A 72,089-nucleotide genomic window follows, 5' to 3' on the forward strand; every position below is an offset into this window, starting at 1 on the left:
AAGGATAAAAAATTGCCAAGAAAGAAGGCAAAAGTTAGAAAAGAGGCACCAAAGCCAGGCCAAAGACCAAAGGAGAGACTGGTTTGGCAAGAGAAGAGAACTTTGGCTAACTACCAGACTTTGATCTTGTAAGTTCTCTTTGCAAAGTGAAATCAAACGTGAATCTCTTGCAATTGATCAAACTATCTCCAGGAGTATGCAAGGAATTCAAGAAAATCTTGCGTATTGGGTATATTGTAGAGTCTTTGGGCATAACATGAGTGGGAGAAGATTGGTTTGATCATCTTGAAAAGCATTGTCCCAGGGTTCCAGTATACGTGGATGGAATATTAGTGGAGCACGCTATCGTGGACACTAGATTTTCTGTCAATATCATGAGTTCAGACTTGATAGAGAGGCTAGGTTTAGAAATCCAAACAGACAGATCTACACTTCTTAGGATGGCTAACGATAGTCTAAGGCAACTAGAAGGTTGCATTATTAAAGTCCACGTTATTGTTGCAAGCGTGGAATGCTATCTAGACTTTAGGGTGATAAGGTTTGCAGGGTGTCCTAGCTATCGAGTTTTGCTAGGTAGGCCATAGATTTTACAAACAGACTGTCAAGTCAATATACCTGCCAGTTGAGTGATTCTAGGTAGAGGTGCCAATCGTGTCATAGTGGATGCTTACCTTGAGTCTCCTCAGAGTGAGAGTACTCCTTTATCCTCTACTAAACTAGAAATAGTAGATGATCCATCTGATAGTGAGACGTCATCGAGTGATGGATCTAAAGAAGGGTCCACTATAGAGGACATTTATTAGATAACATTGAATGAGCTGATATCAAGATCGAATAAGAGATACGGACATTATTGAGTTGGACCTTGGTATGCCTAATGATTCGTAGCCAATCAAATTAGGTTCCATGCTCAGTTTGAAAGAGAGAGAGGACTATGTGTCCTTGATTCAAGAGTTCCGTGACATCTTTGCTTGGAGCTATGACAAACTTAGAGGCATTCCCCCCAGTTTGGTTGTGCATACTATTCTTGTAAAGGAAGGTACCCGTCCTGTATATCAGAAAATACGGTGCATGCCTTTTGAATTAAGGGACGGGCTGTTTGAGGAGCTACAGAAGTTGCAAAAAGCGGGTTTGATCTTCTTTATTTAGTATACTGAATGGCGTTCACCAGTTGTGATCAGAAAGAAGAAAAATAATCAAATCCGGCTTTGTGTGGATTTTAGAGAGCTAAATAAGAAAACATTTAATGACTACTATCCGTGGCCCTTTATTGACCAAATTTTGGGTTAATTAGTAGGTAGAAAAATATATTCGTTTATGGATTACTTTGCAGGGTATAACCAAATGGCGATTGTTGAGAAAGACAAGCTAAAAACGACATTTATTATTGTATTCGATACCTTTGTGTACCATGTGATGAAATTTGGTTTATGTAATGCACCTGGTTCGTGGCAAAGAATAGCCGACAAGACCTTTGGTGACATCTCCCTAGAGGAGTTGAAAGTTTCATTAACAATCTAGGGGCAGCCACCACATGAGAAAGGCAGTTGATTATTTTGCAGAAGTGTTTTGAGTGTTGCAGACAATTTTGCATAGCTCTTAACCCACGAAAGTGTGTCTTTGGGGTACCTTATGGGCTATTGTTAGGTCATGTGGTCAGTTCGGTAGGGATTGCGACAGACCCTGAAAATATCAAGGTCATAGTCACCATGAGTCCGCCACGTACTCCCAAGGAAGTGCATAGCTTTCTGTCTCGGTAGGGTATTATCAGAGGTTTATCAATGCCCTAGAAGAAATAATGTTGCCACTAATGAACCTATTGTCATTTAACTGTCAGTTTGCATGGAGTGATGCTTGCAAAGTATCTTTTGACGATGTGAAGCAGGAGCTTGCCAAAGCACTTGTTTTAAAAGCACCTAAAAGGGGTGAAATGTTTTATATATTTTCAGTAGCAACTATGTATAGCATCAACTACTATTTGGCCCAAATTTGGGAGGAAAAGTGGTACCATCTCATAGCTTTTGCTAGTTGGAAGTTGGGCATATAAAAAATTAACTATACCTATATGGAGAAGTTGTGCCTTGCGATGGTATTTGCAACTAAAAAGTTCAGGCACTACATTCTTTATGAGAAGGTGGTTTTTTACACAAAGGCGGAAGGGTTTCAATTGTTGCTGAACAAGTTACAGCTGCCTAATCGTTTAGCAAAGTGGTTAATCACTTTGCAGGAGTTTGATTATGAGATTAAGAGCAAACCATCAAGGCTACAAGGCATTGTAGAATGTCTTGTGGATTTTGGAGAGCCAAAAGAGGTCGTGGTTGAAGGAAGTGACATGGAAACATTGTTTAAGATTGATACGGTGTCTATCAAAATTCGAGAAGAGGAAAATTAAATAGCATGCATTGAAATTTTCCTTGATCGTAGGAACACTATATCGGTAGGGTGTTGACGATATCTATCACCGATGTGTTATGCCTGACGAGGTTCCATTCATCTTGCAAGAGTGCCACGACTTCGCTTGTGGGGGGCACTTTGCTGGGTGGTTGACGGCACAAAAAGCTTTAAGAGTTGGATATTGGTGGCCATCCTTCTTCCAAGATTCATTTGAGTATGTTAAGAGATGCGATACATATCAAAGACATGACAGTAGAGAGAATAGGAAGCACCCACGTACTCCGATTATGGCTACCCTTCCATTTGAGAAGTGGGGCATCGACTTTGTGGGTCCTATTACCTCGTCATCTACTACTCAGAAGAGATATATTATAGTATCCATTGATTACTTTACAAAGTGGTTAGAAGCACTAGTGACGAGGCAGGATAATGCAAAAGAGATTACTAGTTTCCTACTTGAGCAGATCATCTGCTGTTTTGGTCCGCCAAAGGAAATAGTATCGGATGCTGGAGCTCACTCCCTAAACAAGGTGATAAAAAGTCTGACTGAAGCATGGAAAATTAAGTATGAAAAGACGACCCCCTATAATCTGCAAGCAAATGGACAAGTTGAAAGTACCAATAAGCAGCTTGTGGGTATCCTATCCAAGATAGTCTTCGAAAAGAAAAGGGAGTGGGATACAAAATTCTATGTGGCAGTGTGGGCATATAACACGACGTTTAAACGAGCCACTAGCCACACCCCATTCAAATTAGTTTATGGGTAGGAGTGTGTCTTGCCCTTAGAAATTGAGTTGCCGACCATAAGATTCGCAATTAATCATTCTTTGGGTGATGAAGATGCCCTATTTGAGTGTTTTATGACTCTAGCCCACTTGGATGAGCTTAAATTGCAAAGTCTGTTGCACCAGGAAGTAGTTAAATGTCGAATGAAGTGGCTGCATGATCTAAAAGCAAAGAGATATACTTTTAAGAAAGGGTAGTTAGCTCTATACTATGATGCACATATGGAGCTATTTCCTGGGAAGCTAGAACCTAGATGGGATGGCCCTTATAAGGTAGTTAGGATAGGTAAAAATAATTCCACAGCTTTACTAGCTGATTTACAAGGAGTGGAATTTAAAAATAAGGTTAATCTTAATAAGATTAAATCTTATTATTTTTGAGTATGCTAACGTGCTAGATGCATTGCAGGTCCATGTTGGGCTGATTTGAGACCTGCAAGAGAGCTTAAATTGGTTGATGGGATGGTTAATCCCTTATTTAAAGAACCCATATCTAGAGCAAAGATATCATCAGGGGAAGATTATCTAGTGGAACAAAGGATATAAAGTGGTTGAGAAATAATACGGTACCTTTATGTGGGAAATCAAAGTTTTTTGCCATCATTGTTTACAAATTTTGACAAGCATCCATGTCGAGTTTAATGAAGGTGGGATGGAGCCATCAGTTCATCCTCTAAGTATGTTGAATTTTAACTATCATAATTACGAATAGGGGAGTTCTTGATTGTTGGCAGTGTAAACCCATTGTGACGTACACATTATACTTTGATGGAGCATCCAGGGGCCCTAATAAAAAAGGGAGTGTTGGAGTAGTTATGCGAGATCCCCGACATAGAGTCACAATGAAATTAGTTGTTTATCTCAGGGTAGGATTCACTAACAACATGGCGGAGTATAAAGCCCTAATTATGGGATTGAATATTGCCAAGAAAGGTGGTATTCGGCGGTTGTTAGTAAAAGGGGATTCCCAGTTGATCTTAAATCAACTAAATGAGACACACATAGTTCGGAATCCCCTATCATTCGCATGTATCATTGAATTGCTATAACCCTACTTGATGAATTTGAGAGCGTATCTCTTCAGCTAATTCCATGTTCTTGGAATTAGTTTGCGGATTTCCTAGCAAATTTTGCTTATGAAGAGGACCTCTTCTTCAACTGTGGTCCTAGTCCGGATGTTGTTATTGATAATGAGACACAACCTGGTTGTTTGTGTGGAATTTTATCATGCCACACATTATATGGCAGACGATAGTTGATATGGGTAATGTGAAGAGTGGCTGAGACCCATCTACCACTATTATCTTAGACCCATAGGTTGATCAGATGACATGTTATGCGTATCCCTCTTGCTATATATGCAGGAGGGATGGGTCACAACTTGATCCATTTAGTTTAAGGCTAAGAGCCCTATTTTTTCCCTTGGACTGGAGCGCATTTTCATTTATTTGCCTTATTCTAAGGAGGGATGTGTAGGTGCTATTCTGTTTGATTTCTTTAGGCCAAGAGGGCCAGTTTCTTTAAGGTTTTAATGTTTGATTTAATTAGGACAAGAGGGCCAATTAGTTTTGTAGTGTCATGATTGATTTCTTTAGGCCAAGAGGGCCCTATATCTGTTTGGTGTAGGTATGTTTGATGGTTTTTTGTGATTGCATCATACAGGTTGATGAAGTCACTGGAGGAAGCCTTTGTTGTGAAGGAGCTTCTTGTGGCCATTCCAGGTGGTTTCATTCCCTTCCCGAGTCTTTGCCTTTTTCCCTTTAGCAATTACTACTATATGTGTTTGCAAGGGGTACCTTCTTTTTGTTTGTTGGGGACCGGCACTCAAGGCATGAAGTCCCAGGTTTAGGTTAGGCATGTCTAGGGGAGGTTTGAGTAGACATTGCCGCCTGTATAGGCATTGTTAGACACTAAACGACTGGTTTTAGAAGGCAGTTCTAGTGACCCTATATCTGCTGACTTGCTAAGCGACCGTTCTAGGAGTTCCTGCTAGTGTGAGGCAGTTAGAAAAGCCTACCAAACAAAATGATGATACAAAGGAAAAAACCCTACTATCTGAAAGACAATATATGAATATCCAAAGGTGTGTAAAAAGGGGTTCTAACCCCTATAAAAATAGAAAAGGAAAGAAAGAAAAAATCCTTGAGCAGTTGTTTGTCGCCTTGTGAAGGCCTGGTAGGTTCTTGGGGATGAGATAAGACCCGGGGCCGATGCCTTGTCTTCCTAGGGGTGGCATCCAGCTAAAAGAATAAGAATAAGAGACGGTTGGAGTGAAAATAAAAGTGAGAGTCATAAAAGGATTGAGTGTCGCCTTGTGAGGGCTTGGTAGGTTCTTGGGTATTGACACAAGACCTAAGGCCAATACCCTGTTCTCCTTGGGGTGCTATGCTCAGTTCCCTCCTTTTTACACACCTGAGTATGAAAAATAAAGGCCTAAAAGGCCAATGTGCTAAAAGATAATATTTCTTGATCAGGCTATAGGAGTCCTCGCTTAGGAGGAGCTCCTAGTTGAGTTGTCCTTAGTTAGGAAGGTAGTTCAGACCACCACTTACAATGACCTCTTTGATATTTCTTTCCAGCTTGGTTGTGTTGGAACAGTTGGTTAGTGACTAGCTTTTGGCATTTCTGTCAGATTATGCTCTTAAATCCTCGTGGATTTCATGCCTTGCTTTTGATAGGGAATAGGGTGAGAGCTGTGATGTGTTTTAATGAGTCTTTTTTCTATCAGCTTGATGCTCTTTGTGGTTGTGCTTATGTACAGATTTTTTCATGGGATTCGACAGCGCTATATCGCCATATCCCATGGTTGCCAATGAGTGGTGGATTTTGCTTGGGGAACATGCTCAAAATTTGCCAAAAACTACGAATTTCAAGGGAAAAATAGATTTCATCGAAGGTGGCATAGGCAATCCAATCGATTTTAAGCAGGAAGTAGCTGATGAGCTCCAAAAGTGCTTTAAAGACCCACTGAGTGACGATTGCGAAATTTTCATAATTTTCCATTATGTCGGATTGGATCCCAAGAGATGCCAGGCATTGCGGGACTTTGAAACAGACACGCACAATTTTTCGAAGTGCAAATTGGACACAACCAAAGGTTGGCCAAATTCGGTGTGAAGGGGGCCCAAAATGAGAAGCAAGAGGGTGTGACCCTTGGGGCCCAAAATTTGACGATTTTGGGGGGGGGGAGGGGGCAGTTGTTTTTTTCATGTGAAGAAAAAAAAAACTACATGGTGACCTACAGGCAATGAATTTTGAGGGGGGGGGATTATGGCACCTCCATACACCCATACTATCTGATTTCATTAGCTTGATGCTTGAAATTTTCACTCTCTGTTGCCATTCTCTGCCTGCCCAATGGTTTCTCGGATGGACATATCAGAAACTAGTCTTTCTCGCTCCTCCCTCTCTCGGCCCCTCTATGGACTGTTCATGCGCACTACCTTGAAGGAAGAATCGGGAAGGAGATTGAAGCAAATGATGATGGAGATTAATGGGGATGCTAAAGCTTGATGTGCAGCATGGAATTGAGAAAAATGGAGGCTCCTTCGGCTAGTCATGCAGTCATTTAATGCGTCTCGGGTTTCATAGAAACATGGTATGACTATTTTTTATGAAGGAAATGAAGCTTTTTTGACATTTTATGATGGAAATGAAGTTCTTATGTGATGAAAATTTGTTTGAATGCTAGTTGCATTATGTTTAAATGCTATTTATCAGAAAAATCTGATTTCATAATGATTTATATGTGCTATTTAAATCCCACAAAGCCCAAAATGTGATGTTTAAGGGTAAAATGATAGTTTTGTCATTTCGAGTGGGTGAAATGTGTTCATATGGGGAAAAATGGAAAATTAAATTCGAATTTTAGTATGATGAAATGATTAGTTTAAGGATAATTAAAAAAAATAGTGGTTATTGATAAATAAATGCTAAAAAATAAGGAAAAATAGAGAAAAAATAGAAATACGCTTCATAAAAATAAGAAAAAATATGATGTGTTTGTGAATGCATGGTAGTGGCGAAGCATGAGGTTTAGCCTCAGTTTTCCCTATCCCTTTGTCAAAGTTTGTGATTTATCGCTTTTCATACATCAAAACATGACACAATGAACTTCTACACCTATGCAACCTAAGCAATACCTAAAAGTAGGGTGTGGGTGTTTGAATGATGCAATTCAGGTGTTGTTTATTGCTAATTTTTCTGATGCATATCATGATATAGGGTTTGTCATATTTCAATTAAGAGGATAGTAGTATGAGCGTTGTCTTGGTGCTATCCTTACATTGCCGCAATGAGTTAGCAAATGAACATTGGAAAGCCTGCTTGTGCACTACACATTTCTGATTGAAACTTATGTTTGAGAGCATTAGGATCATCCACTTTTGCATGTGCATATCAACCATGGTATCGGAATATGAAGAACTGGATGCATAACACCTATTTTTTGTTATGATGACCTATACTTGAGTGTGTGGGACAACCTAATCTGTAGACTAGTAGATCATTTTTTGGGAATATTTTGGTAAGGATACATGGTATCTCTTGGAATAATACGTTCAAAATGAAAGAATGGAGCTTGTATCATGTGTATTTTATGTTGGAGCGACACATCTTGGGGTCAATTCCCAAGGTGTAGGAGAGTCGCAGTGGAGCTGTGGCAATCAATCGAGAGGTGCTTCCCTATGTTTGTACTACGAGGTATTATGCCTATATGTTATGGGATCTCCCTTTGAGGAGAAGGGATGGTAAACATTGGACTATGATCATATAAACACAGAATTGAGATTAGCATTTAGTGTAGAGTGAGTCCTAGACGCATCTTGTCGTGAGGCCATGTGGTGGGGTTGTTTGTTGTGTGCATGAGGTCTGGCTAGTGCCATAGACAGTGTCGGTCCATTTTAGGTCTTGTCACTAGTTTCTCATATTAATGACTTGTTTGATCAACTTAAATGAGTGCAATACTTCACCAAGATTGACTTGAATTTAGGGTAGCATCAAGTTTGAATACACATAGAGGATGTGCTTAAAATGGCCTTTCAAACACATTTGGCCATTATGAATCACACTTATGAATAATGTCTTCTATCCATATCTCAAAAATTTGTTTCTTTTCTCAATGATATCCTTATTTATAGTCATTTTTAAGAAGAATATTGGAAACATCTTTGCTTAGTCTTTGAGTTGCAAAAGAAGTATAACTCTATACGAAGGAAAGTGAATGTGAAAATTTTGAAACAAAAAGGTCACTACCTTGGCTACATAATATCCAAAGAAGGTACTAGGATGGATCTAGCGAAGGTCCAAACTATCTTATAATGGCCTCATCTTACAAATTTGGATGATTAGAATGCTCCCTTGTTTGACAAGATTCTTGAGGGGGATGTCATACACACACACACACACACACACACAATAGGAGTTTCTCGCTCTGACCACCAAGACCCACAGACCGCTTATTGTTTCAATCGTTTCAAACCAAGTGCAAAGGCTACCTCTCACATAGTCATATGTGCTCTCACACCTATGAGTGCAATGAGCTTACCTCCATACTTGATTGAGTTACCTCCTCCCTCGAGCACACTGGTAGCTCCATGATCCTCAATCCTTAAGCTCCAAGCTCCATGCTCCATTGCCACACTGCATGAGACAAGAGAAGAGAAGAGGAAGAGAGGAGAAGATGGAGAGCTTCTCCACCACGGTCCCTCACCATCACATACTCACTCCCTCACACTCCCTCTCTCTAGCACAAGCTCAAGCAAGCAAGCAAGCAAGCAAGAAGAAGAAGAAGAAGAAGAAGAAGAAGAGCTAGTTTTGGCCGCACACAAGAATGAGCTTCTTCATTCACTTTTTGCCTTTCTATACATAAACCTAATCCCCTTTGGGTACCCATCCCTTTTTTACATGCCCGACCATTTTAGCCTAGGTCATATTTTTCTCTTTCCTTCCTATTTGCATTGTGCCTTCACCCATGCCCGTCTACATTTACAAATTGCACAAGAGGGAGCCTGGTGCTCTCTCACAAAATTTAGGGTGCGCCTTTGTATTTAAAATGCGCCCTTCCTCTTTTGCGTTCGTCCTAAACTTTTAATATTGTCCTTGTGGTTTTGGCCTTTTTTCCTTCTATTTCTTCAGCCATCGAGCTACCTTCTTCCACTTTGCCTTACGTCTTTTTAATTTTCTTTTTTTCTTTCTTTGCACTGGGGTTAACGTTACCCCCCTCATAGCGGAGTGCTAGTCCCATGGCACTTGCGGGCACTTGTTGATGAGGGCTCGAGTGGTTGAAGGGTTGCCATGTGGGTTGGTGATGGGGCTTTGTGGAGATTGGATGGGGAGAAGAAGCATCACAAAATTAGATGTAAGAGTGTGGAGGTTGAGGATATATTTGAGTGGGTAATGGGGACCTTTGATGTCAGTGGTTGATCGCAATTATTGAGTGTACAAGCACCATCCATCTTCCTTTTGTGAAATCTTCGCAGGCTCCACCATTAGGCAACATCATGCTCCTCTTCTCAAATCCGACAGGCTTCCATGGCAAGATTGAAGATCCGCACATGCTATTCCGCACAATCCGCAAGCTTGGCTTTGAACCTGTACCATCTTCATTCTCTGGCTTGTCACCCAACCAATACAGCAACAACAATGACCAAGCATCAACATTTCCTCTCCTTGTTTGAACTCATGCTTCCGCCTTGAAATTCCAAACCCTTCTCTGCTTCCTTGCTTGAGTCCATGCCCCTTGGCTTTTCTTTCTTGCAACGCTCATGGTTTAGCTGCTCCCGGAAAACACACCAATGAATAATCCCTTCCAAGCACCCACAAAACCTAGCTTCCAACAAGCAAAGTATATGCCTTGGGCTTTGCACGTAGCCATAAAATATTGCAAGAACCTTGCCTAAGTTCTGACATGCAAAAGGAATACACAAAAGACATCCCCATCTTCATCCTCACCCTCACTCTCCATTGATCTTGCAGTAGAGCACAAAGAGCAGAGAATAAGAATCAAGAAAGAAGTTGTGCCAAGTAAGAGAGAGAGAAAAAAGACCGTATGCATGGGTTGATAAAGGAAGAGAGAAGTTACAACTTCCTCAACCACCCACAATCACACGACTATTCTTTCCTCCTTTCTTTTCTTTATTCAAAATGAGAATATTTACATGATTTTTGAACCTTAGACTTAGGCTTTCAATTTTATGTATACATGGCAAAGGAAGAGAGGTTTTGTATGCATTGGCATTAAAATGTGCGGACTCACTAATGAGCCAATCGCATTTGCAAAATGGTTAAAAATGTGGAGACAAATCATATAGCAACAAGGATACAAACATAGGTAAAAATGATCAAGTGTAATTTAAAAAACCGCTTCTAGCCTTTTTGGTGTCGAAATTGGTGGCTATCAATTCCAAGTACCGAACAACAAGCAAGAGCTCCATGAAATCTTAGAGCACCTGAATGAAAAGTTAGCTGGTAACCCATTAGCAAACCTTAAACCACTCGAATATCTCTTGAACAAACCTAAGCAGTGATGGACCAAAGTGCACGACTTAAACTTGATGTACAATTGGGCTTTAGTCACCAATGAGAAGGATGAGACATATCAAGACTTAGGAGATAACACAAGTAGAATCAACAACCCTAAGTCTCAATAAGAGCCGTGAATCAGAAGCAAAACAGTGGACCTCTTGGATCAACCCAACCAGTGTATGCAGTAATTACAAAAGCTTCCCAAAACCCTACTACAAATACTCCCAGATGTGAAAATATGAAGGACTACGTATCCAATTCAGTGGCTAGTATCAAGAAAGAGCTTATGGATGTGATCATAGAGCAGCTACAAACGCTGAAGGTGAATACCGTCAATATATCCACTCCTGCGGGAGGTGGAAGATATGTGATGCATTCTAACACATGGTGCAAAAAGTGCCATCAAGTGGCACATTTAGCCACTGAATGTACCTGAAAATCAACCATTCCTAGAGCCTTCTATTCATACTATTTGAGGAAGAACCATACAAAGGATATCTGCTCTCTAAAAAAGATGCACGAACGAAGAAAGAAAGATGAAGATAAAAGATTCAACTTGTTGGAATCCAAAATGAAAACACAGGACATTGGACCAAAGCCTAGGGAGGTTTCCCTCTTAGAGTTATAGAGGGCGACAGTCTGGCGGTGGTCAGAGATCAAAGGTGGAGTGCTAGAGATGTGGAGAAAAGGGCCATATCTCACCAAATTGTCCAAACCCTAGAAGATTTGTGGATTACAAGCCCTTATGCAGTCGATGCAAAGGAGAAGGCCACACTGCAAAAGATTGTCCAATTGCAACCCCTGTGAAATCTGCTTCTGATACCCAACAAAAGACCCAAGAACCCGCTTCCAATTTGGTGGAATTAGAAGTGGCTGCAATAATGTAGGCAAAGAAAGGAGAATCCATAGTTCTAAAAGAAAATGTTCCTTCTGCCAAGACTGTGAAGTTCAATCTTTCTTGGGAAAAGAAGAATAATGTAGTCCAGAACAATGAAGTATAGAGCACTACAGAGCCATAGAGAGCTATAGAGATAGTTGCAGAGATAGGACCAAAAGTCCATGAAATAGAGGATGTAAAAGTACATCCTCATGAAGAAGAAGCGCAGATGTTGCTGCTCCTAGAAGAAAAAGGGAAGATAAAAGTGGATGTGGCCCCATTTCCTAGTCGATGGGAAAAGCTTGTGGATCCTATCAAAGAATATGATCTGGTCAAAGACCTAGACACCTTTAAACCAAACCTAACATTTCGACAATTGTTGATGCTGTCTCCTAGTTGCTGAAAAAGATTCAAAAGCATCTTGACAAGAAGATGCGGCCTAAGGATTGCTCCCCCAACAACAACAAAGTTCGACAAAGCTTCAAAGTATGTAAAGGAAGTGGATGTGTCTAATGCATTCCTAGGCCCCAGTATCCCAAAGACCAGCATGTGGATGGAAGGATACTTTATTGCAAATGCATTGATTGATGGAGGCTCATTAGTGAACATAATGATGGATGTGACAATAAAGGATCTAGGCCTCCAAGGTATGCAACAAGCTCAATGGCTCATCCGATTGGCAAATCAGAGTAGAATCAAGCCTTTGGACATTATCCCATATGTGAAGACTATAGTGGTTGGAAAAGATTACTCGCTCATGTACCTAGTAGTAAAGGCAAACTCTTACAATACATGCTACCCTCTGCTAGGAAGACCATGGTTGTTTGAAGCCAGAGCAAGGACATATTGGTTCAAAGAAACCCTAACCCTAGGTAGAGGACCCAACAAAGTGATGTTGAAGTTGTATGGCTCCCAAAAAGGTAATGGATCCACGTCCATCGAAGTCATAACCGACTCCTCCAATGAAGTAATAGATGGTACATTAGGAGATGAAGAGGCTGTCAAACAGATCTTTCCCAAGAAAATAGAGGCACAGTCCCTAATAGTGGGCACTATAAGCCAACTCCCAAAAGATGCGAAGTCCTTGTCAATGGGTGAATACTTCTTACCTGAGCCAGGAACTAATTCTGAAATCACTACTGATAGTGAGATAGAAGCATGGATGCATTTCTCTCCCTATTACATGGCCATAGTAGAGCCAGAGATAGAGACAAGAGTAGAGACAGAGACAAAAGTAGAAATAGAGGCAGAAGACAGAACATAGAGCTTGTTTTTCTCTTATAGAGCACCCACAGATGTAAAAATAGAATTTAAAGAGGATGAAGGTGATAATGTAGAAGAAGATTATGAAAGAGAGCTAGAAGGATCTATCCTACTCACAGAAGGTAGAGATGAGGAAGAAGTTCCTGAAGTTCCTAAAGCCTCAAAAGTAAAAGATTCATTTCTGTTCGATAGAATGATTATGATGAAGGTGATAATGCAAAAGAAGATTATGAAAGCGATCTAGAAGGAACTATCCTACTCACAGAACGCAGAGATGAGGAAGAAGTTCCTAAAGCCTCAGAAGCAAAAGATCCCTTTCTTTTCGACAAAATGATTATGGTACCCTTTGGACTGATTAATGAGTCATGTCATGAGAAAAGCCTTTATAAGAAATGGATTAAGAAGGATAGGCCTTCCTTTAGCCCTTCCTTAAAGAAGATGATGGTGATGCACCTTGCCAACAACCCCCAGCCCTGCAGCTCAAACATAATGCAAAAAGTTCCTATTATGTGATGTTCTTGGATGCATCTTTAGAAGACAAATCCTCGAGCCAAGAAGTAATTCATCCCCAACCCAAACCCGAAACCTCAATGATATCCTTTTAGCCTCCCAAAGAGTGAACTAGGTCTCCATTAAAAGAGGACATCAGTTCCAATGCATCATTAGAAGATGAGACCACTCCCTTGAAGGAGTGGACTGGATCTTTACCCAGAAGCAGTATGTGGGATCTTCATTTGTGAAGTGGAAGGTGAAAGGCAATTAACCTTTGTGGATCCAGATGGCACTGAAGCCACTTGAAGGTGGGTAGCAGCTTGTTAGAAGGGGAGTTGTCGATCTTGTATAACTTATTGAAAGTGAATTTAGACGTGTTTGCATGGTCCTATAAAGACCTAAAAGGGATTAATCCAATAATACATCACATTGACTTGGAGCCTGATGCTAAGCCAGTATGACAATGACAAAGGCGTAAGAATCCGAATTACTCCACCTTAGTGAAAGCAGAGCTATTGAAGCTTTTGGAAGTCAAGTTCATCTATCCAATGGCTAATAGTGAATGGGTTTCACCCATCGTGGTCATACCCAAGAAGAATGGAAAGCTTCACATATGTGTGAATTTCTGCAAATTGAATTCCAAAACCAAGAAGGATCACTTTCCTATCCCTTTTATAGACCAACTGTTAGACACAATTGTAGGATATGAGCTTTACTCCTTGTTAGATGGCTTCATTGGATAAAACCAAGTGCATATAGTAGAATAGATCAGTCCAAAACAATCTTCACCATAGAATGGGGGACCTATGCTTATAGGGTGATGCCATTTGGGCTTTGCAATGCCCCTTCTACCTTCTAGAGAGTCATGATGGCTGCATTCCAAAATCATTTGCACAACTTTATCGAGGTATATATGGATGAAATCTGTGTTTACAATTTGATCCTTGAACATTGGGGACATTTGGAGCAATGCTTTGATCAATGCCGGGAGTATGGGATCTCCCTCAACCCTGACAAGTGCATATTTGGAGTCTCTTCTAGAATTTTGTTGGGCCACATTATCTATGCACAAGGGATATCAACAGACCCTACAAAGATTGAGAAGATTGTAGCCTTAACATCACCAACCAACCTTAAGCAATTAAGGGGATTCCTTGGCCATATGGGCTATTACAGAAGATTCATTGCACACTTTGCGACGAAGGGAGCCCCTTTGCATAAACTCCTGAGGAAAGATGCCGAGTTCACATGGACTAATGACTGTGACGAAGCTTTCAACACCCTGAAGCAGTGTCTGATTGAGGCACCCATCCTGCAACCGCTTGATTGGACGAAGGAATTCCATGTGCACATTGATGCATCAATTGTAGACTTAGGTGTAGTCCTATGCTAGAAGGGATCCTCAAAGCTAGATCAACCCATTTATTATGTAAGCAGAAAGATCATTGACAGAGAGAGAAACTACATAGTGACGAAGCTTGAGTGTCTAGCAATGGTGTTTGCTTTGGAGAAGTTCCGACATTATCTATTATTGACACATTTCAAATTCTACGTGGACCATGAAGCCCTATCCTTCCTGATGAACAAGGATGATGTGAAGGGAAGAATGATGAGATGGCTCCTTCTGTTTCAAGATTTTGACTTTGAAGTGGTTACTAAACCCGGTCGCGCTCATGTTCTAGCTGATCATCTATTGTGTATCCTGCAGAATGAAGATGAGGCGCAAGATGATCCAAACCTCCCCGATGCTTTCTTGTTTGTAGTTAATAATGCCACCCCCTAGCATGTAGACATTGACAACCTATTGGCAACCCAACAATCTCCTCATGGCATCTCTAGTTGGGAAAGGAAGAAGCTTTTGTTAGAATTGCCCCCCTACACCCTTTTAGGCAGTGCACTAGACAAGAAATGCAAATATGAAGTGCTCAAAAGCTGTGTTGCAAGAGACAAGATTGGGATTGTTTTGAAGGCTTGCCATGACGAGCCATGTGGAGGCCACTTTGCAGGAGAAACAACAACTAGAAAGGCTCTCTTAGTAGGATACTGGTGACCGACCCTCCATAAGGATGCCTATGACTACTGTAAGTGATGTGATGCATGTCAATGGATGGGGGAACCCACCAAGACCAGTGCCATGCCACTGCAACTTATCCTTCCCTTGAAGCCATTCGAGAAGTGGGGGATCGACTTCATAGGTCCAATCAATCCCCCCACTAGACGGAAGCAAAACAGATACATCTTGGTATGTATAGATGATGTCACCAAGTGGTGTGAAGCTAAAGCTCTAAATCAGGATGATGGAAATAGTGTAGCCTTGTTCCTGTACGAGAATATCATCACCCATTTTGGTAGTCCCCTAGAGGTGGTAAGTGACAAAGGCACTCATTTCATTAATAAGGTCATGGAAGAACTAATAGAGCTGTATAAGATTTGCCAGCGCAAGTCCACCCCCTATTATCCCAGAGCCAACGACCAAGTTGAAGCCACCAATTGCATCCTTTGCTCTGGGATGATTGCCACACATCATCATCATTGGGATGATTAACTTATAAAGGCTCTATGAGCATACAGAACCTCCCATAAGGCAGCTACAGGACAAACTCCTTCCAGTTGGTGTATGGAACCGAAGCCATCTTTCCTGTGGAACTAGAGTTGCCCTCCTTGTGAGTGGCTATCATGGAGCACTTGGGAGATGACGAATCCTTGCAATGCCATCTCTTGCACTTGGAGTGTCTTGATGAGATCCGCAGGATGGCCCTAGATTGCATGAAAGCCACACAAGCTCGTAGAAAGGTCTATCATGACACCTTCTTTAAGCAGAAAGAGTTCAAGGAAGGTGACTTAGTCCTCACTTATGATTCTCGATTTGGCAAGTTTCTAGGCAAGCTTCAACAATGATGGATGGGTCCTTATAAGATACTTGCCGTCAATCTGAATGGATCAATAGTCCAAGTCTAGTTAGTTGATGCTTTGGATGATCCCTTGCTTATTAGTGGCTATCACCTCAAGAAGTATTACCCCCCTTGTGGATCTTGACAATCACCTTAGATAGCTTCCTCATTCCTTGTATGAAGGTCAATATGCCTTTACCTAATATTCCTGATAAACCTCTTGCTGATCCTAATGATATGGTTTCGTCCTGATAGCCCCTCATAGCCACCTTCTCCTCCTCCTTGGCTTCCCTTCCATCTAATGCAACAGAGGTGGCAAGGATGGTTTTGATATATGGAATCTTTGCTATTCACTGCTTCAAAGATAATAAGAAAAAGAAAAAGAAATAAAATAAAAATATATCAATCATGGGAGAAAAGGACTTTAGTCCCTGTCATGCCAACCTATTCTTTGAGAAAGGGTGGAAACACCCTTGGGAGTAGAAAATAAGAAAATAAATAAATAAAATAATAAAATAATTAAAAAAACAAACTATTATGGGAGAAAAGGAAGCACTTCATGTCGTAGCAGACCTCATTTCGAGAAAAGGTGGAAATACCCTTGGACATGAAGCTGGCTGTAAAAAAGGTAGTAACACCCCGTAGTCTAGGCTAGCAAAATCATCAATAGACACTTTTTCTGAAGAAATTCCAAAGCCACCTCGCTTGGTGTGTTATCTCTATACTCCATGCAGAACATGTGATTCCCTAACACAGATGACATGATCTCCAAAAAATCTACAGGACCAGATATATGGGCTACCTCCCTGGGTATGCCTCGTCATCAACTCTCTCATGCTAGAAATAGATGAAGCAAACTTCATCGACAAAAATTTGAGTGATGCAAGCTTTCATCCTAATAGGATGGGTTGTGAGTATGGGCTGCCCTCTGTATTTATCAACAACACATGAGACAAAGGGTGGGGTGAGTGACCAGTCTTTTCCCTTCAATTCAAATGAGAGGTGAGCTGTGTGGAATGGAGGGTTGCATGCACGGGTTGGACCTCTCAATGCACAACGCATGATCTGTTCCTGTGCACTACATTATAAGGCTCCCTGGCCTTCCTTCTCGAGATAGGGCGGGATACACTACTGTGACATCAAATGCACACAAGACATACAACTCTTGCACAAGCGATTGTGAGGATAACAATAATGGATGTAAGGATCAGGTTGCCCTCCTGTATTCTCAAACAGAGTGTCAGTCAGAGGGGGATTGAGTGTGACTGATGTGTCCTCAAAATAATCATCGAGAGGTGAGATTGAGGGATGTTACGACACTTGGTGCAAGGTATGTTTTCCTTTTCATATGCACCCACGGGATGGGTCTCTGCCATCATCACAGGACATGTCACCGTGTTCTGTGCATTGCACCATAAGGCTCCATAGCCTTCCTGCTTGCACCTATACCAAACATGGTTGGACACACTTATGCACTATCAACTGTGCACCCTGACATACTCCTTCTATCCCATTTCCCTTGTCGATTTCTAAATCGGGTGTACGTTATGGGGTTCTTTGCGAGATTCATCAAGTGATGTGCATAAAAGCTTGGATAAGATAAGGACAAGTCAGTATGTGAACAAAAGGATCTCATAGATATACACTTTGTAAATATCTTAGATATTTAGAGATGGAGCTCACCTATCTCATTTAATGTACCATGTATATATACAACTACTAGCAATGAAATGTTTAAATGTAGTTCACTCCTTACTCTATATTGTCTCTATCTATATCTCTTATTGTGAAACTGCTAGCAATGAAATGTTCAACTGTAGTTCACTCCTTACTCTATATTGTCTCTATCTCTATCTCTTATTGTGCACATTATCCTCTTATCTTCAAGCTCCTGGTTTTATTTGCATGGTATCAGAGCACCAAGTCCTATCTTTCTAGCTTATCGTATTATCCTCAACTTCACAAACTACTCATCCTCCTTTACTCTCATTCTTCCAATGGCTCTTGTTAATGCCACCGCCTCCTACAATCGACACATCAACATTGACAAACTCAATGGCATCAACTATCAAGTGTGGAAGCTAAGGATGGAACTTTACCTATCTGAAGAAAATCTATGGAATATTATCAATGGCAAGGAAAACTGCCATGAACAAGAAGGAGCAAACAAGGAATACTGGATACAAAGAGACACAGTTGCGAGAATGGAAATACTTGTCCATTGTGGAGATCGACAAGTACAACTAGTGAGAACAATACCCACTACAAAAGGTATTTGGGAATTCTTCAATAATACATATGAACACACAGATATTGTTTATCGAATGACCATGTTTAGAAAGCTATCTACTGCCACTATACATGAAGATCAGTCTGGCACTAATTTCTTAGAACAATGGCAATCTTTGCTAGATGAAACCATAATATTTGGTTTGGTCATCTCAGAGGAATGACAAGCCATGTTTCTAATCTCTTCCTTGCCTCTGTCTTGGAGAGACTTTATTACTACTCAAACCACCGCTGATAATCTCAAGCTTCAGTCGTGCCGATAAATAGAATCAAGGAAGAGCAAGTCATGAGAGATATTCTTTCTACTTCTTCAAATCAAGAATCCAAGGCTCTAGCTATAACTGCTTACAACAAACATCTTCACAAAAGAGCTCAACACTTTCAACAAAAGCCCAAGTTTTCTTCTCGGTCTAACTTCAAAGGGATTCTTGGTAATCCTCAACATAAGCCCAACTCTTACCAGTCTTCTCAATCCCTATCCTTAACAAGAAACCCTCATTATCATCTCATATGTAATGCTTGCAAAAGACAAGGTCATATTGAAAATGATTGTCATTAAAAAAATAGACGCAACAAATATCAATCAAAAGGTCAGGCTCACTTTGTTAGCATCGACAATTATGACATAGAAGAGGAACTAGAAACAATCATCAGCCTAGCCATAAGTGTTTGGGCACCTTCATCAAACTCCAAAGAAGAATATACATGGTTTCTAGATTTTGGAGCTACTCATCATATGACTATTCACAAGGAATGGCTAGTCGACTTCAAAGAGATCTCTACTCCACTACGTGTTGCCATGGGGTACAACAACATTTAAGAAGCTCAAGGCTATGGCACAATTCAAGTGGAGCTTTCCTCCAATTACATAATCAAGGTACATAAAGTCTATTATGTTTCCAATCTAAAAAAAAATCCATTAAGTATCAGTGAGCTTACTTCTCAATCCTCTCTCACTGCTCACTTCTATAAAGACCACTATATCTTACAGCTACTCTCACCTTCTCTCAAACTTACCTGTCCCAAAGTAGATCGGCTTTATACACTTGGGTATTCACTAATACAACCTCCTTCAAATGCTTCAACTAACTCCACTTCACTCACAAGTCTACCACAGAATGCACTCCTATGGCACTCTAGGCTTGGTCATGCCTCTCAAAATGTTCCCCAACAACTCATTCACACGAAGCTTGTCCGCGACATTCCACCTTCTCTCTCTCAAATTCCATTTTGTCAAGCTTGTGCTCTCAGTAAATCCACAAATCTTCCTTATCCCAAATCTTACTCCATTACGACTCAGCCACTTCAATTAGTACGCTCCGACATTTGTGGTCCAATAAATCCAGTATCTCTCACTGATGCAAAATACTTTATGGTGCTTATTGATGATTATTCAAGATATACTATTGTATATTTTCTCAAGAGGAAGTCACAATTCTTCTCCAAGTTCCAAGAATATAAGGAAGCAGTTGAAAACAAGCACGAGTTATGACTCAAAGCTCTTCGTATAGACAATAGAAAAGAATATACTTCAAATGAATTCAAAGATTATTGCAAGGCCTTTGGCATTCAACATGAGCTTACCATACCACATCATCCACAACAAAATGGATTTTTTGAAAGAAATAATCGTACACTACTCAATGCTGCAAGAGCTATGCTATCACTAGCTCATCTAGGAAAAGACTATTGGGAGGAAGCAATTGCTACAGCAACATATCTTCAAAACAGGTTGTACTCCAACTCCCTACAAAATAATACTCCTTAAAGATTGTGGTTTGGTCACCCTCTTGACTTATCACATCTTAAAATATTTGGATGCACTGCATTTCTTATCAATCAAGATCATAAATCCAAGTTTTCTCCTAGAGCCACATGGTCACAAGGCCTATCGCTTCTATGATCCAACTGACAAGGTCTTTATTTATGGCCGAAGTGCCATATTTTATGAAGATAATCTTCTTCCATCCAACATAGCACAATGTCCATCTCTCACACTTTTTCCCGTCAATGAATCTTTGACATTAGACATGCCTCATACAAGGCCCAACATATCTTCGACAAAATCCTCTCCTTCTAGTTCTAGCCACACGAGCTCTTCACCTTTATCATCATCCTTATCTCATTTTAAAGGTTCAAAGTTCGTTAGGTCATGTGAACAACCCTCATCTCCAAAATCTTCAAACCTTAATGAATATCAAACCTTATTAAAATCTTCAAAAGCTATTAAAGCTCCAGCTCGTTGAATAGCAAAAATCACCCATGGTGTCCATCCAAACGACATTGAACGTCGGGTAGAAACTTGCATATTCAATGCCACACATCAGCAACCATCTCCTTCACAAGACAACACACATCATATGGACTCTTCAAACAGTCCAAAATCGCCAGCTGCTCCACTCCATGCCAAGTACAGGTGACTTCAATGACTACAAAACAACAGCAAACCATAGCAGCTCTATCCAAACAACTAGCCTGCCACCATTTGTAATAAACAAATTCACACTCCGCCCAATACTCTCTTATCTCCAAAACTTCAAAGCTCCCAATATGAAGGAGAAAATCTATATAATCAACAGGTTTCCTATCTCCCATAAGCTTCATTTCATCATGAAAACTCGATTCCTCTCCATGCCTCTACTCCATAATTAGCTCCATCCACTAATGAGCACAAAACTCGAAGGTTTGCTCGCATAGTAGCAATGTCTTCAACATCAAGCAATAATTCTCCTACGGCTCTCATTGTTACGACTCTACGGCCTCCATCTCCAACTTCTCCATCAATTCCCATTACCCTATTTAGTACTTCCGACTCCAACACTGAAGAGGTACAATCACAATCAACTCCTTGCTTCAAAAACTTACATGATCTTCATCTTCAAGCCAACATTGCCCTTGTCCAAGCTCGGGATTCACCTCCAATCACTATTCTCAAAGCTCCGATTCGCCCTACTGTTACTCAAGCAATTCAAAGTACTGAAGCCTCTCAATGGTAAACCACAATGCTTGATGAATACAAAGCTCTACTTCACAATAACACTTGGAAATTGGTACCCCTTCCTCTTGGAGAATCTGCAATAAGTTGCAAATGGGTACTTCGCAAAAAGCTCAAATCAGATGGCTCCATCGACAAGTACAAAGCTCAACTTGTGGCTCGTGGTTTCGAAGAAATTGAAGGCCTCCATTACGGAAGTACATTCTCTCCTATATTTTCTTTGTCCTCTTTACAGGTATTACTCTCCATGGTAGCTCATTTTAAATTGACTCCACCACATTGATGTCAAAACTGCCTTCTTGCATGGTCACTTAGAAGAAAAAAATTATATGTCTCAACCACCAAACTTTGTTGATCCAAAATTTCCTACACATGTTTGCCTATTGCATAAAGCTCTTTATGGACTAAAATGCCACCAAGGCAGTGGTACACTCATATTCATTCTCACTTACTACACCGTGGCTTTCAGAGGCTAGAAATAGATCACAACTTTTATACTCTTCTTTAGGGCAAGAGTGTCATTATCTTAGGTCTCTATGTTGATGACATTCCTATTCTTGCCAACTCTCCTCACGCAATGTCCAAAGCCAAATCTATCATATCTTCACAGTTTGCTATAACAAACTATGGTCCTATGCATTACTATCTTGGCATTGAAATTGAATAGTCACCCACATCCATCAAAATGCATCAACATACCTAAATTATGTCAATTATCTCCCATTAATCCATGCTAAAATGTAATCCCATGTTCACTTCACTTGCCCAAAATCTCCAATTCAATCCATTGTCATCCCAGTCTCTTTCAACTGATCAGGCTCGTGAAATGGAGACTATTCCTTATATGGAAGCACTTGGATATCTTCGATATGTAATTAGTTGTATCCATCCTGATTTATTTTATATAGGAAATATTCTCTCCAAAGCCCCATGCATCAACCCACTTATGAACATTGGAAGCAGCTCAAACGGGTCTTACGATATCTAAAGGAAACATCAAATGTGGGAGTTTCTTTTACAAAAAACAGCAATGATTTTCTTTTGCAAGCCTATTCCCATGTAGATTGGATTGGTGACCTTGCTACCCAAATATCTCTCATTGGTTTTATCATTACTCTAGTAGGAGGTCCCATCTCTTGGAGCACCAAACAACAACACTCTATAGCACTCTCTACTACTGAAGCCGAATATGTGGCATGCAGCATGGTCACCCAAGAAATAATTTATCTGAAGAAACTCTTGGAAGACATCAGTTTTGGGTATCAGCCTCAGCAAATTCCAATCTTCACCAACAATAAAGCATCAATCTCTGTCATTCAAGGCACAAAATTAAGTATTAAACTTCGCCATATTGATATAAGATATCATTTTGTACAAGAATTAGTTGAAAATTCCCATATCATCCTTCAATATGTACCATCATGTGATAATGTTGTTGATTTCCTCACCAAATCAGTTCCTCACTTGAAACACAAAATTGCCATGCAAATCCTTTGCATGATATGATGGGGAGGGAAAAATATCTAGATCTATTGAATGTAATCTTTTATTTCTTTACAGATACCTATGGAATCCTTTTGAGGGGGAATGTTAAGATAAAGTTGTGGATAAAGATAAAAGCTTGGATAAGATAAGAACAAGTCAATATGTGGACAAAAGGATCTCATAGATATCCACTTTGTAAATATCTCAGATATTTAGAGATGGCCCTCACCTACCTCACTTAATGTACCATGTATATATATAACTACTGGCAATGAAATGTTCAATTGCAGTTCACTCCTTTCTCTATATTGTCTCTATCTCTATCTCTTATTGTGCACATTATCCTCTTATTTTCAAGCTCCTAGTTTTCACTACATTCATAAGCAAAGCTGCCTCCATGGGTGCTGCCACGTGGTCCCTACCGTGCTAGATGTATGCTGTGAAGACATCTTGGTACCTCCTGCAGCCGATTGTGACACAAGACGCGACGTCAATAGTCAATTGCAATGCTCGGCAAACTGGGCCAAGTTTTTCTAACCCTACACCTTTTGTTTGAAAGTGACGGTCATGTTTTAATTGTGGGGACATTAATGTACAATCTAGTGACACGTCTTGTGTTCATGTGGAGTCATTTCACCCTACCCAGTAAGGTTTTAAGTGTGGGGATGCATCCTTGCGTGTCTGCCATGCACACATCTTGCATTGTCATTCACAAAATCTATGTATATCCCATGTCTTCACTTTACCTTAATGGGTCCCTTGCCCACGCACCCGCCCTCATCTCCCTTCCCTATGAGGTCATTCCTATTGTTATTTTTCTTTACATGGTGTTTTGGTCATTTTTTCATGTGCACACACCCTAAGTGTATAAAAACCCAAATCACACCTTACAGCCATGTGTATCCCTTTAAATAGTCTCTTTTTCCTTTTCATTGCCCCTTGTTCCAAGCAATGGATTGATGTGATAGCCCTATCCTACACCTTCCATATGCCATTTTTCCTTTTTATGGCCAATCATTCCGACGTACGGTTTGTCCGTTATTAAATTGTGTGGGTTTTCGTGCCTTTTTCGTACGTATTTTCATCCTTTTTCCATGTGAACCTGCACTATTGTCCTCAAAATTCAATTTTGCATGGATAGGCTTGACCGCCCCCTTCTTGCCAATTTCTCCTTTTTCCACCGCCCTGTTCCGACTTACAAATTTTTCGTTATCAAAATTTAGAGGTGTTTTAAAGCTTTATTTTATTATTTTTTCCATGTGAATGCCTCCTACCCCATTAGAACTGAGTTCTAATGTGTAAGCCTTGAAGATCATCTGTGTCCTGGCATTTCTCATTTTGACTGTTGTCCATTCTGGTGGGCCGAATCATTAACTATTAATTTTTGAATCTCTTTCCGGGTACGGTTGTTGGATTTTTCCCATGTGAACACATCTTATCTTGATCGAAATTGTGTTCTAATGTGATAAAATTGTCACGCACATTCTTAGAAACATTTCTCATTCTTTTTACACTTTGTTCCGATGAACAGATTCCCTAATATTAATTCTTGTTTGCATTTTTGGGCTCGATTTTTACATTTTTTCCATGTGAACGCCATACATTCTCCCCGGACCCCATGTTGCATTTATCCACTATCTTCCCCTTGCCTTCTAGCACATTTTCCATTTTTACGGCATTTCATTCCGATGCATGATTTGGGTTTTATTAAAATTTTCGTGTTTTTATGTGTGTACGCGCCTCTCGTGTTGCGCGTGAACATCTGTCAAATTTTTTTGCCCCCACCCCATGTCTGTGCGTGGGATGGTGGGGGCTACCTTTGCTTTTCTTTTTTCCCAAAAACAATCACATCCTAATTGTTTTTTCTTATTTATTTATTTATTTAACAAATCTAAAAAATCCTAATCCCTCCCCCCCCGGACAGTTCCCTCCTCCCCCTTCCTTCCCTCCTCTCTCCTCTCTCCTTCCTTTTTTCCTCTAAAATCTTTCTTTCTTTCTCTTACCTCCCCCCTCTCTGCGTATCCTACCCTCTCCCCCATTGCCCCTCTCTCCTCTCTCTCTCTTCTTCTTCTTCTTCTTTCCTCCTCCTCTCCTCCTCTTCTTCTTCTCCCCACTCCCTCCATCTCCTCCTTCTCCCTCCTCCTCTTCTTCTTCTTCTTCTTCTTCTTCTTCTTCTTCTTCTTCTTCTTCTTCTTCTTTGTTTTCTCTTCCTCCCACTGCTGCCTCTCCTCTGCGCTGCTGTCGTCACTGCGCCGCTGCCCACTTCCTTCTCCTGCCTCCCCACCCACACCCACACACACACCCCATTCCCCCAAAACACCCCCCCCTCCCCCTCCCCCTCCCCCACTCCCCTTTCCCTCCCTCTCCCCTCCCTTAGCCCCCTTTCCCCCCCTCTTTGATGGCCCCCTTTCCCACCATTCCCGCCACCCCTCGGTCACTGACGCCCCCCCTTTACCCCCTCCACTTACACTTCACCCTAATGCGCTTGCGGATGCTTACGGGTCTTCGTGCCATGTTCGTGGGTGTTCCTGCAAGCGTGGGCGTCCTGGATTGTGTCCATGATTGGCTCATGTGTTGTTTTCCGAGCGTTTATGTGCAAGGATGCATGTCCGATCTTGTTTGTGCGGTGGTGCTGACGTTAGCAGTCGTTCACGTGCTGTAGCCATTCCACGCAGTTCATATGCGCTAGTAGTTGTTTCCATGTACTTTTCAAACCCGAATCCATTAAAGAAATCCATAAAAAACACAAAAAACCATAAAACAATAAAAAAGGAAAGAAAATGTAAAAAATCTATAAAATTTGTGAAAAATCACAAAAAATAATTGAAAATTTCTTAATCAAGTGTTGATTTTTGGAATCATTATTCTTTGTTGAACACACATGAATAAATGACAGAAAATATTATAAAAAATTCAAACTCCTTTCACAATTCATAAAATTCAAAAAAACTCAATAAAAATCTGAAAAAAATTCAAAAAATATTTAAAATTTTCCATACACTCTTTCACACGTTTTTCAATATTCCATGAGCTTACATTGCCTATATAAATACCGAACTCATTTAAAGAAAAAAACAAACCAACAAAACATCCATAAACAAACAAACAAAACAAAAACCCTGAATCCAATACCTAATTCATTCATACTCATTTTGAACTTTCACACATCACTTGAAAAACAAAACGATCCAAACACAAACCTCTAATGCCTCCAAACATAAATTAAAAAAAAAAGAGAGAACAAACAATAAATAAACACATAACACCCACAAACACACAATCTCAAAATCAATCTTATCTACATTTTTGACCCTTCCACCACCCATCTCCACAATTAAAAAAAAACAAAACAAAACATAAACACCAATCTCAAACAAAACCGAACACACAACTTTAATGTTAAATTAAACACTCCACCCAAAATCCTATTAAATGGCCGATAAATCTTAAAACAGACCCATATAAAATTTTACAATCCCCCTTCCCTAATGATGTGATCATCCACATTGCATAAGTCCCCCATGTTTTTCTTTGGTGCATCATGGTATTCATCTTTTAGTTTGTATTTGATAGGAGGCAGACAGTTCCCTAGTTGCCTTGTTGTTACCACTTGTGGATTTGTTTTCTCTTTTGTATGGATTCTTTGGACGCGGAGTATATTTTAGACCTTGCGAATGTCCACCCACTGCTAGGTTCCTTTCCTTTTTCCCTCTCTCATGTGCACCATAACGCATCATTAATTGTAATTTAAAATCTATCAACCATTGCACCCACCAAATGAACACACTCCATATCATAAATTGTAATTAAAATGAACCCGACCGTTAATTATAAAAGGAACCATGCCGTTGCACGAGCACTGTTGCATCATAACCCACGTAATTTGTAAATTAAAATCTATTCACAGTGCAGACGCACACATACTACAAACACATTTAAATTGTAATTAAAAATAAATCCCCCGAAGTCATGCATGCATGCGCTTTGCGCCAAACATCATATAATTGTAAAAATGAACTGCATTTTTAGAGACCCCTAGCGGTCCAGTCAATTAGTTATTTTGTCATAGTGGGGCTGGGTTTTGAAATCGGTCCACCATGCATTAAGGGTTTAATTAAAAATGAATTGCAAAATAATTTTTCATTGATTAAAATGAATGCAATAGTGATCACCTGCTCACTTCACTGCACTTTAGGTGTACGCTTAATGATTACGGGGATTAGAATTCCTTAGTCCAAAGGTCGATCATATTTGTCCATGATTGGCCAAGGCGGTCATTTTGTTTTTAGTCTGGACTTTGGTGTGCTGGAACATATATATTTCTTTTTTGGATGTTTGATTACGAGGATCAGGGTACTTGATTATCATGCATATCACAAAGCTTTTGGTTGCATGTGTGCATAGGCCATGTTGAATTTTTTCCTAGGCTGTGGTTTGTTTGGGGAAGTTTGGTCCAATCTTGTTTTTTTTTTCTATTGTGACTTTTTCATGATATCCTTCTTAGCTGTGGTTTTATTTGGGGTTTTGTAGGAATTTTTCCTATTTTTCATTGGTTGTGTGTATGTGTGGACATCTTGTGTAGTTTGAATGGCATCGTCTTCCTCTACTCCCCCACTTGTGATCTAGCATGTGCCATTACTAGTACATGATTATTCTGTCACTAAATTCATTGATTATTATGCATTCTCTATTTAATAAATTCATGACTCACTTTTCTTTACAGTGTTGATGATGATCTAGCATGGCCATCAGACCATTTAGAGACCAATATTCCTAGTGCATCACTTAATGGGGTGATCAAAGCACTGTGATGGGGATATTTGGTACAGGTAGTACAAGTTATGAAGGGGGAAAGAAGTGTCTGCCAAGTGTAAGAGTGTACACAAGAACCAAGGAGTTACACATAAATGAAGATGGATTAAGTTCTAAGAAGAGGAAGTGCATTAGCATTGTGTATATATATTTATGTGTGCGTGCGAGGATGCCTGGGAACGTTTACTTGTGTGTAATGAGCATTGCATTCATTTTGGGTCTTACAAGTCAAGGTTTAAGGTCTTTTCTTTCATTAAGAAAGACAAGAGAGGTAATTCTCTCACTAAGAAAGACAAGAGACATGATTGTCTGGAAGTGAGGAGAGTAGTGATTTTCTCTTTCTAAGGTCTAAAAAGACACAAGCTTTTGTGTGGAAGTCAATCTTAAGGTTGAGGCCCAAGGCAATTTAATCAACTCTCCTTAAGGTGGTTGCATGGACCATAAGTTAAGAGTACAGTTTGAGAAGCTGTTCTTTTTAAAAAAGACATGGTGAATCCATTTTTAAAATATCTCATGATAGAAAGAGGGTCTCTAAAAATGGGATGCGCGGGTTATCAAAAACAGCGAGATCTACAACTTTTGTGTTGGACATTTTTTCATCCGAACAATGCACAGAGGAATATCTTGAAAATTAGTGCTCCAGAGTAGGACCTATAAAAACCACATCTTGCATGAAGATCAACTCAAGTCTCTCTCCAAGAAGAGAAGCTCTTGAACGCCTATAAAGGAGGAGACTCTCCTTGGGTGTGAGAGAGGTAAAGGAAGCATCACTTTGCATGCATCCAAGAGGAGAAGAGAAGGCGCAAGTGCTGCGGAAACTTTGCTGAAATCAAGCGCCAAGAGGAGAGCTCTACGCATATTGTGTAGGAGAGAAGGAGACTCGAGAAGGATCAAAAGGTGCCAACTTCCAAGTTGTATAACTATTAGCGGTTATATACCGTTCAAGGAACCGTGATCTTGTTTCTAAGATCTACAAGTAAGAATTGGCTTATATGTAACGAAGGAGCTTGCTCCTTGTCAATAATATAACTCCACAAGGGGAGGGGGACTAGCCCATCTTCCAGTCCCTAGTGTGTTGCCAATTTCTCTACCTCTCTCTCTCTCTCTCTACATCTTTCTTTTCTCTCATCTATTCTCCCTCTATGCCAACATAATATTTGTTATACATATTTTAAGTATGTAAGAAATTCGAGCGTGTATCTCAGATCTTATAATAATTCTCTCCTTTTGGAGGTAGATTTTATTCGTCGTGTTGGTCTTCGTCCTTTTGTGGCCTTGAAGTTTCCTCCAATACAACACGATCTGCTACTTCTTCCTGGCGTCATACAAGAACCAGTCTGGCTTGGTTTATAATTGACACTTCTGCTTATCCACAGCCAACATCAGTGATGTGTTGTGTTTGCCCCTTTTAGCTTCTTTTGTCCCTAGTGGAAACCAATTATTGACAGCTGAAGAGATCCTTTTCCTTCTTTAGAAGGAGACGTCTACCCCTCTGGTGTCCAACAAGGTTATTACCAATTCAAGGGTTTTTGTTGCTCCTATTACCTCCTTGATATGGAAGTAACTTTGCCAGTTTCTGCAAGATAGATTTATGTCGGGCAAGCCTACATCTAAATGTCTCTCCAAGGAGCTTTTCATTGCTTATGTTTGGATCTTGGAAGGGGCTAAATTTAATTGGTCAGCCTTCATGTTAGCCAAGATGGAACAACATTTCCAAAGAGTTAGAAAAGGTCAGGGCAATAACATATCTTATGGTGCTTTCCTTAATAAAATTATTACTCTTGCCTCTCCTCCTAGTGGTGTGCCAGTGGTCAATCCTGCTCCTCTTCCAAAGCAGCCACCACCTTGTGTTCCATCCCCTTTTCCATTACAAGAAAACTCGGATTCAAAGGATGAGCCCCCTCCAAGATTTTCCTGAACTAAACGTCGACGTACTAAAGGGCCACCTAGTCCCTCTGTAGTATCATCTACAAATCCTCTGGTCAAGGATACTACTTCTTTTGTTTCTAGCAATTCCCTTTATGTGTTTCTCTCATGTCCTAAACTATTTGCAGCTCAGAGGGATGAATAGCTAGATCAACAAATTCCTGCTTTCTTACAGACATTGATAGCTAGACCGTTGCTCTTTTAGATAGTTTCTAGTGTCCAGTCTATGTTGGAGACCTCCCTTACATATTATCTTTAGTCTATTTACATATAAGAGTATACTTCCTTGCAAGACAAGGTGGATTCATTGACCAGCTAGTTGAGTAAAGCCTTGGAGGATTTGGCATAGAAAAAGCTACCGTGAGTGACATCGATAAGCAAATGGCTGAGGCAACTGTGTTGATGGATAACTAGAAAGCCAAAATTCAAGAGTTGGAAGACTTTAGCTTCATGAGAAGTTGAGAATCTATCCTTAATGACTGAAAAGAATGCAGCTCTTGAGGACATGTTAGAGTTAGCTAGTAAATTGGGAACTTGTGAAGGTCAACTCCAGCATTCCCAAGAAACTGTTGAGGCCCAAAAGAAGCTTATTGAGGAGCTTAATCAGAAAGTTGTCACTCTTTCTATTTCTCCTCTAGCCCCTATAGTTTCTTTAGTCGTATTTTCTAGATAAGAGCTTGACCAATTGCAGCATAAGGCTAAGCTATGTGATGGATTTGCTACTAAAGTAGAATGCCTCCAATAGTGCATGAATTGTGTGCAGGAAGATTTTATTTGCTATATTGAGTTAGTGTCACCACCTCTTCCTTTTGGGTTAAATATCATCAGCACAGGTTTGCCTTATATATTTCTTTAAGCAATGTGGATTTGGAACCTCCAGAGAATGGATGGTCAAATCTCTGGACTGCAAATTTGTTGAGAGTTGTTTTTGATAGATTCATGGATGAGCTAGTTTTCCATGAAGTTCAGTTATTATCTTTTATATATCTTACATGACATTTGCAGATCCTTGATGAGGAAGATCTAAATGCTTATGTGGGAGATGTGATCTTACAAGCTATTATATAGGTGCACTCAATGGAGCTTTTGCTAGTAGAGAGTTTGAAGACTTATCATGAGCAGGCATTTTGGTGTAAAGGACATGCCTGGCTTCCACCTTTGGAGATTGCTACTTTGGAACCTCGTCTCTCAAGAGTGTATTCCATAAATATGATATCCAGCCTTTACCATCTTAGTTATTGAGCTATATTGCTGATCATCCATTATTTACTAATTCCTTTTTCCAAAATTTTCATTTTCATTATTCTTTCTATCCATTGGATCATGTAGATCTTTTGTCTTATTCCCTCATCTCTTATCGTTTTCCTTTATATGTTTCTCTTCTTTTGTCTAAATCTGATACCATTCCTCTTTTATCTTTTACCTCTTTTGGGTCACCTCACATTCCTATGTTTAATTTGTCATTTTTGCTGATCCCACGATATCTCCTACCTCTTTTGAACCTCTTCCTACCATTCCTATTCCTTTTGCTTTTTCAACAGATTCCCTTCTAACTTTTTTGATGCATTCTCCATCTTTTCCACCTTCCTTATCGCTTCATTTACCCTCATTCTATGACTTATCTTATCCTCTATTACAATCTTCTCCTCTTATTCCATTTTCCTCTCCATCTGATTACATTAACCTTCCTCCCTAGACAGTGCTGGATACACCTAGCTATGATCATGATATTCTTCGTCAACGACAATGGATGCTGCATGATTTTGTGACAGGATCGGTGTTTAACTGGCCTTTTATTCCAGGGTCTTGGGATATGTCTGTGGCATGTTCGAATTCTTATCTTCATTTTGCCAGAGTACATATTACTTCTGAGGATACCACTATTTGTCTTGCAGCTCATTTTGGCTGGTATCTTGCCTTGATGCATCATCAATCTCATTTGAATACTTGGAAGAGTATCTCCCAGCTGATCATAGATCCAAATGTGGATGTAGTTGTTGCTCAAATGGATGTACTGTATTACTTTGCATAGGCCTTCCCCACCAGGTTTATCATCTTATTAGAAATGATGTGTTGTCTTCAATTCCTCCAAAATGTACCTCAGTATTTGAAAGGGAAATGGAACCCAAGAGAAAGAAGCTTGGCAGTGAGAGCTATGACGAATGGAGAGCAAGAGCAAGAGAGAGAGTGAATAACTCAAAGTGGGAACTTCAACAACCACAATGTGTGACCAGGCCTTCCTTTATTCAAATTGTCACTAAAAGAATAAAGAATAAGTGACTATGACGGGCGTCCGCCACCTGCATTGTATAGTGGCGCGTAATGTTAGTGTAGTAAATTGTAGTAATACACGGGCGGCTAGGCAGAGGCACCTTTACCCCAACAACCTCCCACTTAAATGCTAATATTTCCTAGTGAGAGAAAAAGGAAATACAATACAACATGTACACATATACAACAGGATGAGGAAAAAGACGTCATCTCATCCAACGCCCATCAATCTCTTGAGGAAGGAAAAGCGCTCTATAGTGAGGCTCTTCGTGAGCAAGTTTGTAGGATTCTGCTCAGTCGGTATCTTGACAAGGTCAACAAACCTGTCCTCAACGACGTCGCGAATGAAGTGATACCTTACCTCAATATGTTCTGTCTTTGCATGGAAGACCAGATTCTTTGCCAACTAAATGGCACTCATAGAATCCGAATGTAGTGTAGGCATAGCATCTGTCATACCAAGGTCTGCAATCAAACGGCCTAACTAGATAGCCTCCTTGCAAGCCCCTGTGGCTACAATATACTCAGCCTCTGTAGTAGAAAGGGCCGTACACTTCTGTGCCCTAGACATCCAAGAGATAGCCCCTCTAGTATAAGTGACACATAGCCAGAAGTGGACTTCCTACTATCTACATGTCTTGCATAATCAGAGTCAGTGTACCCCATGACTCTTGTATCCTGGCTACCATAGCAAATACACATATCTGATGTGCCCTTTAGGTACCTCATGATACCCTTCATGGCATCCCAATGTTTCTTGCCATGTGTAGCCATATAACATACCATAGCCCCAATTGCAAAAGTTATATCTGGACGGGCGGCTATAATGGCATATATAAGACTGCCCATGGCTGATGCATAGGAAATCTTGGCCATCTCGGCCCTCTGCTCATATGTCTATGGACAAATGGCCTATGAAACCTTCACATGAGAAGGTAATGGATAGCCATTAGGCTTAACATCCTACATACGGAAGAGCTCAAGGACTTTATGAATGTACTCCCTCTATGACAGATAGAGGAGTCCTTGATATCTATCATGTGTAATGCGCATACCAAGTATATGAGAGGCCTGTCCTAGATCTTTCATCTCAAAGCTCTTCTTGAGCTAAGCCTTAAGAGCATCTAGCTCCACATGAGCTATCCCTACTAAAAGTGTGTCATCCTCATAGAGTACCAAAATTAGTAAAGAACCATCATAGGCTTTCTTTGTGTACAAGGACAGATCCATAGCATTGTAGCTATAGCCCTGTGATTGCATGAATGCATCAAACTTATGGTACCATTCCCTAGATGCTTGCTTCAAGCCATATAGACTCTTCTTTAGCTTTCACACTAGGTGTTCCTTGCTAGGCCAGGACTAAGCGTAGGGTGGTCATCTTGATCACAGAAGAAAAAACTTCATCAAAGTCAACACCATGCTCCTGCTTAAAACCCTTAGCAACCAATCGAGCCTTGTATGCCAGCTTGGGGTATCCAGGGGTACTTTTCAGCTTGTACACCCACTTGCATGGCAAAGCCTTCTTACCTTGAGGCAAGGAAACCAAATCCCAAGTCTGATTCTTATGCAATGAGTCAAGCTTAGACTGCATAGCCCTCTTCCAAGAGTGACAATCACCCCTGTGCATAGCCTCATCATAAGTGAGAGGCTCTCCTGCATTTGTAACCAGTACATAATCCATAGAGGGTGTAAAACATCTATCTCTAGTAGAATGCCTCAACCCAAGCTCTACTGCCTGACTGACATCCTGTCTAACATCAACATGTCTAACATATGGGCCATGAGCATCAGGTGATGCTACACATTGTTTAGCTAGCCGTGGAGTGGGATGAATGGGAGCAGGTGGCTCCTCCTGAAATATAACTCTGCGTACCTCAACCACTTTCTCAGGTTGCATATGCATTTTTTCATCGTGAAAGATAACATCATGGCTGCGGATCACTTTCCATGCCTACGGATCCCATAGACGGTAACCCATCTCTCCTGCATATCCATAGACAATGAAAATGCATTTGACACTTTTAGGATCTAGCTTATTGCGTTTGTCCTTGGGCACATGGCAGAATGCCTCACATCCAAAGACACGCAAATGATCATAAGAGGGGGGCTTGCCTGCCCATACCTCTTCTGCAACCTGAAAGTCAATGCCACCACTAGGCAACTTGTTAATGAGATGCACTACAATAGTAACTGCCTCATCCCAAAAGTGTTGTGGTAAGCCAACCTGGCTAAGCATTCTACAGACCCTTTCTTGAATGGTCCTATTCATGCCTTCAGCCATACCATTCTGGGGAGGGGTGTAAGGGGTGGTCAACTGATGCTTAATACCTCGCCCATCACAAAACTGCTCAAAAGCACATGATACATACTCAACCCCATTATCTGACCTTAGGCATTTTAGCCTTTTCCTAGACTGGTTCTCTGCCAATGCAAGTCAACGCTAAAAAGTGTCTAAGACAAGGATTTTCTCTTCATGGGATAAGCCCAAAGCTTACGTGAGTAATCATCTATGAAAGTAACAAATTACTTTGCCCCATCGAGTGACTGACAGGGCATGGGCCCACATACATCTGAGTGCACAAGAGCCAAGGGCACACCCATGCGTTTCTTACCAAACTTGTTATGTGTATTTCTAGTTTTTTAAGGGACATATGCCCCAAACGAGCATGCCAAAGGGATACATGGGGGATAGAACCCAGAGACAAAACATGATCCAAGGTATCTCTAGATACAAGTAAGGGATAGAGCTGCCAGACTTGACACCTCTTGCAAGCACAAGCCTGCCACTAGTAATTCTCCATGCAAAGTCTCCAAAAGACACAAAAGACACTGCATCATCAAGCTGTTCAATTGACATAAGGTTGTGAGTCAATGTAGGTACATGGCATACATCAGGCAAAACAAAGGAATTGCCTGAAGGAAACTGCAGCCTAACATCTCCAATGCCCACAATATCAAGAGACATGTCATCACCAAGACACACAGAACCAGAGATGGTATGATAGGTATGAAACCAATCTCTACATGGTGTCACATGAAATAACGCACCTGAATCTAAGAGCCAGCACTGCGCATACATAGAATGAATCTTGAAAGCCTGTAAGGTATCACATGAAGAAACTGCAAGTATGTAATCATCATTTGAATCAGTGGCCTGCATGACATTAACCTCTTCTATCTTCACACTGGACTTTGTAGGTACAATGCTGTGCTCAGAATACTTTTTTTGCACTTTCTCTTTTCCCTTTGCCTTGCACTTATCATCGAGCATTTTATGGCAATGTGGCCTAATATGTCCTGCTTTCCCACAATAATGACAGGTAAGATTAGACTTCCATTCCACGGGACTTACTGCGACCACGTGACTTGGACTTGGACTTCTGAGGGTCCCTGCCCTTATGATCATTATCATGCCTGCCATGTCTACCACCTCTAACAGTCAATGCATGTGAAGAGCAGGAAGCATCATTGTTTCTCCTGTTGATTTCCTTAGTCAATAAAGCACTCTCAACATATTTGATTTTCAGCCCATCAAGCTTGTTCATGCATATGGCAGTACGGAAGACATCCCATGATTCAGGCAAGGTGCCAAGTAGAAACAATGGGTGCAAGTTGTCTTTGAACTCAATACTCTATGACAATAGACTCTTCATGATAGCATGAAACTAACTGAAATGAGATGATAGGGAGGTCTTCTCCTTCATGCGAAGGTCCATTAACTGCTTTAGCCAATACATCTGTGACGCAAGACTCTTTGCGCATAGAGCTCCTGAATCTTTTCCCATAAATCCCATGCACTCTGATTCTCATATTCAACAACATTATGATGGACCTCTTCTAAGAGTGATAAGATAATGGTAGACTTGCATAGCTCATCAACTTCCATCCAAACATCATCATCCATATCCTTGGGTGTAACACCCTTGAAATGCAAGGGTTTAATATGCAATTTTTGCACCAAAACTTGCCATATCTGGGACTTCCAATACCCATAGTTGGTACCATCCAACTTGGCAATGTTAAAGAGAAGTGTGTCTTTCATATGACCAGCCATACTGTCCCAAATCAATGCAAAAATGAAAAATTTCATGTTGCCGTAATTAGGAATAAATGCACTAAAACCACTACTAAAACTAGTTGAAAGAGCGGATATCATGAAGAGAAGCACTTGTCCACCAAATATGACCAAGATACATCAAATAGTAAGCATTACTCTCATAGAAGTGCTTAAAATCTGCAGATTTTAGCTTGTTGTAATAAATGACATCAGTATGTAAAACTGTCCCAAAATGAAGCAACCACTGATACATATGTCACTACAACTGCCAGGTATCAAGATACATCCAACGGTGAGTGTCAAGGGGCAAGAAGGTACCAAGAACTATCAAACTAATAACCTGTTTGGCAAGAGACATCTCATAGGTCTAGAAGTCATGCATGTAATAGGTCTCGGGGTAAGAGAAGAGAGCAAGCACAAACACAACTAATAGAGCAAGAAGCTCAATGCATAACCATCCAATATGCATATAAAACTGACAGTTCTGTGAGAGATAGGCACTTGCCCCAATAGGCGTATCAAATCAGCCCACTATAGACTAACTGCAGACATAAAGCTCTCAAGAGAGCAAATGCATGTAACTATCCCACAAGCTCAAGCTCAAGTGTAAATAAGATTATGTGTACATCCGAATATACCAAGAGACTCCCACTAGAAGTAAATTCAGATGCAAAGAGAGCAAGCAATGCTCTAATACACCGAATACATAGCATCAGACATGCCAAATCCCAGTAGGGTACATCCGGAGCATAAATCCCAAGCTATCTCAGACCCGTAAAGCATAAGCCTAAAAGCATTAAAAGAGCATGTAACTGACAGCCAAATGTAATGCCCAATAGGTCCAAAATGCTCAAATACATTTGAAGACGAAGCTCCAAGTAACTGTCAAGTATGGGCAAACAAAGTGGCATCCATATTTCACCAAAGCATAAATGTAAGAAGCCTAAATGTCAAACAGTGACAACAGGCATAAATCGGTCCAAAGCATGCCAACTAAAGCCAAATGCTAGTGAAGGATGACCAAGTTAGAGCCTAATCCAAGCTCAAAATCATTCCAGAACTAAAAGGAAGCATTTGACAATCTCCAAATACATTGGTATGATCATTCAAACCTCCAGTAAGCACCACGTATCCAAGAACCAATGCATACACCAAGTAAATGAGCTTCGGCCCACTGTATTACAGTATCATATTTACTATTAAATGAAGCTCAAATGTTGCCCAAATCTGCTCCAAATCAGTCCCAAAGCATAGACATAGCATCCCATAACATCCGAGCATCATCGGGCACCAAAATAGGCATCAAACAGGCAATGCCAAGAAGCATCAAAGAGTAAATGTCAAGTGCTGCCCTGTTTTGACAGTCCTGGGACTATGTATACAACAAGGGCTGAATGGAGAAGCACTTAAATCGATCATCGGGAGCCAAGCACTAATGCCGGGGAGTCCAACAATGATCAGGAAGGTTGCAAAGAGTGTCGAAAAGCTGGGGAAGAGACGAGAAATGCCAGGAGCAGGTCAGTCCAGCCCCCTAAAAATGCATCGCATTTTACGCTGGCTCTCCCTAGGGGGACTGGGAGGTCTTCAACTGTGCTCGGGAGCACTTGGCAATGTCGAGGGGGCTCTGATGCAGCCCTGGAAGATGCCAAGGTAGGTTTGGAAGCTCGGGGAGAAGGTGGGAGATCAAAACATACCTGCAAATGAAGGTGCCATGGCTGCCATTGAAGCTCGCATTGAAGCTCTTCAAATCCGGGATGAAGAGAATGCCGAGCAAGCTCCAATGCCTTTGCTTTGATACTAGTTGAAAGGGAAGTGGAACCTAGGAGGAAGAAACTTGGTGGTGAGAGCTATGGCAGATGGAGAGCAAGAGCAAGAGTGAGAGTGAAAACTCAAAGTGGGAACTCCAACAACCACAATGTGTGGCCGGGCCTTCCTTTATTGAAATTGTCACTAAAAGAATAAAGAATAAGTGATTGTGACGGGTGCTCGCCACCTACACTGTGCACTGGCGGGTGTACTGTCAGTGTAGTAAAGTGTAGTAATACACGGGCGGCTAGGCGGATGCGCCTTTACCTCCAATAGTACTTTGTAGATGAGAACAAAGCCTTGGAATGTCTTAAAATGAGTATGCAATTTAAGAAGAAACATCTTCATCCTGCTTAGCATAAGAGGGTTTTCATGATTGTATCATCTTTTTTTCTTAATGAAAATATTTTCATTTGCTCTCCATTTTTGGGAACATATGCCATTTAGACTACCTGGTTTTGTGTCGTCAGTGTATGCGTATGCATTATTTTTTTCTCAAGTGGAGTTGAAGATGAAGACGGACCTGATTGAGAAGTTGATTGATGGATGGATAGACATAATAAATTTCTTATATCCTTTACCTTTTTAAAAAAAATTTAAGAAGTGTTAATAGATAAAGGGTTTTCCTTTTGTTATATTCTTTCTTAAATATAGGTTATAAGTTGGGATTGTGGTTGGGTGGTTTATTGAAGATACTGAAGAAGATCGATTTGAGCTCTTTAATGAACTTGTATTCCCTTTTTCTTAGGTCATGCGGACGCTTCCCTTTTTAAGTGTGGGGATATGTTGAATACTGAATTGACTAGGTTTTTTTTTGTTGATTTTTGTTGTTTTTGAGGCCTGAATGGTTGATTTTTTATGGATTTTCAGTGGATGACTAGTTGTTTGGAAGTATTTGAAAGTGTTTTGGATGATATTGATTATGTTTTGGAAGCTCATGATGATTTTCAGTAGAAATATGAGGCTCTATGATGTTCTAATAGGTTCTGATTGGTTTTGTTTAGCTTCTATTTTGTTCTGTTTTTCTTCTGTATGAAGCATGGATTAATGATTGATGGAAGTTGAGGTCTTTTGAAAGATCATTGAATGTTTTTTGATAGTTTGGATTGGTTTTAGTATGACTTATGTGGTTTTGATGCTTTTAGCTGACCTTCTATAAACCCTCTGTTGAGCTTTTATAGACCCTTTGTTCCTGCTCTGTTTTTGTTCTGTTTTGTTATGTAGATCTTCTATAAGTGTTATGTGGAATGTATGTGTGACTTTGGGAAAGTTTTCTAGCCTTGGAAGAAAGAGGTGAATAAAATTTCAAAAGAGCTCAAGGAAGTGGAAAAAGTAGCTATTGAAGACTCAAGAGAAGACTGGAGTGAAGTGATAGTGATGAGTTGTGAGGAGTTACTGTAGTGGCTCTAGTGACCTTTCATATTGGACACACCTTTTGGAAGGGGCATCCACTACCAAAGAGGGATTATTAAGAGTGATTATTGAGCATTGTAGTGAGAAGGTGATGTACTATTGATTGAGAGAGAAAGAGAGAGTCAGATATAGTCAATTCTGTGTCAAACAATGTATCTATCTATAAGAGATTGTGAGAGAAAACTATGAAGATAATGAAGATGAATCATATGTGATATTTTTCCATTCAAAGTGTTTTCTTTTGTGTTCTCTTTGTTGGTTGATGAATTCTATGAAGAATATGAAGAGCAATATCAATTTGTTGAAGAATGGGAGTTTATTTCTATGATGTTACGTGAATATTCCTTGCTAGCGGTGTTCTTTTCCTTGCCGAGGTTCTCTAAGGAATGAAAAAAAATCTTGTTGATGTTACAAGATGGATTTTCTTGCAGTAGAAACCCCTTTTCCTTGGTGTATCTCTTGGGGCTCCACTTGTCAAACCAGCTCTTGGGTTGTGCCTTCTCACATATTAGCGCATGGGTGGCTAGAAGCTAGGTTTTCGATAAGCATTTGAGTTCAATCAAGCATTCTGTCCATGACTTCTTCCCATCCCATTGTTCTTGAAGGGCTAACCTGAGGCTTCGTATGAAGAATTCCAAGGGCAGAATCACCTCAGTACCATATGTCAATCGAAAGGGTGTCTATCCTATCGCTGTCTTGTAGGCCGTGCGGTAGGCCCACAATGCTACCAACAGCTTGTTATCCCAATCACTATGTGAAGTAGAGATGACTTTCGTCATGACATTGACTAAGATTTTATTTGTGGATTCAGCTTGATCGTTTGCCAGGGGGTAATAAGGTGACGATTTCCAATGGATGATTAGGAAGGACGACAGGAGGTAAGCTATCACTTTGTTGATGAAGTGTGTGCCTTGGTCACTAACTAGTTCGATGGGACAGCCAAATTGTGAGATCACTTGCTTCCATAGGAACTTAGCAATGGTCCGAGCATCATTCTTTCTCATAGCTTGCGCTTCTCTTCATTTTGTCAAATAATCGGTAGCCACAATGATGTATTTGGCTTGTGAATACTGTGCCACAAAACTAATGGGTCCGATTAAGTCAATCCCCCATTTCTCAAAGGGTTGCCGTGTGATAATTGGGGTTAGCTCCATGTGATCCTTACAAATTAGAACTTTAGTCCTTTGGTACTCATCATAGTGCTTCACAAATCGTGCTGCATCTCAGAAGAGGGTGGGCCACCATAGCTGGGATTGCAACACCTTACAGTGTGTCACGTCTCTACTGAAATGTCCTCCTATAATTTTGCCATGTGCCTTTGTCAGTACGTTATGCATCTCATGCTCACACATGCATCTGCGCAGAAACCCATCTTGCCCCATCCTGTAAAGTTGGCTAGCTATCAACTAATAGGGTTGGATTTTCAGGATGAGCTGTCTGAGTCGGGCCTTTTCTATCAGTCATTCCGATAGTTCTTGTTCAAGCATTTGAACTATTGTAGATGCGATCAACCACCAAGACCCACAGACTGCTTATTGTTTCAAGCATTCCAAGCCAAGCACTAATGGCTACCTCTCACATAGCCGACGCGCTATCCATCTCTACAAGTGTAGTGAGCTTACCTCCATGCCAGATTGAGTTGCCTCCTCTCCTGAGAACTTGGTAGCTCCACGATCCAAGTGCAAGCTTCAAGCAAGCTCCATCCTCAAGCTTCACGCTCTAAGCTCCAATGCCGTGAGCAAGACAAGAGAAGAGAAGAGAAAAGAAGAAGAGAGGAGAAGATGGAGAGCTTCTCCACCACGGTCCCTCACCCTCACACACTCACTCCCTCACACTCTCACACTCCCTCTCTCAAGTACAAGCTCAAGTAAGCAAGAAGAAGAAGAAGAAGAAGAAGAAGAAGAAGAAGAAGAAGAAGAAGAAGAGAGCTACTTTTATCCACACACAAAAATGAGCTTCTCATTCACTTTTCAACTTTATATACAAAACCCCAAATCCATTTTGGGCAGTCATCCCCTTATCCCCTTTTTTACATGGCCGACTGTGGCCTAGGCCATTTTTCTCATTGTTCTCCTATCTTTCTAGCTTCCTTCCTACCGCCCATCTACCTTTACAATTTGCACAGGTGAGAGCTCGATGCTCTTAAAATAAATTATGGTGCGCATTGCGTTCTTTTACAAAAGTATTGACTTGCGTTTTTTCTTGTGCATCTTTCTTCTTGATTTAAGATTTTTCTGCACTTCTTGTGTTTCCATATTTTTCTCAACGCGCCTTCATCTTCCGTTTCACTTTTGCCTTGGCATTGTCTTCTGATTTAGATTTTCTGGATTCTCCACCTTATTTGTCTAAGGGTTAACATTAACCCCCTCCTAGACGAGTGCCAGTCCCATGACACTCACCATTGTAGATAGCAGGCTTTGGCATGCACCGAAGACGTGGATGGAAGGAACTGTTGTGGTTTCAACTTTGGAATTTTGGAGGTGGTGCGAATGAAGGTGGTTGGTGGCACTTTGTTGACTAATTGGTTGGTGATAGGGTTGTTGAAGTTGGTGATAGGACCAGTTTTTGTTGGCAATTGCACTCATGGGTTGGCACAAGTGTTCATGTTCTGGGGATTCTGGGGTGGGCAACGATTCTTTGGTGGGTTTGCATGATGATAAATGATAAGAATTCAGAGTTGAGTATTGATGATTGAGTATTGATGAAGAGCTGATGGTACTTTCGTTGGAGTCTGCAATACCTTCAATTGAAAACCTTTATATGTGGTCTCTCCCTAGGGGTAGTGCTAGCCTTTTTATCGTGCACAAGACGTAGTTTGATTAGTTTGGGAGATAGGTCAAAATTTAAGCAAACTTTAAGCAAGCTGAGAGTATTGTCATGCACTTGAGGACCCAAATTGTGTATATATTGCGGTGCAAATATTATGTGAGTGCACGTGCATACTTAGATATTACGTAGTTAGAAGACCACTGGTCTGGTTCCTCGTAGCAATGGCCATGCTCAAATGCACTGTGTGCTTTCTGCATGGTTGATTTTCTCTTCCAACAAGCATGGCTTCCGTCATGGCTCTTTGTTCTTAGTATTTTTGTTGCTTTCTCCATAATGGTTCTTTGTTTGGTGATCTTGGGGTGAATTGGACATTGAATGCTTTTGTACAAAGACCTGTATCATCCTACATTCACTTGGAAACTTGCAAGAATACATGCAAGTCATATGCTTCAACCATAATGAAGGGGTGCAACTCAAAGAGACATCACTTACCTGAATCCCATGGTGTTGACTTCAATGCATATCACTTGTGCTTGATTATCATTGCTTGTGTATGTGCTGGCTTTTTTTTCATGTGTTATCTATATACATTCACAAAACACATTGTTTATTTATATACATGTTTATAAATCCATGTCACTTCCTGAGGATAAAAACCAATTATAGAACACAAGATTGTAGTGGAGTGTGGTACACACATCTAGTACTCAGGGTATCCTACTCAATAACAATAGATATTTTGCAACATTGAGTAGCATGGTACCTTGTCCGAGTCTGGTTGCAACATGTAGCTCCTCCTCAATGAGAATTTTATCAAGCAAAGAGTTTTCTTGGCTAGTTCTGGCTAAGTCCATACCCCAATGTCTCTCTTCGAAAGGAAGTTGGTGCCATATAGATCGGGTCTCTTTGAGACCACCATTTGGCCAATCACTCCTCTGAGACTTGGGCTCCAGGTTCGGACATTGTGGCACGGTTTTCAAACCAATGTTTTTCAAATTGACTTTGACCCTTTGATTGTCACTTTAGTTGCTCTATCTTTAAGATATTTGGTTGGCAAAGCACTTCGTTGAATGTCATAGTTAAGTGTAGCTCGTCGGCTTCCTCGTCAGATATGAGTTGCACGCCTTCATGTAGGAGCTTGTCATAGTGCTCGTTAAGATATTCTTGCTCTTCCTAGGATAGTGGATATGGCAAGTATTCCTCAAGCTGCTCCCTATGGAGTGTGCCCATGTCTACAACGACATAGATACGTGTGAATAATTTGAGTTTAGCATCCAAATCAATCAAGCACTCTGTGATATTTCTATGTTCAATGAGGGCTTGTTCGGTTGCGATCTCATGCAAGGTTTTGGGAGTTTTCCTAGGCTTTAGCATAGCTAGGGATTTAGGGGACTAGATGAGCAAGATTGGTCAATGCTAGGATTGCTTATGTCCTCGGGGTTTTCATGTTTCTCCTCCTGAGGCTTTGGTGCTATTGTGCCATGGTTTCCCTCGGATGTGACCGGTATAGTTCTGTCAACCTATTGTGACAGTGTTGTATCCACTCTTGATTGGTCAATGTAAGTTCTACTGCTAGTAGTGGATTGAGTGTTGCAAGTAACCATTGATGGTAATGGTTGCTTTGATTTATTAGAACACACGGATGTGTTTGAGTTTTCACTGTTGTTAGGAGAGATGGCAATGGGTTCCTTGGTGGGTGGACTCGATGCTTTATTCCTTAGCTCTTCTGCAGTCTTCGTCTCAATCTTCTTGGTGTCTACAACCACTTGCAACTGCCGTTGTTGTTTTCATTCTTTTCTCCTCTTTTTCTTAGGCAATCGAGGTGTATCCCTTGAAGACTCAGGACTCTGAACTAGGTCAGTTATTGATGTGCTTGGTTGGGCCTCAACATTCTCTTTCTCTAGTGTGTCCTCATGGAACATAGCTGTGGCTTGCTGAACAGCCTCGCAAGGTTTTGAGGGTACAATTGCCTCTCTTTTTGGAGAGTCTAGCTCAGGAGGTTTGGGTGACTCTAGTGTAGAACCAAGAGACAGTTTAGGGTTTTTATCATGTAGACTTGGATGGAACCAACTGAAGAAGTCAGAGTTGTATTGATGGGAAGTATAGAGATCCAAAATTGTAGGGTTTGGAGTGAGGTAGAAGACATATGCGCTAACATCAAGAACCATTCTCCCTACTCCTAGCCTACTAGCCATGTTTAGATCTTCTTTTAGAAGAAATTTATCATACAAGGGATGTTTTTGGACAGTGGTAGAAATCTGAACCTCATGGACCACTGCCAACACTCGTAATGAGGTTGGGACAACATACGTGGAATCATGTATTGATGTCTAAATGGCTTTCCTTTGCTCAGCGAGTGTCATTAGTCGGTGGCCAATTTTGGCTGCCAAAATTTGATTGGAGTACCATTTTTGCACAAAGTTGCCTTGTTCTTTCCATTTTTGCTTAATTTCTTCGAGCATTTCCTTGTTTGTCTCACATTGGGTAGTATAGAGTGAGGGTATCAAACGCAATTCTCTAGCTGTGGCCTTTGGGATGTCCTTTATGACTTCCTTAGCAATAGCTTCATAGTGGGATCAAACATATTTTTGCTCATCCCAAGTCAGGGGTTCAGCTATGAGCTTCATGTGCTCTAGTGTTGGCCTTCCCATGTCCACATGGACATACGCATGTGTGATGACTACCAGCTTGTGATCGAGCTTCATCAGGCACTTCATCTTTGGCTCATTGGCCAGATGTGCCATCTCCTTGGCCAAATATTTGAGATATTTCTCCTCAAGCCTAGGCTTTAGGTGCTTCAGTAGTGTTGGAGGTGTCAAGGATGTTGGTTGTGAAACCCCTTCCACAAGTGAATTGCTAAGGACACGTTCCACAAGAGGCATCGTCATCAGAAAAAGGCTGTAACTGTTGTGATTCCTGATTCAAAGTAGATGCTAGTTCAGTGAACTGGCCACTATTGGTAGACTACGGTGTCAAGTCCTTAAGTAGATCAGAAGTGGCTGTGTATTTTGTTACCCTTTGCACATTCACTTATGTAGATTGAAGCTAGTCACGATGGATTGCACAGGCATATCCTTAGGCTAAGAGTTAAGAGTGGTGTCATGTCCCACCTCTTAGACATTTGGAAGCTTAGCTGGAGATAGAGATTGGGATTGAGCAGCTACACTTGACGACTATTATTCTGCTTTCTATGTCTGTTTAGGGAAAGAGGGTGTAGGAGGTTTGGGACTCCTAGGTGGACTTGACATTGGTTGGAAGATTTGCTTGTGGTTGTTAGATGATTTTGTCATTTGCTTTGTTGAGCAATCAACCTTACCATGAGCAATGTTGCACCCATGATACTTGTCATCTTCTTGGGAAATCAAAGGCTCCTTGGACACTAGTGGCTTTTGTGCACCCTCAATGATTACATCTGATATCTGCTTGTTAAGCACAGTAAGCTGAGGATCTACATTTCGAATAGTACTTGTTTGGCTTTTTGATTTCAATCATGAGGGGCTCAGTCACTCTAACCTTGTTGAGTGAAGACTTGGATTTCATTTAGATTTACTCTTGCACTTCTTTGCTTTTGATGTGATTTGGCCTTCAGTTGACAGAGGTGGTTTAGTAGGGGGCTTTGGTACCCAAATCCATCGATTACTTGTGTAATATCCTTGAGCACGTAGCAACTCTTTGGATATCCATTGCGGCATTGTGTTGGCTCTCCATCAATACCTTTGTCTATAAGGCTTGGTCTTCTTTTGTGGTCATCTACGATATTTGTAAGTCCAAAGCTTATCCTTGGCATTGTCTCCTGACCTTCTTGTTTCAAGCATGGCCTCGCTCACTGGTTCTCTCTGTTCAACATGCACTTGTATCAACTCTTTCAACAAGTCCTTGCTCTCATCACTAGATTTGCTTGGTATGTCACAATGTTTCTTGTCCTTCCCTCGAGGCTTGATGAGGTCACCCTTGCTAAAGGTTGTGATTATCCTTACATCCAGTAGTGTCAAGTGTATCCTTTGTGCTAACTAATCAGCTTCACACTTTGTTGCCCTTTTGAAGGGTCTTCCTAGGAGGGTTTCCTTTCCACTATTAGCACTATTTGGGGGAACATGGAATAGGATAGGCAAGCTTTTTGTTTCAATAGTTACAAGGATTTTTCATTTCCCTATAAGGAAGAAAATCTTCTAGATTATGATGGCATGCAAAAAGCAAGTTGCTTTTTTAGTTAGTTATGAGATTTTTCATAAAAAAGACAGATTGACGAAATCATACGTGCCGCGATCGCTATAAACAGGCTGAAAACTGCAAATTGAATTGAAAGAAGAAGGAGTGATTTGGGAGATCCGTGACTACATGTCCTGGGGTTTTACCCCCCTTTCGGAGCCAATGGATCCATCAGATTTGGGTTCCAACAGCAGAGAAGGAGCTCTAATTTTGATGCACGTTTTGCTCTACGAAGAAGCTCCAAGAGATCTAATGCTTGGAGATTGCTTCTGAATAGTGCAAAGATTCCAGGTTCTTTCAATACATATTGATTCAATTCATTGTGCTTTGTCTTTGTATTGTTTACCACTTGGGTATTCTCTATCTTCTCTTCCATCTCCTATCTCTACTTCCTTCTACTTCTGATCACGGTGGATTTGACCTTTCGACAAAAATCCCTCCAACATTGGTGACCTTCTACTTTTGATCACAGTGGATTCGACCTTTCGACAAAAATCCCTCCAACATTGGTGAACTCGACGTGAAAGGTTGTCAAAACAAGGAAAGACAAGATGGGAGAATCTTTGAATACATTCTCCAGTGATTTTTTGCAACAGTTGGTGCAAAATATGGATATGCTTATGCAGGTACAACAACAACAATAGGTGATGCAAGCTTCAGCTCAAACAAAAAGTGTTGTGATGAATGCTTTGCAAGCAGTTGAGCATGAGGTGAAGTTATTCAATGGCAGGAATGTATCTGCATATGTACATACCTATGCTCAGAAGATGGAATTCTTTAGGGTGGCTCAACCTGCATGGAGCCGGTATTTTGTACGTGTTACTGTTCATGAATTGAAAGCATGGATTACTGAATTATACTTGCAAGATGCTAGCTGGATAGCCTTCAAGAAGACACTCAGGGAAGAATTTTACATTGAGGATACCATTTTGATTACGCGCAAGACTTTTCAAGAGTGGGTTTTACAACCCAATAAGGGTCTTGTGGCTACAAAATTGTTAAGAGAATTTGAAAGTCAATTTGAGTAGTTGGATCTTGCAAAACATCAAGCTCTTGCAAGTTAGAAAATTGAATTGTTTCTACAGGCAGCTGATCCTGAGCTTCAAGAGAAGCTTGATGATTTTCTGGAGGATCAGACTACAGAGACATGTTTGAAAATAGAGTGGAGACATGCCAAGGAAGTTGTTACTGCGCTTGTGAAGAAGCATAGAAGAAGAGAAAGATTGCATGTCTCTAGCCCTTCCAGTGTTACACGTGCAAGACAGTTGATGTATCCAGTAAGCCACCCACTTCTGTGGCTAACCCTATGGCTGTACCTGCTATTGTTCTCTCTATTAGGGAAGATGTCTTGGATGAATTGGTTAAAGGGATGTGGGATCTTCAATTTAAGGTTGCAAAATTGGATGAAAAAGGACAAGACGAAAGGGGAGAGCCAGCATCCCCTAAACTTGAAAAAGATGTAAGTGGTGTGACAATTTGCAGCATGAGAGAGAGGATTGTGTTGCCTATCAGGAGGCCTTGGTATGATAGCTCATCTTTTGGAAAGATGGCAAGATCCATGCATAAGAAACAAGATTGCCTCTTGCTTTGAATTTTGGAAAGGGAGGTATGCAGAAGTTGTTGGAAGACTTGGCTATCCGAAATACTTATGTGGCTGTACATGCTTCTACTTTTGGTCTACATTTGGATAGAATGCATGACCAAGTGATGATTGGTCCAAAGGCTGAAATATGGACACATGCTTTACATGTAGCTTAAAAGAGAAAGGTTATTGATAGTGAAATGTCTCATACAGGGCAAGACATTCGTGACATAACTGGTTGGGAATCACTGATAGATGCATATTCAGTGGATGCATATTTAGAAAAAGGGCAAAACATGGATGCACTTGTTGAAGAGAAACAAATGAGAGATGAAGATAATGCAAGGATATCTAAGGAAGTGACAAGAAGAAGTATGGATTTGTCTAAAGCTACAAATCAGTCACCTCCTGAGTATGTTATGGAAGAGATTGGGCAGGAGAAAAAAGAGGATAACAACAACCAAGAGGGCAAACAATTGGGATATAAGCTACATTCTAATATTGAAAGATGCGGATGCCTTGGAAAATCTTGTAGTGGAAGAGTTAGCCATTGCATCTATAGATTTTGTTGATGTATCTAAAGAGGTTTATGAAGATAATGTTTTACTTAATGTAGGGACTCAAACGGAGATTGGTGACTTGTTAGATGTACATGATTTGCAAGATAATATAGTTATTATTTCTAAAACAGTTCATGAGCTCGAGGATATACCTTTAGAGGATGTTAGATGTGAAGCTCTACAAATGGAAAATGTTTCGGATGCTTTATCAAAGGCCTTGATTGACAATTCTAAGATGCTTCAAGATATGGATTGTTTCACTATTTTTGGTGATGGTGACAATGTGTTGAATGCAAGTGAGACTCAGTTTATGTTGGATGAGGAGCAAAAAGGTTATCAGAAGAAGCAACTTCCCATGCGATGGACTTTGAAAGAGCAGGCATGTTGCTATGTATTTATTGATGGGTTCATTGATAGCATGTATATGGAGATTCAACAACCTCTAGTGTATGATATGCACCCAAGGCCTTATGACCCTAGAGGGGGTACTAGGTATGGCTCAAGAGTTGAACAAATGTCGAGTATTTTGATCTATGATCTAGGGGGATACTTTCTTATATGCATGATAAAACGACAAGTTGACATTATGGGTGTTTGATCCAGGTGGTGCATTGGTGGCACATACCGGAGAATGTGCAGGTTTAGAGGGGGTGGATGTCATGATGCTATGCGGACACAGTGTGAAAAAGCGTCATCCGACTTTCTTATTAATGTAAAGAGTCAATGTGATTTGAGCCATTAGTGCTAGTGTTCATGGCATGGATTATCCAAAAATACTTGGATAATCTTAGCATATTTTTTATATTATTTATCATAAAAATATGAAAAATTGAGAAAATATTCTAAATTAGGATGGCATGCAAAAAGCAAGTTGCTTTTTCAGCTAGTTATGAGATTTTTCATAAAAAAGATAGATTGACAAAATCGCGCAGGCCACGATCGTTGTAAATAGACTGAAAACAACAGATTGAACTGAAAGAAGAAGGAGTGATCTGGGAGATCCATTCCTAGGCATCCTGAGGTATTAACCCCCCTTTCGGAGCCAATGGAGGCATCAGATTTGGGTTCCGAGTAGCAAAGAAGGAGCTGTAATTTTGATGCATGTTTTGTTCTACGAAGAAGCTCCAGGTGATCTAATGCTTGGAGATTGCTTCTGAGTAGTACGAAGATTCCGAGTTCTTTCAATACATATTGATTCAATTCATTGTGCTTTGTCTTTGTAGTGTTTACCACTTTGGTATTCTCTATCTTCTCTTCCATCTCCTATATCCACTTCCTTCTATTTGATGGATTTGACCTTTTGACAAAAACCCCTCCGACAACGCAGTGATACTTTAGCTAGTTGTAGACTTGTGTTTTAGTGTCCAATCAGTAATTATTGTGCTCTTTCTTTGAGAATAGGAGTTGGCTTGCCATCTTGAGTTCCTATTATGGCACAACAGCTTACAATTAGCTCCTTTGAGAGTACTTTTTGTAAAAAAGGAAAAGTTTAAGATCGAACATTATGGAATGGTGCGATGTTCCAGTAAGGATTGGAAACTTTTTAAACCTCAAGCAATTCATGCATTCCAAGCATAAATTCCATAAAATAATTTCTTTAAGTACAAGTTTCCTTTATTCATCATTTTTTGTTTTTGAGCCTTTTTGCTTTTGAAATTTGGTTTGAAGTTCTAAAGTTCAAGTCATGTTTTCTTTTCCACCTTACCCCCTCATGATGAAAATCCTTCCTAGGATTGGAGAAGAAAGGGTTAAGGGCAGAAAGCACATGCGTGATATGCTTTACTTCATCATGAGCCAATCGTAGAAGTTTGGGTTGTACTCCAAGTGGACGTGACGGTCCATGTCGTGAGGTCAAAATTAGACTACATGTGTAATGTAGGTCAAGACATTAGTAAGATAGTGACTAGAGTTCATCCTGCTAGCGATATGCAATTCTTCCTTGGTCAATATTTGACCAAAATAGGGGTGGGCCATGACATGGTCTTCTAACAATCGATTAGGATGATCGATAGCCAACACTCTTAAAGAGGTAGGAGACACATAGGTAGGGTCATACTTAGCAGTTTTGATTGCGTGTCTTTGCTCAGTGACGTTGGTCATAATTTGGTAGCCCTCTTGTTCCCATTGGAGACACAAAGCATACAATTTTTGCAAAATGAAGAGTCACAAGCGACTAGCTTTGTCTTTAGCTCTTGGCTTGTTGCAAATACTTTTCTCTTGCTATTTGATGTGATCAGCCATCATTTGTGAGCATGCTCTCAAGAGATCTCATTGGCAATCAATTCCTCAAATACCTTGAGAATATTGACAAACACAAACTCATATTCCTTCCAAGTGCATGGCAAGGAGTGTACTTTCATTGCTAATGTCTCGTCAAAGAGGCCTAAGTCCAATCGTTCATAGCTCTTGGCTAGCATGGTGAATGTGGTGTCCAAGCATCTAATCTAGGTGACTAAGTCATCCCCCATGTTTGTCGAGAGGTCTGAGGCCAACATAAGGATGGATCTCTGCTTATAGGAGGGTCTAAAGCTTGCGGGAGGTTGGGGTTTGGCTAGATTGGATAACATAGGAAGTGATGCCTGCACCATGAATTGGTCAGTAGGGTGTTTAGTAGCCACTTGTGCAATGGGTTGTTCTTGGGCATTAGATAATGCATTGATTTTTTCTCGTGGAGTTGTTGGGATGCTGGGAGTGTCAAGTTGAGTTGGTCTAGGGGCAACTAGTTGCAGCTTTGGTCGATAGACTCATTGAGGTTCTATGGGTTTGGTGCTTTTTGAATCAATTGGTTTCTTAGTCCTGGTTGGCAATGTGATGGAGGGCTTGGATGGAGGGATATGTGTGCCACTTTTAGTCTTGGGCAACCAAATCTAGTTGTTGCCTTAACATAGTGGAGATGGTATCTAGGTCGATCGAAGTGGTCTTCTAAGTATTCATCTTGACTCTCATAGCCTTCAATCTATTGCCTAAGAATATGAGATCGTTGCCCTAATCTTCTATCACTCATGCATTTTGCATCCAGGGTTGGCCTAGCAAGATGCCATAGTCCACTCCCTTCATGACTATGAAGTTTATTGAGAACTAGACTCTCGCTATCTTCAAGGGCTAGTCTTTCAATATTCCAAATAGTCCGACCTTCATTCCATTAGCCAATGTGACATTAAACCTTGTGATTCCCATAGGTTTCTTTTTTTATGTCTTAGAAGTAGATGTCTCTACTTCTGCCTCCGTGACTTGCTTTCCCTTTGGTAACGTAGTGGCACTATTTATCTTAAGCATAATCTTCATGTCAACCCTCTTTTTCCTTCTTCCATGGCTTTTCTTTCCTATTGAAGCTACGCCAACGTTGCTAGGTCCAAGTAATGAAATATTGGCTTGCTTTGTGTGTGCTCGGGTCATGACATTTAGTGAAATTGGCGTGGCTTTGTCATCAAGTGTTTCAACTCCAAACAGTCCCAATGGTATGGATGGTACAATAGCTAAACTAGTGGAAGGTTTCCGCCTAGGGCACTTGACGTACAAGTGTGTGATCCCACACTCGAGGCATCTCAAATTGTCCTTCTCTTGATTGGCTTGCTCCCTTTTGGGGCATCGAGATGATATGTGTCCTAGGTGATCGCAAGTCCAAGATGCGATGGGTTCTTGGTTCTATCCTTCTCTAGACCTCTACCTCTACCTCTTCCCCTACCCAACACCATCATTGCCACTGGTCTAAAATCCATCAAGATGGAATTTCCCTCTTCATCATAAGGGATGTAAGGGTATATGTATGCTTCGTCCTCATTTGGCTCCTCTACATAATAAATAGGAGCATCGATTGTTAGTAGATGGGTCATAATGGGTCCAAGTGGTCTAGTTATCCCTATGGGGTTGATATCCATCCTAGGGACAACTGGCTTTCAATCATTGGGTGTTGGGAGAGCTAGTGGAGCTCCCCTTTCGTAATGTGGTGGTCTAATCCCCAAGTAATAAGGTTGATTTTATGGCTATGAGTATGGAAATCGCCTCGATGATCAGCAATGCATTGCATCATGGCCAAACCTACCGCAATTGGCACAGGGTCCGAATCTAGAATCCATGCACTCGACCGGAAGGTGGTTTCCTCCGCAAATGCATGTGAGGTTGTGTGAGCCTTTTTATAATCTCTTGGTTCTAGTTGACATATCCGCCAACTTTAGTTTCATGTCCGCCAACTCTTGGTTCTAGTTGACACTCTTTTCCTTGTCTTGGGTGCTTTGGTTAGGTCTTTCACTAACGGTCATATCTCTTTCTGAGGTTCTAGACACAATGTTGTATTGGGTTGTGGGTCTTGAGCTCCTCTCCTTGAGTAGGTCATCCACTCGTATGGCTTCTTTGAAGACCCTAGCTAGCACATCCCTTTGTAGGGTTGAGTTGCTTACCAAGGGCTTGTAAAGCTCTTCACTTTAGATCCTGCTTATAAACACAATGGAGATCGCTTGTTTGCTAGGTCACTTTGCGCGGCGACTGGGTTTCTCTTAAAGAGACTCTACATGTGGGTGATATAGTCTCAAATATCCTCCTTGTTCTTTTGATTGATGCTCATCAACCTGATGATGAGGTTATTTGAGTATCCCACCTCAGAAAATCTCTTGATGAAGAGACTCTTGAGGTTATTAAAGTCATTGTGTTTGACATTGTCTAGGCCAAAATTCGTCCTTTGTTTCCTAGGCAAAGTTCAAAAGCTTTTGTGCATTGAGCAAGGTCCGTGCACCTATTAGCATTGCATACTTACTCAAATTTCTCCATAAATCTATACGGGTCATTGTCGGGTTGATACTTGTTGAGCTGCTTAGCAACCACATGTATCTTGGTCTGGCTCCTAGAATTTAGGGTGATTCCTAGTCCTACTAGCAATGAAGTTGACATGGTTGCTCCGCTCTATTCTGCAGTTGTGTTGTCTAACAGTCACTTGGTGAGAAGCTCGCTCAGATTTGCTTCTAGTTCTCTCTCTCTCTCTCTGTGTTTGGTCCTATCCTATTTTGGTTGGCGAGCACTAAGACGTGTTGGACTTCATGAGTTTCTATGTCTTGTCTCAGCTTTTGAGCTCATTGCTCTTGGTGATAGGTGGTTATGCTTAACAATGCTTTCCTTGCCAACCTTCTCTCCTCCTCTAGATCAGTTATGATGTCCTCGGCAAGCCTACCATGATGATCCATTTTGATTTGCAAGTCATGCCGGGTCATCAATTTGCTAGATGTTGACTGGGAATTCTCCCAAGTCAAGCTCGTCATTTTTCGGTTGGTGTTGGTTCTTGACATGTTGCTAGTTTCTTGGGCAACTAGGGCATCGATTAGATTAATCAAGCCAACTATTTCCCTAATTGTGCCTATTGTTGTTGCTCCCTAAGTGGCTTGATGATTCAAGTCTCTCAGTATTCGGTGATTGGGATCCTTGGCCACTATATCCATCTGGATCTCTATTGGGATATGGTCAGTGATTGCAATCACTTTTGGACTATCGGGTCTCAACTCTTAAGTCAATCAACTCTATTTCCCCTGTTCACTCACCTGGGGATCTCCTAGGGTATCCTATACTTAAGTCTTGGCCTCTATAGGGTCTAGTGAGGTCAAAGTTTGTTGTCAAAATTTGATGTTCGATTTTCCCATCCGATTTGCAAGTTTTTGGTATGATTCCTAGAATCAGACATTCGATTCTGAGCTATTTGAGTCTGGACTATCTAAGTTCGATTCATTCAAATTGGACGGTCAAACTATCTAATTTTTGGGGCCCTTCGATTCTAGAGTGGTTAGGGTTTGTCCAATTGGATAATCTAATTGTGTCCAATTTTGAAAATTGGATGACTTTGAGGCAATCAGATGGTCTGATTGTGGGAATCAGATGGTTCGAATGCGATGGCAAAAAATGGGAGCAAACTCGATGAAAATCTGATGTATCACGCTCAATCATTCCTCCTAGTCTATGGCAGCTCCAGAATCAAAGAACAAGGGGTCAAAAATAAAAAAAACTCACTTGTAGCCTCCAAATGTGCTCGATTGCACAAATCAAAGCTCTCCTTACCTCATTACTGCCTTGCAACAAACCTATCCAGCTCTCTCTCTCTCTCCCTCTCAACTCCGAATGCAGAAATGAGCTCTCATTTTCTCTCACTACTTCTTAAACCACTTGTTCTTTAGTCTTCTAACCCCCCTTCTTCTCTCTTTCCTCTCTCAATCCATTGAAGCTTCTTTTTCTTCCTATTCTGCCCTGTTTACAGTAGTAACCCTATTGTTTGTTTCTCTGTTTTTCCTAACTTTTCCTTACCTAAATGCATCCAAATCACAAGTAACCACTTACACTAATCCAACCTACTTACCTAAATCCAAAAAACCAAAAAAACTTGCAAAGGAGATTGAATACCTCTTCAGCTCCCTCACTTCCTACCTATCTCAAGTACTAGTTTAGGGCGAACCCTACTTTAATGCTCGATTTGAAGCACACAAGCACTCAAAGCTTGAATCCATGGTCCTAGAAATGGAACCAAAATATGTGAGCTTCTTGCTTGACCACCAATATTCAAGCCAAGTGTAATGGATACCTCTCACATAGCCATACCCACTCTCATACCAACAAGTGTAGTGAGCTTACCTCCATGCTTGATCAAGTTGCCTCCTCCCTCAAGCACTCCAGTAGCTCCACGATTCAAGGTGCAAGCTCAAGCAAGCTCGATCCTCAAGCTCAAAGCTCCATGCTCCATTGCTGCACGTGAGACAAGAGAAGAGAAGAAGAAGAGAGGAGAAGATGGAGAGCTTCTCCACCACATTCCCTCACCCTCACACACTTACTCCCTCACACTCCCTCTCTCCAAAGAAAGCAAGAAGAAGAAGAAGAAGAAGAGGAGGAGAAGGAGAGCTAGTTTTGGCCACACACAAGAATGAGATTCTTCATTCACTTTTTCCCTTTTTATACATAACCCTTTAGACACCCATCCCTTTTTTACATGCATGGCCATTTTAGCCTAGGTCCTCTTTTTCTCTTTCCTTCCTATTTGCATTGTGCCTTCACCCATGCCCGTCTACATTTACGAATTGCACAAGAGGGAGCCTGGCACTCTTTTACAAAATTTAACGCCTTTGCATTTAAAATGTGCCTTTCCTCTTTTGTGCTCACCTTGAACTTTTAAGGTTGTCGTTATCCTTTTGGCCTATTTTTCTCCTATTTCTTCAATCGCAGGCTTCCTTTTTCCGCTTTGCCCTACGTCTTTTTAATTTTCTTTTTTGCTTTCTTTTCACTAGGGTTAACACACACACACACACACACACACACACACACACACACACACACACACACACACACACACACACACACACACACACACACACACACACACACACACACACACACACACACACACACACACACACACACACACACACACACACACACACACACACACACACACACACACACACACACACACATGCATATCACATCAAAGATTATGCTAAAATAGTTATCCCTATGACCAATTGATAGATCAAGGTTGCACTTTCTCTTGAGGTGAGGAATAGTAATGCAACTTTGATAAACTCAAATTTGAATATACAATGACTAATCTAACAGCCAACTAACCTCAAATGGATGGGAAAATTGAGAGGGTAAAACCAAGTTCTAGAAGATATGCTACAAGCATATATTTTAGAAAAAATTTTGGAACGACTATCTATCTATCTTAGATTTTGCATGCAATAGTGCTAACTACGTGACTACAAGGTTTGGATTTGTGCTTTTGTATGGATTTCAATCTCCATCACCAATTATGATGAGATTAGCCAATGAGAAAATTTAACATGTAAAGGGCCTTACTTAAGACAATTTTGATATGCTATAAGAAGCATGATCAAATATTAAGCAAGTGCATGAGTGCTATATAAGAACAGACCTTGGATTTTCATGAATATCATACATGTCATCATATTTAGAAACAAGTTCTAGTGAAGTGGAAGAATAAACCTAGAGAAGCTTCTATTTGGAAAAGCATTGGTGTATTCAAGAAGATATTTCCTACTTTTGTTTTTAAGAATGAAAACTCTTCCAAAAAGGGGAGAGTAATGTTAGAAAAAGGATCTTGATCAAATATAGTCCATAGGATAGCCCAACCATAGTGCTAATGCTAGGTAATGGGCTAGTATGATAAGACGCTTATACAAGATTAAGGGGTCAAGGGGTAGCCTATGTTAGGGCACAAAGGAATATGGATCAAAGGGTCAAAGGATGGGTGATCTATGTGAATTTACTAAGGCTATCTAAATGTAGAGTCCATGGATTTTTCTAAAGTTACCAATGTGGTGCCAAAACATGCTATCATTTTGAGTGCTTGGGAAGTTAGCTGAGCTTTTCTTAACATCTTTGCTCACCAAAGGCAAGGGATCTACATGTGCATGGCACATGTATACATGCACACACATAGAAAATGGACTACAAGCATATCAAGGAAAAGCAACATTACAAAACTTGTTTTAAAGAAAATCTATGGAGAAAATATTCAAGAAGGTGATGTTGAGAAACAAAACAAAAATAGTGCAAACTAAAAAGCTACTATGTAACTCTTTTTCTCAAAAAAGGAGAATTCTAGGTAAAAGATGGTCCTAAGCTATACATGTAACTCAGAAGACATGTGCAATCAATTAAAGTTAAATTGTATTCTACAATGAAAGAGAGTCCTATGTTTGATTGTGTGATAGTTTAGTTGTTCATGATGTTTCTCATGCACAATGTGGGTGAGATTTTAGCTTTAACTAGTAGCTCTTGAATTGGAAAATGGAAGCAAAAAAATAGTGGCTTAAAGCAAGCACAATTTTTTGCTATTAGTCAATCAAGTCTCTTCTCTTCAAAAAGTAGTATTTTTTATATCTTGTTGGGTGTCATGTATACTATAATACCCCATGGTTTTTGCACTCCTTTTAAGGATCATTGCCTATGCTAAGCTTCTCACCTTGCAAATGTCTTTCTTTATCTTTCAAGAAGGCCTTCTTTAATGTTGCTCTACTCTTCTTCAACGTTCATAGTGTGGCCTATGTAAATTTTGTTGTTCCTCTTGCATGTTATGCTATAGATGAAGTGTTTGTTCTTGAGTCCCTATATTACTCCTTTGCAATTGGCTCATGCATGTTGCTCAGGGGTTGATTGATGAAGTTGTACTTAAGGAGGTGCTAGTATTTGTATTGGATGAGGTGGATATTGTGGCACTTGTAGAGAAGTGGGTTTCTTGTGAGGTTGCCTCCATGCGAACTTCTATAAAGAACATTGGTGTTGTTAAAGCAATTGTTTATTTGTATTAAACGTTTTGAAGTTAATGAAAAAGCATGTTTAATCATTTTTGTATTCTCCATGAAATGCTACTAAATGGTTTTTTTTCTCGGAGTAGATTTTGTTGTTGATCTCCCTGTTAAATAAGGAAGTTATATTTTCTATGTTGAGGACAAGTTTTTAATGCTCGTGTGTGTGGTGGTTTCTTCCATGAGATCCTTTAGTTTGCACTAACTACTTTTTTTGTCCTATTCTAATTGTGAGTCAAGGGAGACATTGTATCCATTGTGCAACATCTTCATTGTGTATGTGGAGATTAGCTTGCTTTTTTTGTATAGCAAGACATGTGTCATGATTATCTTTAATGGAGACTCTACTATATCTTCATGATAATCGAGCTTATGTCAATTTTTCTCATTTACTAATGTATGGAAGTTTCAAAGTTTCAACTCATTGTAGTCACATATTAAAGCCTTCCACATATGCTGATGGTAGTTGCTAGCCATTAGTAATGTTTGTGATCCTCATTTAGCACATTGTCTAGTAATTGTGATGCTATATGCCTATTGACTCTTTCTTGGTCTAGCCTTGGGTGCTCTTGTGATTTGTTATGTACAATTGGAAGAGGTACATGCAAAGTTTGAGGTGGTTAAATTTGTTTATGTTATTGTAAATAAGCAAATATCACATATTGTTTCTATTATGCATGCCTTGTTCAAATTCATATTCTCCTTGTAGGTTTTGTTTGTCTACATAAAGGATGGAAAGAAATCAAGCTAGTATGATAAAAAGGAATATGACATTGGCAACAATCTTTGAAAGAGCAACAAATACATTAACTTTTTTGTTAAGAGCAAGCACAAAAGGGCTTCCCCCCCCCCCCCCCCCCCCTTATTGTACTTTATATACATTTATTTATATGGTAGTCTCTTGTTTGTGTGCATGAATGATGTTCTCATGAATGGCATAGGAATGAAGGTTGATGGATCTAGAAGATTCATTATCCACAAGTTTGTTCTTTCAGTCACTCAAGAGGGCATCATGTATACAAGTCCTAGAGTAAATACTTTGATTCTGGCAAAAGATCTTTGTAGGCAATCATAGTCCCCCTATGCTTTGTGACCCATGATTGCATATGTAAGGGTTAGTGAAAATGGTGTATTATGGAACCATTGGCTATTTGATACCTTATGTTGGTGTTTGCTCCATCATAGTGTTACCTATTCGTAGGTGGATCAAATCATGGCTTGGATTCCAATCAAAGGTTACTCCTATGTTCTTTCAATGCCATCAATCTTACATGTTTCACCATTCGTAGTGTCCACGATGAGGTCAACATTTTTCATTACCATTGTGGTTTGTTGTAATTACTAGCTCTTCTATTGCAATGCTCCTATCTCTTTTATTCCATTACCATTGTGGTCAGTATCTCTTCTGTCTTGTAGAAATTCCTCTCTCTAAGAAAATATTGGAATGCTAACACCTCACTTGCATTTTCTTGGACTTCAATCATGCGGATTTCTTGTTGGCTGTAGTGTTTGTGGAGAAGCTACTTGTTGTAGTTATATACTTCTTTATGTGTGCATATGATTGTGTCTTTTTGGTTCACAAATTCTAGGACATCCATCTTGTCAATGATTCATTCATGGGAATTCTCACATCCCTCTCTTCATTGAATATTAGGGCTAGCTAGTCACATACATGCCTCAATGATGTCCATGTGCCTAATATGCTGAGGGATATACTCCTCAAGCACCCTAATAAAGAGAAAAACATAGAGAATAAGGAGATATCTTAGTCTCAACCTCAATTTTACCTTTCTTCCCCCAAGCTATGCAAGAAGGGAAAGACAAGAACACAATGAGATATATATATATATATATATATGCTTTGCTCTCCAAGTTCCTTGCTCACTTCCTCACTCTCACACATTAGGGTGAAAAATGCTTCAAAAAAGGGCCCTTTCTTACTCCATTGATTAAGAAAAGTGCCAAAGAGAGTTTGCCACATGTACAAGAATATGCTATTCTTATCTCCATCACTTTGAAGATAGTAGAGTCCATTTTGTGATTCTCTCCTCTTTTTTAGTCAAAATTTCAAGTTTGACATGTTTTGGTGGTTTCAATGGTCCTATTCATCAATAAAGGCTATCAAAAGATATGATAGCTATAGGACTCAAAGTCAATACTAGATGCTTTGAAAATTGAGGGATTTGACTATATAACTTCTTTTTGGTGCCCATATTTCATGGATCCCTTCTCTATTTTAGTTAAAATCTCAAAAGACTAACATTTTTTGTGGTCCCAATGGTCTTATTCACTAACAAAGGCTATCAAAAGATATAACAAAGATTGGACTTAAAGTTATTAGACGTTTTGAAGAAACGGGGATTTGGCTACATAACTTCTTTTTAGTGCCCATTCATCTAAGCTCTCTCAATTCTCCTCCCTTACCTTTTTATCTAAGCTCTCTTAACGATCATTTGAGATAGTATAGTCTACTTAACAACAAGAAAAGTAGGGATTCTACTAGTTCTCCAATGGTAACACATTTTGGCTAATGTTCGCTCCTAATTGTCTATTATTCACTAACTTTATTCTATACTATTGTTTATCAATACAAAATTCATGTCAATTTTTATAATTTATCGTACAATGATTGGTTCCGATCCCCACCATTGGAGGGAATGCTCCTCATGGAAATTTTCCTTTGAGATATTATTGTTTGGACTCACCAGTCGAGTTACAAAGAAGCACCATAAGATGCTTGAAACCTAGTGGATATAGCTAAAAATTAATCTATTGAGATATAGTAGCAAATTTATTAGCTCTACAGCTTTAAAATATATTAAATAACAATGAGGATAACATGGATTTGACTTGATTTAGCTAGCACATCACTTGTGCAAGAGATCCTATCCTCAGGTCCCCTCATGCTGCCAACTTCATTATTCCTCCACTTTAGGGATATTGTAAATGAGCTCCACGCATTGTTCATACCTTTCTCCTTATGCTCTTCATCAATCTTGTAAGTTTGAGCACTCCTAGAGTCAGTGAATGGTGAGGCAAAAGATAACCAAAGATATAGAGTTTGGCCATTTAAAGGGGATATATTAGATGGTTATGGTGGCATAGCAAGAGTTGAGATAATCATAGGTTTTGGGTTTAGACAATGGCTAGGATTTATAAAGGTATCCTTAGATCAAGGTGAAGGCAATAATTTGGTGAAGATATCTAGGTTGCGAAGGAGGATTTTTAGGATAGAGATCTTTGATGACACTTCCAATTTAGAGATGAGGAATCTTGGAGGAGAGATCCATGTGTGTAAGAGGAAAGGGTGACTCTATGAATGTGGTGAAGCTATGGAAGGGGTAGACTGAGCGGGGGAGAACAATCCAACACGCCTAAGGGAGTTGTTTGAGCACTCTTCTTTGAGAATAGGCACAATATTCTTACACAATAACTCAATAATTTTCTTGAAGCATGCAAACTTCATCATAGTTTAGGGAATCTAGCTACCCCATAGTGGAATAAGATCCTTGTAAATCCCTAGGTAGCCCCTAGAAAAACCCTAGGTAGCCCTTAGGTACAACAAACTTTGGAAACCCATCAGCCAAGCCTCTAGAAAAACCTAGCTAGGTTTGAATGCAAACTTTCATAGCTTCAAAAAGACATAAAGCAATGTTAGCAATGAATTTTGCAAAAGTTGATCCTACCAAGTAAATAAGGGTCTTGTACTTCTCAACATTCTCTGGCCCAACCAAATCAAAATAGTACTTCTTATAGAACTTTTAGAGACCAAATTTACATTGCTAAATTGGGGCTAAATCCATACAATGCTCAAGCTTGATGGTTGTAATATTCCTCTAGAAGATGAGTAACAAACTCATAAGCATATCATTGTTACTCCAGGTGGTGTATAAAGAAATAAGAGGCTTAGAATGCTTGTTCACAAGAAGGAAAGGTAGGAAGTCAATGTCAAGAAGAGAGAGAACTCCAAATAGAAGAAACACACAACTATTTACTTGATGTTAACCCTCAGAAGAACAAGGTGGAAAAGTGAAAAATCCAGAAAATCTAAAGCAAAAGATAAGGCCAAGGAAAAACTGGAATGGAAGATGAAGGCGCGCCAGGAAAAAATTAAGAAACACAAGACGTGTGAAAAAATCCTAAATCAATGAGAGAGGTGCACAAAAAAAAGTGCAAGTCGATACTTTTTTAAACGAGTGCAAGGTGCACCATGATTTATTTCAAGAGCATTAGCTGTGCAAATTGTAAAGGTAGATGGCCGGTAGGAAGGAAGCTAGGAAGATAGGAGGACAATGGAAAAAAGAGCCTAGCCATGTAAAAAAGGGGATAAGGGGATGACCACCCAAAAGGGATTTAGGGTTTTGTATATAAAGTTCAAAAAGTGAATGAGAGCTCATTCCTTGGTGCATAGCAAAGTGGACTATTCTTCTTCTTCTCTTGCTTGCTTATGAGTGCTTGAGGGAGGGAGTGTGAGTGAGTGAGGGAGTGAGTGTGTGAGAGTGAGGGATCTTGGAGGTGAAGCTCTCCACCATCTCCTCTCTTCTTCTTCTTCTTTTCTCTTCTCTTGTCTCGTGTGTGGCTATGAAGGATGGAGGTTGGAGGAAGAGGCTTGAGAATGCTTGAGCATGCATCACAAATCATGGAGCTATCAAAGTGCTTAAGGGAGGAAGCAACTCAATCAGGCATCAAGGTAAGCTCATTACACTCATAGAGAGAGATAGTGCATCGGCTATGTGAGAAGTAGCCATTAGTGCTCGCTTGAAATGCTTGAACAATAAGTGGTCCGTGGGTCTTGGCGGTTCACCTCTACATTTTGGTTATGTTTCCAAGACCAACGGATTCAATCTTGAGCGCTTGGGTGCTTCAAGTCGAGCATCGAAGTAATGGTTTCATCCCCAAACAAGAGCTTGAGGTAGATAGGAGGTTTTGGGTTTGTAATCCATGCTACAAGTAACTGTTTTTGGTTTTTGATGATTGGTTGAGTAGGAGAATTCAATTCAATATCTTGCTTTTGATTTTTGTCGCATTTAGAGTAGGATACGAAGGAGAAATCAGAGTGGGAAGCTTACAGTTTACTACTGTAAAACAATCCTGCATAGGGCAATAATAGGGGCAAATGGGAGAAAGGGCTCAGATGTCTCGGAGTCGCAAGTGGAGTGATTAGGAGGGATGAGGTGCTGACCAGCTAGGGTTAAAAGTCCTGGATGAACAAGGAAAACCTTATTTGCACTCCTAGTTGAGAGAGAGAGAGAGAGAGAGAGAGAGAGAGAGAGAGAGAGATTGCAGTGCACAGGACTACATCGAATCGATCAAAGCATGTCAGAGCTTTTGGTGAGATTCAGGTATAAATTGTTTTTGGCCTACACTCCTTGATTTCTAGAAGTCCTGGTAGCTACTAGCAACATGTAAGGGAAGATTTTTCGCAAAAATGTGATCAACACATGTTTCAACCGGCAGAATCGAACACTTACCATAGTGTCCGATTCCCAAAATCGGACCCAGTGACCAGTTTGATTCCCAAAATCGGACTCGGACAAGCCTATTTTGTCCAATCGAACATACCCATCCGATTTTGAAAATCGGACCAACTCCAAATCGGACCAACTCTAAATTGAACACACTACTCCATTTGATCGAACGCTCGACCCATCCGATCGCCACAATCGGACCAAGTAACCTGTCCGATTGGATATACATTTGAATCAGAGCTGACCCTGTCTGATTCTTAGAATTGGACATATCTCAATTGAATCACCAACTCAGGCTGTCCGATTGTGACAATTGGACCCGACTAGAATCGAACATTGGTAAATCTGACGTCCGATTTTCAAAATCGAACACAACCTGAGAAAGAAAATCTAGAAACTCGACAAACCCCGGCTAATGAGGAGCGTGACGTGTGCCAGAAGAACCCATCAAATGCCTCACATGTTGTTACAAACCTAGAAATTTTGGCTGAATAGTCTGGAATCGTGTCTGGTGCTGTGGGCTGATTGCAAGACCCCAAGTCAACCTTGAATGAGCCGAACGGGATAGCATAGTAAACAAACCCAAGAAGCCGGCGAGAATAGCTAGGAACCAAACACACGACCCCATCAAGCCAGCTCGTAGACTAGAGAGCCAGAGCTGCACACACTTTGTTTTCTCACTCACCCTGGTTTCCATCACTTGAAGCACACTTGAAAGGAGCTAAAAGCCTAATTTCTCACAGTGCATGAAAAGGAACACACACATGCACACACTCACAAAGTGAGGGTAAGTTGAGAACTAGTTGCAATTAACAAGAAACTCACTCAGAAATAAAACTTTAAAGGAACCCATCGGTAAGAGAAGACCCAAAGACATAGAGGGGTGATCGAATCCCCAAAGGTAGGCCCAAGTGAAGAACACAGTCAAAAGCCAGGTGCAACAAGAATAGGCACTATTGAGAAAGTGGATCTACTCGGTCTTATCAACTTGATCAACAACTTGGCAGAGCATGAAGCTTTGGACATGGAAGAGGGCAGCTCAAGCCATCAGCTCAAGCCATAGAAGCAACAAAGAGCTGAACCTAGGCGATTTCGTGGAGGTTGTCCAATAGTTAGTGCACAAATACAATGTTCAAACCCAACTAGAACACCACGGTAGACCTATAGAGGACGTCATAGCATACCTTGAGGAAGAGAGGAAGTTGGCTTGCAGGGCTCTGCAAATCCTACCTGTGTACAACGAGGACCAGCAAACTAGGAGCTTGCGTCAGAGTTTGAAAATGCAAGAGATCCAGAGAGTGCTAGCCCTAGTAGGAAAAAATCAATCAGATGGTGAGAGAGAACTAGATGGAAACCTCACACTAAGTGATCTTTTGATGAAGCAACTGCTAGATAACACAACAATAGAGCAAAGTGCGACATCATTAGCAACATCACTGCTAGTAGGGTTAGGGGTTAACTAAGGCTCTAAGAGCCAATTGAAAATCCTTGTGGCAGTGAAGCAATTGGACAAGTACTAAATTCTACAACTTTGTGGAACAGTTCGAGCAGGTCTGTGAGGCCAACAATCTTACCAATCCTACTCAACGCTCCCAAGCTTTTGGACTGTGCTTAGGTGACAAAGGCTGAACTTGGTATAGGAGTTTGGATGCCGTAGAGCGTGCCGATTTCAATAGCTTGAAAAATCTCTTCATCAAGAGATTTTCCAAACCTGGGTACTTTGACAACCTGCTAGTGCGACTCATGAATGTTAAGCAGAGAGAGAAAAAGGATATTAGAGATTACATGACCTACATGAGGAGCCTCTTCAAGAGAATCCCAATGGGCGAGAGACCAACCAAAAGAGCGATGTCCATGGTATTCATCAGCAGAATACAAAGTGAATAGCTCTACAAAGCCTTGGCTGGCAACTCAAGCTTGCTGCGAGAAGCACTGGCAAGGGTCTTTGAGGAAGTTATTAGAGTGGATGACCAGCTCAAGGAAAGAATCTCCAAAGGCTCGAATCAAGAAGAGTCCAGTACTAGGAGTTCTGAGAGGGCCTCAATGTCGAGTGAAAGAGCAAGCCCGCAAGACAAAGGGAAGGGACTTGAGGAGCTAGCAAAGATTAGGATGGACATAACCAAACTACATGAGATGATGAGATGACCAATACGCCTACATGTCCAATGCGTGCATTGTGCCGAGTGAGAGTGTCAGGAGCTTAGGTATGACCTTGCGCTAATTGTGGTAGGTTTGGCCATGACATCATACATTGTAGACTACCTTGGAGACTCACGTACCCGTAGCCTTACGGTCAACCCTACCTTGAGAGAAGGCAATCGAACTTCCTTGGAAGGGGAGCCCCACTGGCTCTCTCGGCCCCTAATGATGCTAGGCCCCCCATCCCTAGGATAAAAATAAATTCTACAAGTATCCCTAGACCACCTCGACCCTACGTGACCCACCCACCGAGTGATACTCCAATCCACTATGTGGACGAGCCTAGCAGTGATGAGCCTTACGTAAACCCATACATGTCGTATGATGAGGAAGGCAATGCAATCCTTATGGACTACCGACTAGTGCTTGTAATGGCATTTAGGAAGGGGAAGAGGTAGTGGCCTAGGAGCACCAACCTAAGAGCCACTTGCAGTCACCCAGGACACATTTCTTCGCATTGCCTCGAGAAGGAGCAAGAAAATAGAGATAAGGTGGGCGGACTTGAGATGTGTTGAGTGTGGAATCACTCATCTTTTTGTCAATTGCCCTAGGAATATGCTATCTGCTAATTTGGCAAATGAGCCATCGATTCCATTGGGGCTGTTTGGTGTCAAGACACTCGATGTGAAGGCCATGTTGATCCCATTTCATGTCATGACCTATGCACAAACGAAGCAAGTCGACATATCATTGCAAGGGCCTAGCAACCTTGATGCAACCTTAGTTGGAAAGAAGAGTTGAAGACAAAGGAAGAAAAGAACAGACGCTAAAGTCACCCTCAAAAAACCGAAAGTGCTACAACACTACTTATGTGGGGAGAAAAGTCATTGATGCACAGGAAGAAATGTCGGCTTCGCGGACGACTAAAAAGGGAAGTGCTAAGGTCAAGGAGTACCCCAACCCAAAACTCCAACTTGAAGCCATCGAGAAGGTGAAAGAATGGGTGAAGGAGGCCTAAGAGCACCTAAAAGACGTTGAGCCCATACTAGAAGAAAAAATTGATGATCTCTCAAGCATGAGTGCATCAATCTCACTACCACGACCAAAATCAAGGGAGGTGATGACACCACAAGCAGAGCCACCTAGACAAAGACTAAATGCTTCGAGCCAGCAAAATAGTCAAGGCCATTGGCCAAGAACTGCAGACTTAGGAGAGAGGCAAAGTGACTAGCAACCTCCCCAATACACTAGTGACCACCCCTATAACTCTAAGCTTGGGGGACCTGCGTAGGCAGCATCCAACACTGACTAGAGCTGAAACAATGGGTCAAAGAATCAAACGAGCCAATCACCACAGACTTGCTTGAGCATGACACAGAAACCAAATACCAAGTCTGACGTTGTACTCCGTGCCTAAATCCTTACACGTTAATGCTTTTTGGAAAGGCACGGAAATGAATGCAGTCCTGCCATGGGGGATGTCACAAGAAAGGGGATTGTAGATATAGGGGTAGGAGTGAGTGTGCTAAGCCATGCAGTACTCTAAACCTGGGTAACCCACTGGTCGAGACTACTAGGTTCAATGTCACATTGGCTCATGTAATGAAGATGAAATCGCGTGTTGAAACTTTGGCTAGTAAAGATTGCAAGAATCCAATTCTCGGTTGACTTCATAGTCATGAAGAGAGTGGACTACTATATCCTACTAGGCCAACCCTAGATGTGCAACACGAGAGTCGTAGAAAACTAGGGCAATGGTCTTATCTTCTTAGGCAATCAAACATAGGCTCTAAGAGTAGAGATGGATACTGGAAGACTACACCACTCGAGACCTAGATGCCATCTCCGCCATGTTGAAGGGTGACAAATATCAGATTAGGGGATCCTATGGGGCCCTTACCAAGTATATCCCATGCCCTGAGGATGAGTGAGACTGGATGCACGTTCTTGCTACCATGGACCTACTGTTCTCAGACACTGAGGAGTACAAACAAGCCATCAAGGAAACTGGAAAGCTCAAGAATACACTTTTAGTGCTAGTCTGCATGATGGCTGGGAGCCTACGTGGAAGATCCAACCCTACTGCATTTCAAATCCCGAACAATAGACAAGAGCTCCTAGAAATCCTAGAGTACTTGACCAACAACTTGGTTGGCAATCCAACAACAAATCTTAAGCCACTCCAAGACCTCTTGGACAAGCCTGAATGGTGATGGTCTCTAGAGTGCATGATTTAAAAGATACAATTGGGCTTTAATCCTTGACCAGCAAGAAGACGTATGTCAAAACTTGAAAAATGATGAGCAATTGGACAAAGACAGCTCTGACAATGAATATGAGAAATGTTGTTCCTTTAGTGATGAGAGAGAAAGGAAAATTGATACCCTAGTGTACAACAATAGGGGACGTATAATCAAACAAATACAAGTAGACCCCAAACCTTGTAAGCAGAGTGCACTTAGAGTAGAGAAAGAAGTCAAACACAAAGACTGCAATCGAACTTGGTTGGAGCATATGGGTGTGATCAGCAAGCAAGCCTAGCCCGCGAGACCGAGTGATGCACCACTACTATAAACTAACTAACCTTCTAAGCTACGACTACCAGGAGAGAGCCCCTCTTTTAGTGAAGACAGAGGGTTTGATTCTGAATTGAAAATCAACTCAGATAGTGGCCCTAAAATACCTCGAGCTCCCAAGACTAGACGCACTAAAGGGGACTTACTCGTTCACCTACGATGCCGACGATTAAGGGAGAAATGATAGATGCTGAGCAAAGAAACGCGAACAAAAAAACAACAAAAACCACAAGACTTGCCAAAACAATTCATGAAGTTCAAAAAGGGAGATAGGGTGGTGATCTTGCTAGGAGCCAAAACGACATGGGCAAGCAAGTGAACCAATCGAGGGACCCGCCAATGTCAAGGAGGTCAATTTAGCGAGGGAGGGGGAGACCCCATGACCTATCTTTATAGCTGAGGACTTGGCTAAGCAAGATAAAGCAAGTCTCATTGCTCTCTTGCGAGGGTATGTAGATGTCTTTGCTTGGTCCCTAGAAAAGCTCAAAGGGGTAGACCCGAGTGTGGTGACTCACAATATACCCATGACACTTGACGCAACACCAGTCAAGTAGTGACCATATCCCATGAATCCAAAGCATGCCCATGCTGTCAAGGAAGAAATCAACAAGCTAAGGAGATCAGGATTCATCTACGAAATTGAACACACGGACTGGGTTTCCCCCATAGTCATTGTATTAAAGAAGAATGGAAAGATTAGAGTGTTTGTCAATTACAAGAAGATAAACACATCTACAAAGAGAGATAACTACCCACTGTTGTACACCGAGCACATGCTCAAGAGAGTAGCAAGCAAAGAGGCCTACATTTTTCTGGACAGCTTCTCTGGATACAATTAGATGCAAGTACATCCTAACAATAGGTATAAAGTCACATTCACCACTGAATGGGGAGTCTTTACCTACATAGTCATGCCTTTTGGATTGACTAACGCGCCAACCATTTTCCAACAACTCATGTATACAATATTCAAAGACATGCTAAGGAAGGATTTAGAGGTCTTTGTGGACGGCTTGTGTGTTCACTCTACTTGGCGAGAGCACTTAGACAGTAGTCTTTGAATGATGTCGACTATACTATCTCTCATTAAACCCCTTGAAGTGCCAGTTCTGAGTGAAGCATGGATGTATCCTAGGACACATGGTGTCAAAGAATGGCATTACCACAAATTTCTTGAAGATCAAGGTCATTGTTGATCTTCCACCCCCAACTGATTACAAGGGCGTTCAGTGCTTCTTAGGACATACAGGGTATTATCGATAGTTTGTGTTAAACTATGCATTGATTGTTAGACCTCTATACAAGCTATTGATTATATTCGAATGGACTGAGGAATGCCAACGTGCATATGAGGAACTAAAAAAGGCTGTAACTACAGCACCGATACTATGAGCCCCAAATTTGACACTCACGTTTCATGTGCACATTGACGCTTCGAAATTCACCATTGGAGTTGTGTTGTGCCAACTTGGTAAACACAACCTGGACTACCCAGTGAGCTTTGCTAGTAGACAACTCACTAAGAGTGAAATGAACTACTCAACAACGAACAGAAGGCTTGGCCATGGTCTTTGCCGCCGTAAAGAAAATTTGACATTATCTTCTTGCTATGCCTTTTACTTTCTTTGTTGACCATCAAGCCTTGTTATATCTGGTTAACAAACCATGTGCTACAGGACACATTGCTAGATGGCTTCTTCTGCTTTTGGAGTTAGACTTCTCCATGATGGTGCATAAAGGAAAGTAGCATTACATGACTGACCATCTATCTCGCATCCCCACGAGAGAAGCGACTGGACAAGGCATTGTGGACAAACTTCCAAGCATGCATCTATTCCACTTATCCAGTGAAAAAGATTTGTTTAGAGCTGACATGATGCCATATTGGGCAGATGACAAAGTTGTTAACCCTTAGATGAACAAGGTGGAGAATCCAAAAAATCTAAAATAGAAGACAAGGCCAAGGAAAAAGCAAAACGGAAGACGAAGGCACGCCAAGAAAAATATGGAAATACAAGAAGTGTAGAAAAGTCCTAAATCAAGGAGAAAGGCACACAAGAAAAAGCGCAAGTCAATATTTTTGTAAAAGAGCAAAAGGTACACCATGATTTATTTTAAGAGTGCCAGGCTCTCACTTGTGCAAATTGTAAAGGTAAATGGGTGGTAGGAAGGAATCTAGGAAGATAGGAGGACAATGGGAAAAAGGGCCTAGGCCAGCCATATAAAAAAGGAGATAATGGGATGACCGCCCAAAAGGGATTTAGGGTTTTGTATATAAAGTTGAAAAGTGAATGAGAAGCTCATTCTTGTGTACGGCCAAAATTAGCTCTCCTCTTCTTCTTCTTCTTCTTCTTCTTACTTGCTTGAGCTTCTGCTTGAGAGAGGAAGTGTAAGAGTGTGAGGGAGTGAGTGTGTGAGGGTGAGGGATCGTGGTGGAGAAGCTCTCCATCTTCTCCTCTCTTCTTCTCTTCTCTTCTCTTCTCTTCTCTTGCTCGTGAGAATGGATCTTGGAGCGTGGAGATTGAGGATGGAGCTTGCTTGAAGCTTGCACTTGGATCGTGGAGCTACCAGAGTGCTCGGGAGAGGAGGCAACTCGATCAGGCATGGAGGTAAGCTCACTACACTCATAGAGATGGATAGCATGTTGCTTGGCTCGGAATGCTTGAAACAATAAGCAGTTTGTGGGTCTCGACGGTTGATCGCCTCTGCATTTTGGTTCTGTTTCCAGGACCAACGAATTCAAGCCTTGAGTGCTTGCATGCTTCGAATCGAGCATTGAAGTGGGATTTTTCCTAAACTCGTGCTTGAGATAGATAGGTATGAAGCGAGGGATTTTGAAGAGGTATTCAATCTCCTTAGCAAGTAGGTTTTTGAATTTTTGGATTTGGAAAAGTATGTTGGAGTAATATAGGTATTTTTTTTGTGATTTGGATGCATCAAGGTAGGAAAAAACTCACAAAAACAAAGGAAAATAAGCAATAGGGATTCTGCTGTCATAATAGGGCATGAGGGTTTGATTTGTTTGCCAATTTGTATTTTGGAGTTTTTTGCTATTACAAGCATATACAACTCTTCCCCTCCACCCATAGCTTTGATCTAGAGGTATGTGCAATACACCGTGACCCGAATCATGTGATTAGAGCTATTTATCGTTGTGACGGCCAAAATCACGCCGCGTTTGGCCCGTCTGAGTGATGGTGATTCTGGGCCAAGTCCCAGAATTAGTCCTTGACTCTCTTGTATTTGGCCATTTGGCCCACTACCACTTGGAAGCCCATCGCTCGGCCCATTCAAATCGACTATTCCGACCAACTTGATATTCAACCCTGCCGACTTGGCCCAACCCCACTTAGACAAGCTCACATTCAGCCCGGCCAAATTCACCATTCGGACCAACTTGGCATTCGGCCCACTTGGCTTGGCCCTCGGCCTGCCGATCGATTCGGCCCACTATCGTTTGGCCATTTGGCTCTTAGACAACCACATTCAAACTGGTCAAATTTGACATTCAAACTAGTTGCATTTGGTCCTTTCTCATTTGGCCCTCAACCATTTGGACGAGCCAAATTGGACATTTAGCCCCCGCAATTCGAACCTATTGGGCCGAATTTTAATTTCTTTAAAATTTTAACTTATAGACCTTGAAATCGACCTAGAGACCATATAGATCCAAAAGCACATCATAGATCCATCACTAGATTGAAATCTAGAGCAAGTAGTTCAAAACTTGGCTATGAATGGTCCTTCAAATCGCACATGTTGTTTAGCGTAACAGCCCTACGGGCCGGGGGGACTGCCTTCCCCCTCCCCCTTCCACACCTCCCCAAGTAGGTTGGAGAGAAAACGCATGCCGTCAAAGGTCCTCCAAATTAGATCCTAGTGTAGTAATGGCTCTACACAAGCATAGATTCTCACTTGCAAAACAACAACCAAAAGCCCAAATAAAGACAAATAGAGATCTTAAAATCTCAATGGGTCAATCTAGCCAACAAGGGCAAATAGGCCACACCACAAAAACATGTATAGGTTGCATTCAGATTGCATTTAGTCAAAGTGGAATGCAAAAACATCAAGCTACAACTGCGAGGATGACTAGACATGACAGTCCTGACGATCTTGAATGGCACTACATAGATGACCCAAGACATCAGTGGAGAATCCACACCTAGTTGTGTAATTGGGGACTCAAGGGTAGGCTTAAATTTATAAGCCA

This window comes from Lygodium microphyllum, chromosome 22, assembly GCF_053477565.2.
Source record: "Lygodium microphyllum isolate KBCC chromosome 22, Lygodium_microphyllum_v1.1.10, whole genome shotgun sequence".
Taxonomy (NCBI): domain Eukaryota; kingdom Viridiplantae; phylum Streptophyta; class Polypodiopsida; order Schizaeales; family Lygodiaceae; genus Lygodium; species Lygodium microphyllum.